Genomic DNA, 72,089 nt, shown 5'->3' on the forward strand with positions numbered 1-72,089 from the left:
TTAGGCCATCATCAAAAAATCTACAAACAATAAATGCTGGAGAGGGTGTGGAGAAAAGGGAACACTCTTGCACTGTTGGTGAGAATGTAAATTGATACAGCCACTATGGACAACAGTATGGAGGTTCCTTAAAAAACTACAAATAGAACTACCATATGACCCAGCAATCCCACTACTGGGCATATACCCTGAGAAAACCATAATTCAAAAAGAGACATGTACCATAATGTTCACTGAAGCTCTATTTACAATAGCCAAGACGTGGAAGCAACCTAAGTGTCCATCGACAGATGAATGGATAAAGAAGGTGTGGCACATATATACAATGGAATATTAGCCATAAAAAGAAACGAAATTGAGTTATTTGTAGAGAAGTGGATGGACCTAGAGTCTGTCCTACAGAGTGAAGTAAGTCAGAAAGAGAAAAACAAATACTGTATGCAAGGTTCTGAAGTACTTAGGGGCAGGACAGGAATAAAGACTCAGATGTAAAGAATGGACTTGAGGACACGCGGAGTGGGAAGGTTAAGCTGGGACGAAGCAAGACAGTGGCACGGACATATATGCACTACCAAATGTAAAATAGATAGCTAGTGGGAAGCAGCCACATAGCACATGGAGATCAGCTCGGTGCTTTGTGACCACCTAGAGGGGTGGGAAAAGGAGGGTGGGAGGGAGATGCAAGAGGGAGGAGATATGGGGATATATGTATATGTATAGCTGATTCACTTTGTTATAAAGCAGAAACTAACACACCATTGTAAGCAATTATACTCCAGTAAAGATGTTAAAAAATATATAGACAAAGATACGTTGAAAATAAATAGTTGTAAAATATATATACAAACAATAAAAATCAGAATACTGGAGTGGCTATAATGATAGCAGATAAAACTTCTTTCAAGATAAGAAAGGTTACAAGAAATAGAGGTATTTCATAATGATAAAAGGCTCAACTAATCAGGAAGAAAGTGCAATCATAAATATATATGTGCCTAACAATGGAATTTTAAAATATCTGAAGTAAAATTTGACAAAATCAAAGGGAGAAATGGACACTTTCACAGTCCTTGTTAGAGATTTTAACAGCCCTTTCTCAGGAATTTATAAAAACCACTGGACAAAAAAAAATTAGCAAAGAAAGAGAAGCTCTGTACAGTATACTATAAAGCACCTTAACCTAATTGATATTTATGGAAAGCTAATCCATATAAATGCATAATGCACATTCTTCTCACTGGAATTGGGCATATGCTGTGGTACAAAACAATAAAATTTAAAAGGCTGAAATGATATACTGTGTTCTCTGGCAACAACAGAATTAAACTATATGTCAGTAATGATAACATACCTAGGAAAGCCCCAAATATTTGAAAATTAAAGGACATAGTTCTAAATAAGCAATGGTTCATAGAAGAAAACACAAATGAAATAAGAATATATTTTAAATAGAATTGTGGGAGAGATTAAAGCAGTACTTAGAGATAAACTTGTAAACCAAAAGCTAATTTTAAAAAGTATCAACAAAATTGATAAATATCTATCTAGACTGACCAAGAAAAATGAAAGAATACAGAAATAACAGCCAAGAATAAGAGAAGAGACAGTATTGTGTTCCTAAATGATAAAAGAGAAAAAGCAAAATATTATGGACATTCACACAAATAAATTTGACAACTTAGATGAAACGTACATGTTTCTCAAAGGCACAAATTACCAAAATTAACCCAAGAAGAAGTTGATACCTGAATAACTTTATATCAATTAAAACAATTGAACTGGTAGTTTAAAACTTTCCAAAAAAGAAAACTCCTGAACCACAAAAATAATGTTAATTATGTGACCTGATGGAGATATTAGCTAATCCTATGGTGATAAACATATATGTGTATGAAATCAACACATGTACACCTTAACCTTAAACAATGCTAAATTTTAATTATATCTCAATAAAGCTGAAAAAAAGAAATTTCCAGGATCAGATTACTTTGCTGGTAAATTCAACCAAACTTTTAAGGGGGAAAAGCAATCAATGCAATACAAGCTCTCAGAAAATAAAGAGTACAAAATATTTCCAAAATATTTTTATGATTATTACACTGATAATAAAGTCAGACAATGACACTGCAAAGAAAAACAACAGACAAATCTTCCCCCAGGACACAGATGCAAAGATCCTCAAAACTATTTAGCAATTTGAATACAGTTTAATATATTAAGAGGGTACTACATAATGACTATGTATGTTTAGCACAGGGATGCAAGTTAGATTTAATATCCAAAAGAATAAATCATTAATCATTAGAGAAATGCAAATCAAAGCTATGATGCGATATCATCTCACACCAGTGAGAATGGCCATCATTAAAAAATCTACAAACAATAAATGCTGGAGAGGCTGTGGAGAAAAGGGAACTCTCATGCACTGTTGGTGGGAATGTACATTCATACAGCCACTATGAAGAATAGTATGGAGGTTCCTTAAAAAAGTAAAAATAGAACTGCCATATGACCCAGGAATCCCACTACTGGGCATATACCCTGAGAAAACCATAATTCAAAAAGAGTCATGTACCACAATGTTCATTGCTGCTCTATTTACAATAGCCAGGACATGGAAGCATCCTAAGCGTCCATCGACAGATGAATGGATAAAGAAGATGTGGCACATATATACAATGGAATATTACTCAGCCATAAAAAGAAACGAAACTGAGTTATTTGTAGTGAGGTGGATGGACTTAAGAGTGTCATACAGAGTGAAGTAAGTCAGAAAGAGAAAAACAAATACTGTATGCTAATATATATATGGAATCTAAAAAAAAAATGGTCAGAAGAACCTAGGGGCAAGACGGGAATAAAGATGCAGACCTACTAAAGAATGGACTTGAGGATACGGGGAGGGGGAAGGGTAAGCTGGGACAAAGTGAGAGAGTGGCATGGACATATATACACTACCAAACGTAAAATAGATAGCTAGTGGGAAGCAGCCACATAGCACAGGGAGATCAGCTCGGTGCTCTGTGACCACCTAGAGGGGTGGGATAGGGAGGGTGGGAGGGAGACGCAAGAGGGAAGGGATATGGGGACATATGTATATGTATAACTGATTCAGTTTGTTATAAAGCAGAAACTGACACACCAGTGTAAAGCAATTATACTCTAACAAAGATGTTACAAATAATAATAATAAAATAAAATAACACAATAAATAAATAAATAAACAACAACAGCAACAAAACCTTTACAGTTACCACCATCAGGTGAAATACTGAATTATTTCCAGCTGAGTTTAGGAAGCAGTTAAAGGTGTTAACTCTCACCACTTTATATTCAATATAGTACTAGAGGTTCTTGCTAGCAAAATATGGCAAGAAAATAAAATAAAGGCCATCGAACTGGAAAACTGTCCTTATTTGCAAATAGCAATTAATCAATTTCATTTCTATGAGATGTTAATTCTCCCCACACTCCTCTATAAGTTCCACACAATCTAGTCAAAATCCCAAAAGGAGTTTTTGTAGAAGTTAACAATTTTTTCTAATATATATATATCAAAAACGAAGAATCTAGAATAGCCAAACAATTTTGAAAAAGAAAACAAAGTTGGATGACTCACACTACCTGATTTTAGGACTTACTCTAGAGCTAAGTACTGCTTTAAGCATGAGCAAATAGAACAACAGATTAGAATACGGAGTACAGAACTGGAGCCTCACCTACAAGAGCTATTGAATTTTGACAAAGATTACAAGGTAATTTGGTGGTAAAAAGATAGTCTTTCCAAGAAATGGTGGAGGAACAATTGGAAATTGCAGTGGGTTGATTAGTATCTCTCCCCCACAAAAAAATTATCTTCACTCAGAACCTCAGAATGTGATGTTATTTGGAGAAAGTTTCTTTGCAGATGTAATTAGTTAAGGATCTCAGGATGATGATACTGGATTTAGAATGGGCCCTAAATCCAATGCCTGATGTTCTTACAAGAAGAGGAGAGAACAAGAGACATAGCGAAGAAGGCCATGTGAAGATGGAGGCAGAGTTTGCAGCTATGCTATCACAAGCCAAGGATGGCCTGGAGCCACCAAAAGCTGGAAGAGGTACGGAAGGACTCTTCCCTAGAGACCTGTTGACACCTTGATTCTGGATTTCTGGCTTCTGGAAATGTGAAACAACAAATTTTATTATTTTAAGCCACCCAGATAGTGGTAATTTGTTATGACAGTCCTAGAAAACTAATACAGATGCCATATGGGGAAAAAGTGAACCTCTACTCTTACCTCACACCATACTAAAAAATTAATTGAAGATAGATCATAGACCAAAGTAAATGTTAAAACTGTAAAGCTTCTAGAAGAAAATATAGAATATCTCTATGACATTGGCAGTGGTAAAGATTTCCTGGACAGATCACAAAAAGCACTAATCATTTATAAATGGATACATTGAACTTCATCAAAATTTAAAACTTCTTCAAAAATACCATTAAGGAAGGGAAAAGGCAAACCACTGACTGTGAGAAAATACTCACAATGTTCACATTTGACAAAATACTACATTTGAGATATATAAGAAACTCCTAAAAATCAATAACAAAAAGACAACTCAATAAAAATAAGCAAAGGACTTGAGCACATACTTCACAAAGAAAGATTCTAAATCACCAATAGTCATATGAAATGTACTCAGCATTATTTGTCATTAGTGAAGTGTAAATTGAAACCACAATAGGAGGGTGATGTTAGGGTGAAAAGTGTATGGGAACTCTCTTGTACTATCATTATAATTTTTCTAAATATAAAGTTATTTCAAAATAGTTTTTTTTAGAAACCCAATGAGATACTACCACATACCACCAGATGGTTAAAATTAACAATACCAACAACACCAATATTGGCAAGGATATGAAGCAACTGGAACTCATATATTGCTGGTGGCCATGTAAAATTTTATAAACAATTTCAAAAAACATCTGAAAACGTCTTTAAAATTAAACCTATATCTACTCTGACACAGCCATTAGACTCCTAGGTATTTACCCAGGAGAAGTGAAAACAAATGTCGACAAAATGACTTGTACATGAATGTTTATAGCAGCATTATTCAATATAGCTCCAAATCAGAAACAACTCAAATTCTATCAATAGGGGAATAGATAAAACAATTGTGATATATTCATACAATGGTCTATTCCTCAATAGTAAGAAATCAAAAAAAAAGAAATCATAAGCAATTAATACATGAAACAACATGGATAAATCTCAAAAACATTACATTAAGTAAAAGAAGCTACATACAAAAATGTGCATTCTATATGCTTCCATGCATATGACATTCAAGAACTGGCAAAACTAATCTGGGGGAATATAAAACAAAATAGTGGCTGCCAGTGGCAGTAGTGATTGACTGGAAGGGAACACGAAAGAATTTGGGGGGGGGGGTAGAAATATTCTATATCTTTACTGAGGTTGTGGTTACATAGGTATGTACATTTTTCATAATTCCTCAGTTTTACATTTAGTGTATCTCACTATATGTAAATCTCACTTCAATTTTAAAGGAAGAAAAAGAAAAAGTCTCAGAGAGGCTAATGGATGGCCTAAAGTTCTATTTCAAGTTTATGCAGGTGTCTTCAGACCTAGATCTCACTGTCTCAGCAAACACCTTTATAGTAGGCAACTGATACTCCAACAACAAAAATGAGCAATTCCATACTCTTAGCACTTCAAGTCCAGTCCCAGGTGTATGAGAAGCTAACCCACTGTCTTCCAGCCTCCCTTTTTCTCCCTTCAGGTGCAGGTCTCAGATGTGTCTCCAACTCCTAAAAGAATGGGAGTTCTTCATAGAATACTTCAACTTTGCTTTCCAACTTGTCCAAGCCATATCCCCCAAAGCAAGAATTATAAATGCATTTCAACCACCTCATCGGGTTTATTATGTTTTTTGGAAAAGCCAAATATGGAGCTGTCAACCTTTTGCTAGAGAAGTGAAACAGTAAGATAGGCACAAGATATTATACCCCACTGCTTATCCTGTCTTGTGGTACCATAACTAAAGGCTATTTTTCTACCTGTTTGCTTTAATGACCTAGGATTTTAGTTTCCCGATTGCTACTGTCTAAGCATACCCTGATATAGCTATAGTCCCAGAAGTTGAAGGGGTATTAAGGGACTACCGTTGCAGCCCTTCATAAATACGTCTAATCTTAGGATATGCCAACTCAACAGAATAATTGATAGTACACCCTCAGAATGACCTAATACTTCATAAAGTACTTGCATACACATTTACCACTTTAGCTACATCCTCTCATCTTGCGAACTTGATGAAGAGATCTGCTTCTCGATAATAGTAGCTACCATTTACTGAACACTTTAATCAGGCACTGCTGTGCATTGTTATATTTTATCCCCAAAACAACCCTATTAGATAAGTATTACTGTATTCAATTTATTTTTCAGATGAAGAAACTGAGATGCAGAGAAGTCACACAATTAGTAGGTGGCAGATCTGGAAATTCAACTCAGGTTTGCCTGACAACAGAGCTCTCACTCAAATACTATGCTATGCTGCTTTCTTGCTAAACATTTATCAGGCCCATAGCCTGGGTCTGCTCACAAAAGGAGTTTGAGACATGAAAGCAACATCTGATATTTTATAGTAAATCCACCCCTGTATGATGGAAGGAGAAAAGAGGGTATGTGATCACACTCAGAAAATTGTTTCAAGAAATGAAAAGGGGGAGGGATTACTAGGAGAATCAAGTTATCAAAATATTTTCCTGGATAGTCTCTGTAATCATTGCAGAGCAGGTAAGGGAAATAATAAGTCATTGCCCAGGGACCCTGCCCCTTGAGTATCCAAAAGAGAAAAGCTTCTTGGAAATTGAATTTATAGCCATTAAATGTTTTCATTGCAATGCAATGCTTTCTTATTCAAGACATTAATGGCAGTTGGAAATATCTGGGGACCTCAAGGTAAATTGTTCGGCCTTGATAGGAATCTGGCATGACTTGCAAAGTGTTACAGAAGGCAGGTCCAGAATATGAGACTTGATCTCTTCTTAGATACCACAATGGGGTGTCTCTGGGTCCAGTCCTTAAAAGCTTCTACCTCACACAGGCAGTGGAGCCATCATTTTTTCAGAATAAGAAAATAATTTCTTTCAGTTCATGCCACAAGTATGAAGAAGAGTTTTTCAAGTTTCCCTGAACAGTTTTCCATATTTCTTGCAACAATAGAAGACTATTCAAATTAACCTCATCCATTCAGGTATTTAACATCAATAATATTCACATTCAGAGATAAAAGGGGAGCTTTTATATCTCGAGAGCTTCTTATTAACTGTTCTTATCTGGTCAGATTTCACTAGGCAGACCACAGGAAGTTGTAGATCCTAGCGCTTCCCGGATATTGGACTTTCTCCTTCACCTCTGCCTGGGAACTGCCAGCTGAGTTATTGCTGTCGGAGAATTATGCAGTGTGTCTGGGCTTTGAGGTTATCTGATCAGCACAGGCAATGGTAAGTAAAGTTTATTTTCCCCTCGGCCAAAGAATTATAAACTCAGAGTCTCAGGCCTGGAATAACTTAAAAAAGCCATTTTGTCCAACTTCTAGTCAATGCCTACATCACCTGAGCATCATATTCAGGCCCCTGTAATATTAATAGAATAGAAATAAATTTATCAAGTACTTACTGTATACCAAGGATAATGTTTTATCAACCATCTCATTTAATATCCATAACATCACTCTAGAGTAGAAATTATTTTATAAATGACAAAACTAAAACTCAGAGAAGTTAGATGGTTTGGCCAAGGTCACATAAAGTAGCAAGGGCAAGATTCAAACCCATGTCTGTCTGCAGAGCCCACACCCTTAAACACCACATTGTCCCTCATAACTGAATTATCTAGGATAACTCCAACTTCTAGTACTCCATCATGATATTCCTGAAAGTTGCCTAGTAATTGTCAGAACATCCATATCAGTTTCAGATTCAGAAAATTCAGTTACCATTCCTCTATTGTCTCATTTTTCCTCTTCTCCCAACAAAAACAACTCTACTTTGATTTTTAATATTAGTCCCTTTTCATGGTGAGAAAAAAAATTGGCTAGCAGAAAAATGAAGCTGGTCATCAAATCATGAAATTCCAAGACAAAATAAAAGCCTCTATTGAACACAATACAGGAAATTTGGAACCAAACATAAATCTGTCAAGTGAACTCAAGATCCCCTGGTCAAAATACATCTCTCAGTTGTTCATTGGGTTCTATAATAGAGTGGCAAGACTTGTTTGTCTGACTTGTTTAAAGTTATTTGTATTCAGAGGTCCTCTCCTCTTCTACCTGCTAGGTGGTGACCACTTCCAGAGCAGGGACCATGTCTTACACTTATCTCTGTTTCTTTTAAAGAATCTACATATTTATCTTTCCAACATTTATTGAGCACCCTTTTTGTCCTTGACACTGTACTAAGCACTAGATACACTTTAAAAGACATACTCTCTCTCTCAGTCTCGTGAGGAAACCAAACTCTGAACAAACAGCTGCAGTTTAATACACAGAGTGCTCTAATAGAAGTATATGCAGAGTCCTACAAGAACACAACAGGTAGCACAGAATGTACATTACAGATGCTCAAAATTCATTTGTTAAATTTAAGTTACTTAAATAGAAGGAGAGTTTAGCTCAGTAGAGAGGAACCATGAGGTGGATCAATGCCAAAAAAAGTGTCTATAACCAATGGTTTCTCAGTGTACACTATTCCTTGCCTCCTTAAGCACACAGAGGCTAAGGATATTAAAATGTAAGAACAAATTCTCTATCCTTAGTGTTTTACCACCAATATTTCACTCTGCAAATGTAATCTTAAAGGAGAGTATCCTAGTATCACATGGCCCAGAAATAAGTTATGAGTGGGTTGGAACTGATGGTAGTGGCAGAAGTGATGTAACCCAAACTTTCTTGTGTTAGTACTGGTTAAAGCTTTAGGGTTAGAGATGGTGGGGTGAAGGATGCTTACCATGGGCGGATTAATAGTAACAAGCTAAAAGTGATATGGAGGTAAGAGCCTCTGGAAATTGGGAATAGACAGTTGTATAATGTTGGCTGGTAGAGAACAGTAAGTAATTGATGTTTCCAGAAGAGGTAAACAGTAAATAGGACTAGGTAATCTTACTGAAGTAATGAAAACCAATTACTAAACTAGATTATAGATTATTTGGGGATGGTTAGTAGGAAAAATGTTTGGGTGGCATACCAGTAAGAAAGGAACGGATCTGCTATCACCTCAGGAAAAAAGAGCTCGAAGTGTATGAGATTTTCCTATCTCCCCTTTCTTCCTCCCTCTTCCTCCCTCTGTACCCCCTCTGTGCTCACATTTCTTTCTTTCCTTGCTCTCATCTTTCTTTTTGCTCCCTAATTTCTGTCAAACAAGTATTTATTGACCCCTATTGTGGACAAAGCATTATACCAGGTAAGGAAATAAATGATACGTGGTTTCTGCCCTCAGAAAGCTTACAACATAGAGAGGGAGATAAACATGTACTATATATACTCAATTAGCTACAATTTATTGAAAAGAGTGATATGTACTATAACAGAGGAAGAAAAAACCAAAAATACTGTGAGAGAACACTAGAGGAAAATATTAATTCTGAATTGGGAGAAAGGATTCTTGGAAGAGATTGATCAATAAATGTCTAGAATTTTAATGGAGAGAATAGGATGGTTAGCCATTCTGGTCAGAGCTGTGTGACCAAAGTCATAGAAAGTGGCACGTCTGGGGAATGGTGAGTATGGAAAATCTATGGAGGCCAACTCATCCTAGTTTGCCTGGATTCCCCAGGTTTGGGCACTTGAAGTCCTCCATTCCAGGAACCCTCTTAGTCCTGGGCAGAGAGTTTTGGTGTAGGACATTGAGTACATACATCATAGGGAGCAAATAAACAAAGGGAAAACCAAGGATCAGTGAACATAACTGACAGAAAGTTAGGTTGAGGACAAATAATGAAGGATAATGAAAGGTACTGAATGTCAGACTAAGAAGTTATGACTTGATTGCATAGGCAGTGGAGAATGAAACAAGCGTTTTGGATAAGGGAGTGATATAATCAAAATATAAGATTACTCCGGCAAAAATGTCCAGGACAGATGAAAAGGATAAAAAACTATTTTGGAACCTATTGACAGAGTCCGTGCAAAAGGTACAGAAAAGACTTTGACAAGGGAATCTCTATCAGGGATGGAGCAGAAAAGCCACATTAAAGAGACAGTGCAGTTTGGTGATACGTTAGTGGCTGATATGGGAAACTTAAGGAAAGAGGGATGATGACTAAGTTTCTCAACCTGCTTTATTGGGAAAATTCAGATGCCATTAGTACAAGTAGGGAAGAAACAATGACAGTTTTAAATAGGATGGTGACAAGTACATTTTAATTTTTTTAATTTTACTTTCCAATAGTCTGGGGCTTCAGAAGCCAAATGGACATGTGACTCTTGGGCTAAAAACAAAGCTATCTGGCCTCTAGCTATAAGTTTTTGGAGTCATGAGTACCAAGAGTTAGATGAAGTCATAAAACTAGAATAAAGTTACAGAAATTAGGAAGGAATATATGGTAGTCATTAGAGTCTTTCAAAAGTAATCCAGTTCTTATTTCCTTCCAGATACATGACATCATTGCCATATGATTGTTTAGCCAACTAAACATGAGTAAAAGTGACTTCCAGGCAGAAGGTTAAAGAGGCAATGCACAATTCAATGTGCCTCTTTTTTCCTGCCTCAGCAATCATTAAAGCATACATAAAGAAGACTCCTCAGTAAGTCTGGGTCCCTGGGTGACTTCAATGAGCAGAGACCCACCACAGATGAAAAAGTAGCATGAGCAAGAAGTAAACTTTCATTGTTTCAAGCCACTCAAAATCTGAGGGTTGTTTGTTGCTATAGAGCAAGCTAGCTTATCTTGAATGCTACAGAAACTTTAGAAATACATACATTTAGAAGTTAGAAAGAAGATGCTAACATGGTAAAAGGATAATCAGAGAGGTGAGAGGTGAATTGAGAGAAATGGATCTTAGAAGACAAAGGAAGAAAAAATGTCAAGAGGTGGGAATGGTAAGAAGTGTTAGATGAAATTAAAGACAGAGAAATAACACTGGATTTGGTCCTTAGTAGTCCATTGGGTCACTTTCTAGTAGGTACAGTTGTGTGATGGAAATCGAAGCTCTGAGATGACTTACTAATCTTGTATAGCTGGAACTTCGTACCCTTTGATTAATACCTTCTCATTTCTCCTTCCCTGCCCCCATCCCTGGCAACCACCATTCTACTCTCTGCTTCAATGAGTTTGACTATTTTAGATTCCTCATATAAGCAGTATCACCTAGTATTCGTCTTCCTAGTCTGGCTTATTTCGCTTAGCATAATGCCCTCCAAGTTCATCCATGTTGTCGCAAGTGGCAGGATTTCCTTCTTTATCAAGGCTGAATAATATTCCATCATATGACATTTTCTTTATCCATTTATCCACCAGTGGACATTTAGGTTCCTTTCATGTTTTGACTATTGTGAATAATGATGCAATGAAAATGGGAGTGCAGCTATCTCTTCAAGATACCGATTTAAATTCCTTTGGATATATACCCAGAACTGAGATTGCTGGATCATCATTCCTAGAGATCTACTGTACAGCATAGAGCCTATAGTGTATTTTATACTTAAATCTTTACTGAGAGGGTAGAACTTGTGTTCTTATCACAAATACTAACTGATAATAATAATAATAAAGAGGGAAGGAAAAAACTCTTGGAGGTGATAGATATATTTATGGCTTAGATTGTGGTGATGGCTTCACAGGTATATACTTATTCCAAACTCATCAAGTTGTATATATTAAATATGTACAGTTTTTTGTATAGCGATTATACCTCAATAAAGTGTTTTAAAGATAAAAGCAGCATTAACAGGAAGGGTGGAAATGGAGCTAAGTAATAAAGATAACCCTAGTTAGAAGCTTGGTGAGGAGAGGAAGTTACTTAACCAGTGCCCTGCAGCCCTTTGAGGGCATGGTTCTTTCTCTCTCTTTCCATCTCTCTTTGCTTACTCTCTTCCTCCATATTCCCCTAGTTTAACTCCCTGGATCTGTCCCTCTCCTAGATCTGTCTCTTCTCTTTCCTGCCTTCTCTATGCCCTTGTTTCTTTCTTCCATTTCTTCTCTCTCATAATTATGGCATTATAGATTCTCACAGTTGTATAGACTTGGCCTAGTTCAGGCTATGGTCTAATATGGGAGATCCCCCTACTGTACTGATAACCAGGCTGAAATTGAGTGTTGCATCAGTGAGGGAGTAAGCTCACTAATTCATGAAACTGCTTATTCCATCATATTAGATAACTCTAGTTATCTAGACCAGGGGTCCCCAACCCCCAGGCCATGGACTTGTACTGGTCTGTGGCCTGTTATGAACCGGGCTGCACAGCAGGAGGTGAGCGGTGGGTGAGCAAGCGAGGCTTCATCTGTATTTACAGCCACTCCCCATCACTCTCATTAGCACCTGAACTCCCCCTCTTGTCAGATCAGCGGCGGCATTAGATTCTCATAGGAGCGCAAACCCTACTGTGAACTTCACATGCGAGAGATCTAGGTTGCACGCTCCTTATGAGAATCTAATGCCTGATGACCTGAGGTGGAGCTGAGGCAGTGATGCTAGCGCTGGGGAGCAGCTGCAAATACAGATTATCATTAGCAGAGAGGTTTGACTGCACAGAGAACATAATAAATCAATTGCTTGCAGACTCATATCAAAACCCTATCAGTGAGTGGCAAGTGACAATTAAGCTGCATCTGGTGGCAGGCTTTACAGTGGCAAGTGAGTTGATGTACTTCAATTGTACAGCTGCATCTGGTGGCAGGCTTTAAGTCAGAATCTGACACTTATTTCAGTCCACGTGGTGGCCCACCCATTATTTTATTTACCACTTCCGTCCTCACCTCTTTCCTACACTGTGCACTTGTCACAGTTTTGCTAAGCCCACAAGCTAACCCTAGCCAAAATGAATAAAAAACAAACGTCGCTGGAGAGCTTCTTTGAAAAGAGAATGATGAGACAATGATGAGACAGTGGAAGACTCTAAGACTGCCAACAAAAAGAAAGCTGCATTGAAAAGAAAATACCAAGAGTCCTATTTAAATTACGGGTTCGTTGCAACAGGTGATTCACATTCTCCAAGCCCACCTTGTATAATATGCAGTGACCGGCTATCCAACGAAGCCATGAAGCCTTCAAAACTGCTTCACCACATGGAGACCAAGCACCCTGCATTAAAAGACAAGCCTCTGGAGTTTTTCAAAAGAAAAAACATGAACACAAAGAACAGAAGAATTATTGAAGGCCACCACTTGATCAAATGTGTCTGCACTGAGAGCACCATTCTTAGTGGCTAACCGCATTGCTAAAGCTAAGAAGCCCTTTACTATTGGTGAAGAGTTGATCCTGCCTGCTGCTAAGGACATTTGTCGTGAACTTTTAGGAGAGGATGCAGTTCAAAAGGTGGCATGTGTTTCTTTTTGGCTAGCACTATAACTAGACAAATTGATGAAATAGCAGAGGATACTGAGGCACGCTTGTTAGAGAAGATTAATGAGTCACTGTGGTATGCAATCCAGGTTGACAAGTCTACTGATGTTGACAACAAGGCAACAATGCTTGTTTTTGTGTGATATATTTTTCAGGAGGATGTGCATGAGGATATGTTATATGCACTTTTGTTGCCAACCAACACCACAGCTACAGAACTATTCAAGTCTTTGAATGATTACATATCAAGAAAACTGAATTAGTCATTTCTGTCGGTATATGCATGGACAGAATGGCTGCCATGACTGGACAGCTTTCTGGTTTCACTACTCAGGTCAAAGAGGTCGCTTCTGAATGTGGGTCTATGCACTGTGTCATCCAGAGAAAAATGCTGGCTACCTGAAAAATGTCAACTGAACTTAACATTTTGCAGGATGTGATTAAAATTATCAGCCACATTAAAGTACATGCCCTTAACTCGCGTCTGTTTGTGCAGCTCTGTGAGGAGATGGACACAGAGCACACATGTCATCTCTTATTCGCAGAAGTGAGACGGCTTTCTAAAGGTAGATGACTGGCCAGAGTTTTTGAGTTACAAGAGCCACTGCACAGATTTCTTTTAGAAAAACAGTCACCACTGGCAGCACATTTCAGTGACAAAGAATGGGTCGCAAAACTTGCTTACTTGTGTGACATATTCAACCTGCTCAATGAACTCAATCTGTCACTTCAGGGAAGAACTACAACTGTGTTCAAGTCTGCAGATAAAGTGGCTGCATTCAAAGCCAAACTGTAATTATGGGGGCGATGAATATGAACATTGGGATTTTTGACATGTTTCAAACATTAGCAGAGATTTTGGAAGAGACTGTGCCAGGGCCTTCTTTCTCCCAGCTGGTGCACGACCACCTATCTCAGCTTTCAAGAGTTTGAGCATTACTTTACAACCACAAAAGACCCCCGAACTGGGAAGGAATGGATCCGTGACCCATTTGTGAATAAGCCAGGTGAATCGACTTTGTCCACACTAGAAGAGGATCAACTGCTTGAGATCACAAATGACTGTGACCTTAAAAGTATGTCTGAGACAACTTCAAATCTCCATACGTTCTGGATTAAAGTCAGGGCAGAATATCCTGAGATTGCCATGAAAGCACTGAAAAGCCTGCTTCCATTTCCAACATCCTATCTTTGTGAAGCAGGGTTTTCTGTAGTGACAGCAACCAAAACGAGATCACGGAGAAGACTGAACATAAGCAACACACTTCGGGTGTCACTGTCTCCCATCACCCCCCGATGGGACCATCTAGTTGCAGGAAAACAAGCTCAGGGCTTCCACTGATTCTGCATTATGGTGAGTTGTATAATTATTTCATTATATATTACAATATAGTAATAATAGAAATAAAGTGCACAATAAATGTAACGCACTTGAATCATCTCGAAACCATCCCCCACCCACCAGTCCGTGGAAAAATTGCCTTCCACGAAACTGGTCCCTGGTGCCAAAACGGTTGGGGATCGCTGATGTAGACAGAAAATCTGTCCTCCTACTCAGCTGAAATCTGCCTCTCTTTTAACTGTCTTCCAGTTCTAGTTCTACCCTCTTATACCACAACAAAATTATTCTCTTCTATACCTCATTCTTGATATTGATCTTCTCTCTTCTCTCTGCCTTCTTTTCTCCATTCCTTATTTTCATCTCTCACTTCCTATCTCTCAGTCTTTACCCTGAACTACAAACTTAACATTAGTTTTATGTTTAATATCCTTAGTTTCATCAAGTTATTAAATAAATTGGCCTTACTTTTAATAATATACATAAATGTAAATATAGATATCAGTATTTAGGAGAGTTAGAAAACCACATTTCTAGCTATGCAAACAACTTAGATTATTGTGTATTTTAAATTACGTTTTTTACTACAAATAGAACTACCATATGACCCAGCAATCCCACTACTGGGCATATACCCTGAGAAAACCATAATTCAAAAAGAGTCATGTACCAAAATGTTCATTGCAGCTCTATTTACAATAGCCAGGAGATGGAAACAACATAAGTGTCCATCATCGGATGAATGGATAAAGAAGATGTGGCACATATATACAATGGAATATTACTCAACCATAAAAAGAAACGAAATTGAGTTATTTGTAGTGAGGTGGATGGACCTAGAGTCTGTCATACAGAGTGAAGTGAGTCAGAAAGAGAAAGACAAATACCATATGCTAACACATATATATGGAATCTAAGGAAAAAAATGTCATGAAGAACTTAGGGGTAAGATGGGAATAAAGACACAGACCTACTAGAGAATGGACTTGAGGATATGGGGAGGGGGAAGGGTAAGCTGGGACAAAGTGAGAGAGTGGCATGGACATATATACACTACCAGACGTAAAATAGATAGCTAGTGGGAAGCAGCCGCATAGCACAGGGAGATCAACTCGGTGCTTTGTGACCACCTAGAGGGGTGGGATAGGGAGGGTGGGAGGGAGGGAGACGCAAGAGGGAAGAGATATGGGAACATATGTATATGTATAACTGATTCACTGTTATAAAGCAGAAACTAACACACCATTGTAAAGCAATTATACTCCAATAAAGATGTTAAAAAATAAATTACGTTTTTTGTGCATCAAGTGTTATATTAAGGAGGATTAAGCTTCCTCTTTTAAAAAAAATAGGTGTTTTTATGAAAACACTAATCTGAGAAGATACATGCACCCCAGTGTTCATACCAGCACTATTTACAGTACCCAAGACTGTAAATAATGGAAGCAACTTAAGTGTACATCAACAGATGAATAGATAAAGACGTGGTATATACACACAATGGAATATTAATCATCCAACAAAAAGAATGAAATTCTGCCATTTGCAACAACTTGGATGGACCTAGAGGATATTAGGCTTAGTGAAATAAGTCAGACAGAGAAAGACGAATACTCTATGTTATCACTGATATGTGGAATCTAAAAAATAAAATGAATGTATATAACAAAAGAGAAGCAGACTCACAGATATAGAGAACAAACTGGTGGTTACCAGTGGAGAGAGGGAAGGAGAGAGGAGCAAGATAATGGTACGGGATTAAGAGATACAAACTACTGTGTATAAAATAGATAAGCAAGAAGGATATGTTGTACAGCACAGGGAAATATAACCATTGTTTTCTAGTAACTTTAAATGGAGTATAAGCTATAAAAATATTGAATCACTATGTTGTACACCTGCAACTAATATAATACTGTAAATCAACTATATTTCAATAAATAAATAAATTTTAAAATAAGTGTATTTAAGTTCACAAAGAAAAAGTTAGATTGAATATTTTAAAATCATCTTCTTTTCTTCACAAACAAAACCATTAAAATTTTTGAAGTTACTTTTTACTTATGTATGGCCCCTGACTGATATGTGGGAGTTGAGTCAGTTATCCTCAGTAGGAAAAAGCTTCCTATACCTAAGGTGTTTATAAATGCAACTACTGAATTCCTAGGCTCCCTTACACCTTGAAAAGAGACAAGAAGGTTGGATAAGGGGATATCTTGGTTGTATTCCTTCTTCCAGAAACAATAATCACTTATGTTTTCATACATTTATAATTTTCACAGCATTCCCCAATCCATTATCTTGTTGGGACTTAATATTTCTGTGACATAGGAAAGGCATATATATTTCCTCATTCTATAGGTAATGAAACTGCAGCTCAGTTGGGTCACACAGCAAGTAAATAGTCAAATCAAAACTAAAATGCCCTTACTTCAGTATTCTTTCCTATGATTTACTCTGGTTCTTTCAGTTATAACTCAGCTACAGGAGAATACAATTATCCTGGGTAAGAGTTGCATGCAATTTCGCAAAAAGCAAAACCCAAAATTGGCACAGAGCTGCCCGTGGCACATTCTCGACTTCTCTTCATGATCAAGTCCTTTTTCAAGTTCCTTGAATTCTATTATCAGACCTTTAATTTCTACTGTATCTTTTACCCTCTTGTACCTAAGAAATTTTTCTCTAAAGACAAGAGATGCAGCCATAAAAAGAAACAAAACTGAGTTATTTGTAGTGAGGTGGATGGACCTAGAGTCTGTCATACAGAGTGAAGCAAGTCAGAAAGAAAAAGACAAACACCATATGCTAACACATATATATGGAATCTAAAAATTAAAAAATGGTTCTGAAGAACCTAGGGGCAGGACAGGAATAAAGACGCAGACGTAGAGAATGGACTTGAAGACTTGGGGAGGGGGAAGGGTGAGATGGGACGAAGTGAGAGAGTGGCATGGACATATATACACTACCAAATGTAAAATAGATAGCTAGTGGGAAGCAGCTGCATAGCACAGGGAGATCAGCTCAGTGCTGTGTGACCACCTAGAGGGGTGGGATAGGGAGGGTGGGAGGGAGGGAGACGCAAGAGAGAGGAGATATAGCGATATAGGTATACGTATAGCTGATTCACTTTGTTATACAGCAGAAACCAACACACCATTGTAAAGCAATTATACTCCAATAAAAATGTTAAAAAAAAGACAAGAGATGTTCAAGACCTGAAATCTGACTGTAAGCAAAATAATTTTGATTTTGTTACCTAGGCAAAGACAAGGGAAATGTTCTGTTTAGGGTTTGAGATGCCTGCCCTTGTGTCTGATGGCTTCTATCATCATTCTGGGCCAAGTAAACGCCTTAGTAAGTATGGAAGTTCCTTTGAAGAGCTGCACTTCACCATGAAAACACTCATTACAGACATGAAATCAAGGATAGCCACCCCAAACAAATCTCTATACAAAATACCCCCTTGTAATACAAATTATAAGGAGGGTGTGGTTCTGCGTCTTCAGGTTTGAATGCTGAGTGAGAGGATGAGGAGCTAAAAACAAGGCCTCATTGACCTAACCACAGCTATGAGAAGATCCAAAGGATTATAGAGTGGCATAAACTGTTTTTTTTTCTCCCTCTGGTGAAGTGAAGTTCTTCCTCATCATTCAGCCTTGCCCTTTTTCCAGTGCCTTCTTAGGATTACATCATGTTTGTCATACTTTCCTCCTTTTTCTCTTCATAGAAAGGATGATGATTTACCCAACTGAAGGAAATAATCCAAATGTGATGGAATTCATTCTGATGGGGCTCTCCAGACAGCCTGCATCTCAGCTCCTTCTTCTGGGCGATGTTGTTCATCTAATCTGTCACCTTGGTGGGTATATTCTCATCATTGTCATTATCCGGATTGATTCCCATCTTCACACCCCCCATGTACTTCTTTCTCAGCCAATTATCCTTCTTAGATATCTGCTAGTCTACAAGCTCCACACCCATGGTTCTGGTGAACTGCTGGAAGGACTTTCCCACTATATCCTATAGTGACTACTTTTTCCAAATGACGATCTCTCTTTACTTGGGAGTGATGGAGTGTTTCCTTCTTACTGTTATGGCCATGACAGGTTTATTGCCATCTCAGAATGCCTGCACAACAATGTTTGTATCTGGATGGTGGCAGGAGATTGGGCCAGTGCTTTCTTAATGGCTGTGATTCCTGTCCTAGTCACACCAATCCAATTTCGTGGCCACAATGTAGTTAACCGTTTTACATGTGAGCTCCAAGTAATCTTCAAACCCACTTGCTCTCATATACTAGTAACGGAGATCCTAATGTTTGCTAGTGGTGTAGTAGTACTGTTCCTGCCTTTTGGGCTCACTGTGCTCTCTTATTTCCGTATTGCTGTGGCTGTCCTGAAGATCCACTCTGTAGAGGCCAGACACAAGGCCTTTTCTACCTGTGGCTCCCACTTGACTGTGGTCATAATTTACTATGGGAGAGCAATCAGTGTATATGTGCCCACACTCTCAATCTTCCCAGGATGAGGATAATATTGTTACATTGTTGTACGGGGCAGTAAAACCCATGCAGAACCCACTCATTTACATTCTGAGGAACAAGGATGTGAAAGATGCCCTAATGAAGGTGGTCAAAGGAAGGATAATGGTCTGATGGCCTTAGATATCTTGTCCTGCATCTCTGTCAACGAGTCACCAGTCTTTTGCTCTTTCACAATTGTCCACAAAGAAGAATTGAATAAAAGATGAACCTATCTCAGACCCAATCAAATGGGAGTCAGTTGTTTTTAAAGGACTCTTTTCCATGACAGTTTCATCTTTAAGAAAATGGATCTTGATAGTTCTCCAGTTTATGAATTTATTTCTCACTGATTATAATCGTTAGAAAAAGCAGGTGCTAGATCTTGGGGTAGAGTGGACAGTCCAGTCTCTGTGGTACCACATATGGAAGAGAACTGGTCTCTTATATACAAACTACACAGTATACTCTTGCTTATAAACTGTCCCTTCCCAAAGAAGAGATTGCCACAAACAATTGTGTTGCTAACTCACTAGTAGCAACAAATTTCACACACTAGCTCTGAAGCAGCTAGGTAGCCACGGTGTTCACCTGATGGAATAAAAAGATGTGGCAGGAAGGCACGCTCTCCACATTCTCCCTGGTATGCCATTTATCTTGATATGTTTGCTACAACAAGTTTGTAATTTCCAGATGAGAATAACTTTTGGATCAGCCATTGCTTTGTTTTGCCTACCCTAGTACGTCCCTGCCTACATACAGAAATGAGAGTCCAGGAAGTAAAGGTAGAAATCTGTTTATCTTCCAGAAGCTTATACCACGAAAAGGACCAGATGACTACTGAAAAACTAAGACTAGAGGAATAAGAACTTTTAACAAGACTCAGATGTGCATACACTATCTAATCTAGGCAACTTCTATGGTACTGCTAAACTAACTTTCTCCAACTCCCTTCCTTCCTAAGGAGTTGGCCTGGCCTATTCAGTACTGGCTGAGTTGAATGGGTAAGGGTGTGGAATTAGGTTGTAAGGAAGTAGAGCTTCAATATATGTAGTATATATTTATATACTAAAAGCAACTGGGACAAGTTGGTGAGTCAAACCAATGTGCATAAGAAAAAGTGGAATTTCAGACACTTGAGAGAACACATATACTATAAAGAAAGGCAAGTCCATAGGGCTAGAGTCAGGGATTGATGTAAGGATCCCAAAGCAAAGCAGAGTGGGGCACAGGAACAGAGCCTAAAAAGTTAAGAAGATTGAAGTGAGTTGACTCAAAAGAACAGGTTAGTGTAGACCCCTGGTTTTCAAACTTTATGAATCACCTGGAGAATTTTGATGAAATGCAGATTCTGATTCAACAGGTCAGGGTTAGAATCTGAAATTCTGGATTTCTAGCAAGCTCCCAGGTGATTCTAACACTGCTAGTGTATAGACCACACATTTGAGTATCAAGAGTGCAGATAATTCCATCTAGAAAACACTGATATGGTAATGTGGATATCAAGTAACACTTGAATGGGGATAGTGGAGAGAAAATTTACATGCATAACGTCACACAGAAATCGTTAAACATTTAGACATTTTGTTTTATAATTCTTATGTTTTCCTATAACACTGAGAATAAAGAAAAAGTTTTTCACAGAGAACACATTTCTGCCTTAGATATCACTCAGAACTCTATAGCTTACATGACAATGACACAGTGATGCTTTTCTTAATCTTTAATGATGTTGTTTACAAAATGACATCTAAACTGAGACTTCCGCAGAGGATAATGAGACATTTGCTGCATAGACAGGGGTTTGTAAGCTATATTTTTGGCATTAGACTGGAAAGGACAGAGCAGTGGCCCAGGAACCTAACATCATAAATAAGAAATTCAACCACCCTGAAGCCAACGTTACTGCATTTGTATCATATGCAAAATTTAAGGCAAATCATATAAAGAGCTTTATTCTCCTAAGCACTAAAGATAATTTCTTATAATAATAACTAGCATTTGCATAACATTTACACATTGTTTTCACATATATTATCATATTTCATACTCATAGCAAATCTATGAGGTAGAGAAGGCAAAAATAGTAGGCTTTTATTCAGAATAGAAAAGAGAATCAGAGAAGTCAGATGACTCACTAAGGGCACAATTTACAGTCAGGTATCCTGACTAATAATCCAGGGTAGTTTCTATTGTACATTTAACAGTGCGTCTTAAAGTAAATTGTTGAAGGTGAACTCCTGATCGTCACTCATTTTGGTGGCACGTTCAAGCTTTCTCATCAAATAGGTGAAGAAATTAATGTGTCATAGAGTGAAATGCTAAACCAAGAAGCATGGGGTCTGTGTTAGGAGTATATTACTTGTTTCACTCCACCTACCAGGGTCATCAAGTGTAGAAATGTTGACTTTCCTGTCAATTTCTGTGTCATTCCCAGTCTTTGAAACACTTCTTTCCACATAGCGAGTTTTACTTTGCCCTCCTGCCTACATACAAAGTCCCACTCCAATTTCAAGCTTGAACTTAGGCAAGGGTTATGCAGGAAACTCTAAATACTTTTGTGATTCAATATCAGGACATACAGCTTCTATTCCATACCTGACCCAGTGCACCAGTTGACCTCCATTACCTTTTTTCCAATTAAATCTTTGGGTCATGGTCAAATATCTAGCACTCTCGGTCCTCTAGGACTCATGAGTAGTCTTACTCTTGCAAGTAGTGTTCCCTCCATCCTTCCAGAAACTAGAATCCTACCTGACCTGGAGTACAACTTTATGATATCAAAATTCCTGAGTGATGATTACATGCATAGTCTACTGAATACAGTACCCAGTACCCATACACAATGAATTTCTGATCACCAGGTCCCATATACATGTCTGGATAAGATTTCATTACCACTAAATCCCTGATTCTGACTGCTGATCTGTATCCTCTATTGTTTGTTTTGGCCATGCTTGCCTAAATCATATCTTATATACAAGGTCTTATCTCATACCACTACCCTGATTTGAGGCACAGTATTTATGTGCAGTTGTTGTATTGGGAGTACAATTCCAGAGAACAAGAATGAGGGAATGGATAATGAATCAAAGAAACAGGGAAAGCCAATTCAAGGATGTGTTACTGAGCTGACCTCAGCTAAGTGAGACTGTTTGCTTAATCTCATTGGATTTTTCAAGAAGTTGTATAAACTCAATCCTATTCATGGGTGAAAACAAGATGGATGAATTTAGCCACCATCTCCTATCTCCCAATGGACAAAAGGTTCATTCATCAGTCATTCATGCTTTCAGATTGTAGATATATAGGCATCAGTGACGGTCTTATAGTAGTGTTCACTGGTAAATCCCAGCCCAGGAGTTGAGAGGCGTACAAAGAGGGTATGAGGTATTGTCAGGTTGCACCTGCATGAAGTATGTTGGAATCCACACAGCTGATTGTCATAATGACAGGTAAAATAATATACAGGTGAAGCCAAGATGTACAAAAGAGATGCTAATATATCCCAACACCTGAGGATGTTCTTGTCTCCCTGTGCCAGATCCACCCAAATGCCTGAGTAGTATTCAAATTCTTGTCCTTTTGTTGATACATCTAGCATCCTTAATTAGCCCATGTCTAGCCATATCAAATTTCTATGTTTGGTTACAAATAACAATAGGCAAAACCAAATGGGAAGAACATTTCACCATGGGGAAAACAGTATGAAAAAATCAGCTGGAAACATAAACTCAGTACCCGCTTAGTGAGATAGACCAAGTTTTTGGATGGATTCTACTTTATAAAGGAGGTACCTGACAGCCAGAAGCAAACGGCCCATTTCACAAGCCTGAATGACTTCAAGGATGTAGTGGAAAAGTGTTTGTCAAAGACCAGTACATAAAATGGTGCTGGTAGTGGTAAAATTTTTACCAGTCTATGTTGAAATGAAAAGAAATGAAAGCAAAGTAATGAGCTGTTCATAACTAGATTCATTTCAAAGAGTGTTCTAAGCCAGTTTACTGAAGCACTGCTCATAATAGCAAAAGGTTAAAAATAATCAAATGTCCATTAATAAAAGGCTATTAAGCAAATTTGGTAAACCTATACAACGGACTACTATGCAGACATGAAAAGAATTAGGAATCTCTTTATGTATTGACATGGAATGCTTTTAAAGATATCATTTTTAAGGCTTCCCTGGTGGCGCAGTGGTTGAGAGTCCACCTGCCGATGCAGGGGACACGGGTTCGTGCCCCGGTCCAGGAGGGTCCCGCATGCCGCATGGTACTTTCTTTTAGGTCTTCTTTATACCAAACGGGTCCAAATTGAGATTATGTCCTACGGCAGGGATTGCTAGTTATCTACCCCATTATCCATTCTCCCAATCTTCTTTGGTAATAGATCACCAAATTTTATTTAGGTAGCAACATATTTAGCTAAAAAACAAACAAACAAACAAAAAACTACAACTCCCAACTTCCCCTGAATCTAGGTGACAAAATTCTTATCAATGAAATATAAGTAAAAATGTTGTGGTATATTTTTAGAAAGCCCTAAAAAGGAGAAAATGAGTCCTCCTTATTTTCCTCTTCCTCTATCCTGATGTTTAGAATGTAAATGTGATATCTAGAGTTCTACCAAGCTTCTTGCTCTATGAGAATGAGGGAAGAATGTTTAGCTGGAAGGAATGCAAGTCCATAAATATTGTAGAACTACCAGAGCTTTTCTGGACTTCTCATCTTCAGTTATCTATTATGTGAGGTACAAAAAATCATCCATCTTTTTTAACCACTATATATTAAGTTTTCTGTCTCTTGAAGCTGAAACTGATTCTGACTGATACATGGTCCCTTCCAATTTGTCATGTCCATTTGAAAATAACTAAGCCTTACCCCACAATGTTTCAATACTCAACATGCCTAACTAATTATACCTCTCCATATATGTATGGTACATGGATATTTACAACATTTCAATCCTAACTGTACTGTTCATTCCTTTACTGCCTACATACCAATTTCTTATTATTCATCGTATACTTGGAGATTATTGCTTTATATTGATTTCATTCTCTACCCCAAACCATAAAGGGAGAGGATATACCATGGCATGGGTGAAACATGACTTCTACTAGACAACTAGAGCAGAAGATATTAGTAAGAGCAAGTTCAAACTCATGAACACTGTCACAAATCATTATCTAGAGTAATAACTGCCAAAGCTCTATCTATAGCTCAGACATCTCTTCTGAGCTCCAGTTACATGTGTTCTCGAAAAATGGACATGTATCTACCTCAAAGCTCCACAGACAACCCACATGGAACCATTCCAAATCAGAAAGCTTCATATTTCCCCTAAAATCTCCCCTTCCTCTTGTTTTCTGGATGTCATTTAATGGTGCCACCATCCATCTGAGAGACATCCTATAATCTTCCTCCTCCCTCACTACATAATCCAATCATCTTTGAAGCTTTGCCTATTCTACTTCTGTGATAAATCTCAAGTTCATCCCTAGTCTTTCATCCACTGTCTCTCTCTTAATTCCAGCACTCATCATTTCTTGCTTTGACTATTGCAATGACTTCAGACATGGTCTCCTCAACAATCCACTGCAACTAGGCTCCACACTATAGTGTCACCCATCTTTCCAAGACATGTCAGAGCATGTCACTCTCTTGTTTAAAAATCCTCAATGATATTTAGTCACATGGAGGCAAAAAGCTAGATTCATCAGTGTGACATTTAAGACTTTCTGAGATCTGGACCCAGCTCACATGGGTGTCCTGACTTGCTAATCCAACCACACAAACTGATTACCATTCCCATAAACACTTTATTCTTCTACAGTTCTGTGCATAGGATTGATGTGGTCTCTGTAAAATGTTTGTATACTGAACTAGTAAGCTATCCAACCCTGAAAGCCCAACAAAACTGTATCCTTTAATATGAGCCTTCTTCATTTAACTTTTATCTCTAGGCCTGGAAAGTGAATCCCTTCTTTATCAGTGCCCCCACACACAAATCTATATTTGCCTATTTTGTACATGTCTTATACTTTGTACATGACTACAATGTAGCACTCTTTCCATGTGGTTGCAGGTCTTAGAAAGCAAGAGACAATGACATCCATATGAGCCAGCACCAGGACATATCCTTTGCTGTATGAACTTCTGCAGAGGCTCACATGAATGTGGGGCCTCCAGAGATCCACAGAACAGCTTGCAACAATAAGAAGTCTACCTCTACGCTTGTATCCTTCTCACTCTACTAATTCAAGGGACTCTCTCTTATTCAGAAGCATCAACAGCCCATTTACCTCCTCCTCAGGCCTTGCATCACCCAAGCTTTTGTTGGGTGGGACTGAGGCCCTTCTTCCAGGTGTCCCTCAGTGGCAACTTGGCCTCCTAAGAGATGAGATGAGTCTGACCAGCCAGGATTGCAATATAGCTGACCCTTCCCAACCACTAAGGACACTCTGTTCACAGCTTCTTGGCCTGAAAAGTCTCAAGTGGCTGGAACCTACTCATTGTCACTAAATTCAAGCTTTCAGAAGAAATATTGGCTGGAACTTTGTGTCTTCATCTTTTTTTTCTCTTTTTAGAAATATAACATCTCTGTCTAATAGCACTCTTTCATCCCTAAGCCTAGAGTCAAGTGGAACAAACGCAGAGAAGTTGTCCTATTTTCTGCGCAGTTAAGAAATGGGGAATTCAGTATGTGTTTACAATGATAGCAACATTAAAATAGCTCATGCTACATTGCCAAGTGAAGGGTAACAGACATAAACACTGTCTTTTAAAAGATTATTTTAGAAGAAAAAGTATGAATCGAATCATTTAGTGAAGTACTGTTTGAACAGATGGTGTGATTAACAGCTAACATGTAAGCCATCTTGGGAGCTTATGGAAAAGTAAACAAATGGAGCTAAAAAGAAATCACTTCATCCCCCAAAAGCGTCTTTCATTCATTTTACTGGGAAAATTGGAAAGTCTGTGTTTTGAAGGCTGTGTTTCTTTGGGGGATGTAGGAGTGAGCAGGGAGGGTCTCTTTAGAGCAAGACCACATCCATGCCAGGTTCAGTTCTGAATTTGCTTCCTGAGGGATGAGATGGGTCAGAGCAGTCAAACCCCCAGCAAAGCTGACCCTTGGAACCACTAAGGACACTCTTCACCTTTGCCTGTCTTGGAAGACCTCGTGTGCAAGGGGTGAAGAGAAGGGAATTAAGAGTTGAGAACCAACTACGTAAGAGGCACTCTGCCAGGACCATCACACACATTCTTTCCTCTAAGGCCAGCTCACAATGGCCCTAGGAGTCACATGTTATAAGGCCAATTTCCCAATCGGGAAATTGACATCGGAAAAGGGGGAAACCATCTCCTAAGACCACGTAGCTACTTCCTTTGTGGAGCTGCCATTGAAACTGTTGAGTTTCAGAGCTCTTAGGAGAGGCAGCTGATTACAGAGAGAAGAGCACTGACCAGGACATCTGGAGATACAGGTATGAAAGTCTCCTCTGCTAGCTAGTGCCTTAGGGGCAGACTCTATTCCTTTCTGGGCTGCAATTTCTCCATCTTTAAAATGTGGGCAGGGACTTCCCTGGTGGTTCAGTGGTTAAGAATCCACCTGCTGATGCAGGGGACGCAGGGTCAATCCCTGGTCCTGGAAGATCCCACATGCTGCGGAGCAGCTAAGCCCGTGCACCACAACAACTGAGCCTGCACTCTAGAGCCCACGAGCCACAACTACTGGCCCCGTGTACCACAACTACTGAAGCCTGCGCGCCTAGAGCGCGTGCTCCACAACAAGAGAAGCCACCGCAATGAGAAGCCCGTGCACCACAACAAAGAGTAACCCCTGCTCCCCACAGCTAGAGAAAGCCTACGCGCAGCAACGAAGACACAACACAGTCAAAAAAACTTTTTTTAATAATAAAATAAAATGTGGGCACTGTATCAGATGGGCTCCAAAGTCCTCATTTGGATACGAAAATCATATCAGAATATCACACCGGCTTCCCAGCCCCATTCCTGACCTTCATCAACTGACATGAGGAAGAAACCTTGCACATTGGTACAGCTCTAGCCTTTGTGCCACCGCCCACTTAGACAAATCTCCAGGTATTGGCCGACCCTTGACAGAGCCCTTTCCCTACTGCCTTCACCACAGAACATTCCACTAGTGACGGCCCACTACAGGTTGCCCAAGTGTTCTTTCATTTATCTAATATCTGTGGGTGTGTAGTAACATTCCACACCCTGTGCTACATATGGTGGAAAGGAAACAACGGTGGGCAGGAAGGACACAGTGTCTCTCCTCCCAAAATTAGACCCAGAGTTGGAGACACACGAGTGCACAGATAATAAAAATATAGAGGCGTGAGTGTGAACATAAGAAAAGGAACCAGATTTCTTCCTGAGGAGTCAAGGTAGGCTGCCCCAAGGTAGTGATGTTGGCACCAAATTAATACGTGCTTTATCATCCATCCAGATATTTAGAATCATCCAGGTGACTACCACAGATTTGCTGGCCTTTCATCCTGGCATTCGGTACCACTTAGACCCACATGTTGGATTCCCAGGCCATTTAGAACCAAAAGTTGCCAAGAGGCAATGAAATCTTTTATGTTTCCAAAGATAGAGAATTAATTAAGGAGGAAAGCAACTTTAGCGTTAATAATCTAGAAATAAGCTCTTTCTCTTGGGCCTGTTCTTGTAAATACTCCTGAACTCTTTCATGTGAACGGCCTTCTAATTGCATCTCTGGGACCTAATCCTGGAGGGTTTGAACTGATTTCCCTTTGCAACTTTAAAACCTTTGATACTGTGTCCCCTGGCAGGTGCGATTCCACTCCTTCCCTGGCCGTTTTAATAAATGGACTTTGGAGAGTTCCTCTCCCCATTTACTAAAGGTGCTGCTGCCTTTGAGTTACATTTGGAATTCACTTCAGGTCTCTACGAAATGGAAAGGAAAAACCTATTGCTACTGCATGTTCTGTGTTCATACATGACACTGCTCAGCCCAAGGATTCTTTCCTCGTGTGGAATGATCCACTGGGACACTGCTCCAGGTCAACAGAAGAAAGAAATTCCTATAACACCTCAGATGCCTCTCTGCAAGGATACCTACCACTTTGCCCCTCACCTTATAGTTACTTGTGTCCAAGGGTCACCCCTCCCCTGCGCAAGTCAGCTGTGAGTCCCTGCAGGCAACAACAATGTTTTGGGTTTCCTGGGGTGCTATGTGCCAAGGGCCAATACCTTGCATGAGGAGGTGCTCATCCAATATTTGGCCAACATCCAAATTTCCAATGTTGCTTTATTGGTCTCTAGATACTGGTTTTTTATCCATGTCTGCAAAACCTAGTATAATTTTTTTACATCTTTATTGGAGTATTATTTCTTTACAATGGCCTGCCATAATTCATTCTCAAAGTCAGCCATCTTCATTCTTTTCAATCAATATTGCTTCATTTTTTTACAGGGTGCTAAAAGTTATACTCTAAACTCCTTAATCCAGAGGAGTTTTCTGTTTTTTTAAAAAACATTGTATCTGTTCATCTCCAGTAATTTTCATAAAATCTGACTTCTGGGCTTAGGGACCATATGCTTCTCCTGGAGGAGAAAGGAATGGTATAATTGGTTCTTTAATTTACCACACTGGACCGTTCTTTAGGGTACAATCCAATCAAGGGCCAACAAGGGTAAATGAAGGATTGTAATAATTCTTTCTAAGTTTATAAAGAATTTATTTTTACAATTCTTCCACTTATTTTCCATGAAAAACTTTATATTGACTTCTTTATTGGTTAAAAAATCAAATATTATTCACCATGATTTTCGATGGTCTATTTCACATGGACCATAAGAAACCAAACATACCTGAAATCAAAGAGCAAGAAGAGTCCTGAACAATTGTCTACTGCCATGGGAAAATGCTTGAGTGGGAAACAGGTCCCAGCATTTTCTACAGTTTGACATAATGACTGTGAAAATAGGCGTAGGAGTAGGGAAAGAGCCCAAATGCTGTTAATGACCATGACTGAACAGTACAATTCTCTGTGGTTTTAGTTCAATTACCTACAGTTTTCTGTGGCTTTCATGTTTTCTCTTTTGATTGGAAAAAAATGTTGATTAAAAAGAGTAATTGTCCAGTGAGAGTCACTTTCTTTACACAGGAGAAATGAAAGTCCCGGGTGTTCCGGCACAACCAGGACAAGAAATCTGGCCACAGGACATCTAGAGTAAGCTGTTCCTTGACTTGAGATTTGGCAGACATAGAATTCCATTTTTCAATTACTCTAGAATTTCAGTAAAATAAGAATTCTATGCATTTGAAAACCTGGCACTCATTCTAGAGTCAAGTAGGAAACGTGGTTTTACATAAGCAATGGATATGCTTACTAGACTTCCACTCTCTTTTAGATGGAACAGTCATTTGGACTCGTCGTCTTACAGGGACCCCCTTGCCCTGCTCTAGTTTCTCTTCTCAGTCATTTGCTCTACCCAACGGCCCGTTGCCAACAGTGGCTTCAGTCATCCAAGGATGCTCATAACCTCTGGTGCAAAAGGAGATTAGACTGTTTTGGTAAAGGGCTGCCAATGCTCTGGATATGAATTAGTTTCAGTGAAAGGAATCTGAACTTTTACATGAGGGGTGCTAATTCCTGCTAATTGCTATCACCTCATAATTAGATCGGCAGACATTTCACTCCAGGGACAGGGGATATGAAAACTGGTAGGTTTAAAAGCAGCCTTCTCAGAGGATTCTGAGACTGGGGACTGTGAGATCAACAGCATGTTTCCAGGCCTTAGTTCTATGAGGGATTCAGAGGGCACAGACGACCACAAATTAGTGCTGTTAGCCACAGGACACAAGACCTCCAGATGCCTGAGGGACTACTATTTGCAGTGACCTGTAGGGCACAGGTAATCTCCAATTAGTATAATGCAAAAAGCAAATGCAAGGTAGTAGCTAGGCTATCGGATAGGATTTCAAGAATAATCACCATCCCTTCTAGACCAGCAGTTGGCAAAACTGCAGCATGAGAGCCCAAACCGGCCCACTGCCTGTTTTTGTAGGTAAAGTTTTATTACAGTACAACCATGCCCATTCTTTTTCATAATCCCTGTAGCTACTTTTGTGCTACAGTGATAGAGGTGAGCAGTTGCAACAGAGACCTATGGCCTCCAAAATCTAAAATATTCCTGATGACAGAAAAACTTAGCCAACCCCTGTTCTAGATCATAAAAGAAAAAAGTTGGAAGAAATAATCCTGAAAGGAAGCCAAGATAAAAGGGAGTTAAAGAAATCCCAACCTACAGTGTTGAAGCTTAGTAATAAAAGAGATAAACATAGAGAAGGAAGGTCGGGGAAAACTGTATATTCCTGGACTGTGTATGAGGATATTTCTATAAGGGTGATTCTGGATCATCTAAGCTGATGTTGGCAAACTACACCCTGCCAGTCAAACCTGGCTCACCATGTGTTTTTGTAATTGAAGTTTCATTGGAACACAATCACACCCAGTCATTTATATATTTTCTATGACTGTAGCATCATTACAAAAAAAGAATTCAGTAACTGTCTAAGACATTTAACTCTTCATTTATACTCAAGCCCCCTCCTCTTCTGGTCTTTCCCAAATTGTAAGACCTCTGAATCAGCTTTAAGGGCTCTTTTTCTCCATGCTAGATTTGCCTACTGTTCTCCAGCTGTTCCAGCCTCATTTCCAATCTTATCATCCATTATTCCCAGTAATCTGCAAGGACGAATAAAAGGGGCTTTATCTTCAGGCAATATTTTGGCTTCATGATTACATGCCATATCCCAAATCATGAGCAACAGAGTATACCTGAGGTTTTAAAATTTAGTATCTGCTTAAACAAAATTTTCCTAACGTATTGATTAATGAATTAATGCTATGTTGGAAGGTCTCCAGTGACATGCCCAGGGCCATGTTTTGTCCAACATTTTAATCAAATGATCTCGATAAAAACCCAGAAGGCACACTTGTCAAATTTTTGATGACACAAAGAAAGTAAGAAGCGCTTAGGTAAAGTTTCAGATACCAGAATTAGCATTCAAAAAGACCTCAAAAGGAAGGGAATTCTGAGCTAAACTGAACAAGAATGAGCATTGCTTAGCAAATGGTAAAGTTGAGCCTTGAGGTTGAAAGAAAATCAGCTTTACAGTTACAGGAAGTGGACTAACTGGTTTGAGAGTAGTTTGTGTGGAAAAATCAGGGCTAGTGGACTTACTTCCTTGCTAAGCATAATACTACTAAAAATCGCTGGCTATCCTAGGATGACTTATTAGAAGAATGCTGCCACAATCTGTAGTTTCTCCATAATGGACATTGGTCATCCCATGTTTTCAGAAGGGTGTCTGGTTCAAAGGGCCACTCTTCAAGAGTACACGGGGGGAAAAATCAAGTATATTCTCAGGAGTAGTACTGGGTTTGTGACTGAGAGGTCTTAGAACTAACTATATCATCTAAGTTGAGATGGAAGGACTACAGAATGCTTAACTTGGAAAAAAGTACTCCGTGAGGTTAGTGTCATTAGTGAGTTTCTACGGTAATACTAAGTCCCACACAGGGTTTGAAGGGTTTCCTAGGACGTGAGACTTTCAAGTGGTAAAACCAAGAAAGTTTGGGACAAGCCAGGATGATTGGTTACCCTACACTATGCTTCAGCCACACTTATCTGCTATCTATTCAGCAAACAGTTAAACCTGTTCTTGCCCTAGAGTCTTAGCACTTGCTGTTCCCTCTCCCTGGAACTCTCTTCACCTAAATTTTCACATAGTTCCTTTGTGTTCGTTTATTTTATTTTTTTATTTTTGCTGTGCTGGGTCTTCGTTTCTGTGCGAGGGCTTTCTCTAGTTGCGGCGAGCGGGGGCCACTCCTCATCGCGGTGCGCGGGCCTCTCACTGTCGTGGCCTCTCCCGTTGCGGAGCACAGGCTCCGGACGCGCAGGCTCAGCGGCCATGGCTCACGGGCCCAGCCGCTCCGCGGCATGTGGGATCTTCCCGGACCGGGGCACGAACCCGCGTCCCCTGCATCGGCAGGCGGACTCTCAACCACTGCGCCACCAGAGAAGCCCCCGGCAGGAGTTCTTTAGACCCAACCAAGTTGTCAATTACTTGCCGCGCAGTCTTAATTTGGATGTTTGGTGGTCGTCTGGGTGGATGTTTTCAAGCCCAAAGAGATAGAGCAGTAGGAGAATGAGAAAGACTGAGAGGAAAAAGCCTTGGCCTCAGTGCGCTTCTTCGCGGCCAGAGAACTGGTCTCTGCCAGATCCTGCAGGCGACGTCAGCTGCCACTTAACGGGCTACTTGAATCTCCATGGCTCAGGATGAGGCCCAGCCACCCTTCAGAGGGGAGCCATAGCCCAATAGGCGGATCGAGATTATGGCCTTGGAGGCCCCGCATTGGGTGCCAGAAAAGATGTTGCAGGAAAGAGAGTGGGGTGCCAGAGGACGGTCACATCCCAAGTCATGTCTGAGTCCCTGGGATGGCCGCCCAGTGTGGGTTCTTGGCTTTGTGCAGGCAAGGATTCAAGAGCAAGACGTAGTAAAGTGAAAGAAGGTTTATTCAGGGAGATACACGCTCCATAGACAGAGTGTGGGCCATCTTGGAAGGCAAGAGCCTTTGTGTCCTTTTGATCTCAACTCAAACATTACCTTCCTTGAAAGCTAACATTTATCGTATAATAACAATCTTGTTCCAGCACTCTCTTTCATATCACTCTGTTTCTTTCATTACCGTTATTACTATATCAATTGCTTTATTTGCTACTTCTTGTTCTCACTATCATCCCAATAGAGTATAAGTCAAATAAGAAGGTAAGCCTTGTCTCTTTTTGTTCATTGTTGTATCCTCAGCAACTTTAACAGAACTGGACACATGGTATGAACTCAATAAATATTTGTTGAATGGACAAATGAATGATTCTGCCTGACTATAAAGCCTATATTGAATTCTCTCATAGACACACCAAAAAGCTCTGAGAAAAATATCCACAAGATAAATAAAATCCAGGTACTTAGTAAACTTTCAGATTAGGCCACACAGATCAGGACGCTATAGGGATGGGTCTAGTAGAATCTGACTACAAGGCAAGAAAGCTGCTGTCAATTAGGCCTTATGAGATTGCTACGTAAGTACTGTCTACACCCAGGAGATCTGAGTCTGGGCTGTTTGCATGTTGTGTGCTGTGCTCTTGAAGTGGAAAAGGTCTATTTTCACCTTAAATCTCATGATTCTCTGCCTCTGGTCAAACTATCATCAGAGCCTTTAAGAAATTTGAAATTAAAAGATTGAGAGAAAAGATATCTATGGTCTCATAGCCAACTTCCCTTTTGGAAATATTGGCTATAGACTTTCTTTCTATTATGAACTCCCAGATGATATGGTTATTTTCTCCCAAGATTCTGGTCCATTCCATCATAATTAAGTCCACAGCATCATTTCCCCTCAATGCTTCTTTAACCTTCTGAGAAATGAAATTGTCAGCAAGGCAAATACCAAATTTGTAAGATGCCTTGCTTTTACCAGACTGAGACTTCCATCAAATGCCTGGACAGCTGAAGCTTTCCATTCCTACTGTAGCTTGCCTCTATGCCAGTTCTGTAATCTTCATTAGGGAAGCATCAACCATGTCCTCCATGAAATATTTCCCTGATGGCACTGCAATTTCTTTCAATTTGTACGCTACTACAAATGTTCATCATCTTATTCTCCTTCACATTTTGTGAATTTCCACATAGGTTTAATATATTTTTTTATATATGGGTGTGAGAAGGTCCCTAGGATAGAATCACACAGAAAATTCTTGAGGAATGGGTATCTCACATAAGCAGAACCTTACCATCAACCCTCTGTGGAAGGAGTGACCCACAAAAGCCTGATATGAAGTGACTATCTGGGTGAAAGTTCTCCTTTTCTGTTGTCTTTCTACAGAGCACTGCTCTATCAATCAATACATTTTTTTGCACCAAGAAATTGACAAGTAAAAACTTCAGGAAAAAAATTGTTCAGGGTCAGATAGCCAAAAACAGATAGTATGATTAAATGCAATATAAAAATACCTGAATGGAAAAATCCACTTAGTGAAAGTGACATCAAGAGCTTTTATTTCAGCAAAATCTTTCAAGAGTTTCCTCTGTGCAAGGTAGAGTTCCAAAGAAAACGGAGATGACTCAGATATGGTCGCTAAATCAAGGAGCTCACAGCTTCCAAAATGTACACTCAGACTTACTTCCATTATACAGGGTCAAAAGTCCCTCAAGTTAAAAACAAAACTAAATAAAAATTGAACTCACAGTCATACTTGGGAGAGAATTGGATTGACAAACATAGCATATCTTTGGAAGACCCAGTAAACACAAAATTAAGTTATACAATCATACTATGATGTACATTTTAATCCCCAAATTTCCTCAATATAAATTCTTAATAGCACTACCTGAACATTTAACTTGCTATCAGAAGAGAAAGTAAATGAAGAACTGCCCAAACAGAAGAAAGCTTCTCCTTGAGGAAAACCAGCCCTGGTTCCCGACCACCACCATATTTACTGACCAGAATCATTGCTATAGGGAACAGTCACTGAAATGCTCATTAACCAAGTTAGGAGGAAAGTGAACATTATTTTAATGAGCTAAATATAGCAGATGTCTCCTCCTCCTTATTCGTTTTCTCTCTCCCTATTTGCATTAGGCAACTTAATTACAAAGCAGGGATATCTCCTAAATCCCCCAAGTGGAAACTGTTCTTCAAGTCTGAGGTTATAAGTTCTTAAACCCACCACAAGATTATCCAAATTTCCAAAGTTCCTTCTTGCATTTGAAGTGTGGCTTCTTTTAATACTACCTAAATATTTTTGGTCTGTAAGTAGACTATACACTTTTGGCAAACACCAATACTTTAAAAATATCTCAATGTATTCAGAAAGGACATCTCCTCAATTTATTTTTCTGTGGCTGGGAACAAAGTAACAGAATTTTGGACACCTCTAGAAGAAATATCATTCTAATATTTGCACAGGCAAAGAAAAACTGCATGTCGTGAACTGGCAACTATATTATTATTATAAGGCTAGAAAATGAATTTTTTTATTGTTTTTTAGACACCAACCTTTCATGGTAGCCTTATTACAAGCCAACTCTGTGTAAATAAAAGAAAAAGATATTTAACAAGTAGAAATAAATGTGCATGATTCACCAGCACAGTTAACTCAAGATTTTCCAACCTTATAACCACAACCGATAGGAAGATTTATCACCACAGCTGCCTGTGTTAAACCTCTTTTCCTTGCAGTTGAAGGAATCAAATTTCTTCTTGGAGATTAGTCATTTGTGGGGGTGTCGCCAACTGCAAAATGCTTCTGTTATGAATGAGGTGCACTTCTCTGTTACTGTCCTCCAGCCCTAAGTCAGTGAATAATTTTCATCTCTTTATATGTCTTTTCCCACCTACCATCAGGAACAAATTTTAATGACTTACACAGTCAACCTTTCTTTAGTTGTTACTCAAACTGAAAACTTCAGATGGTATTGTTTCTGGTAACATGATAACCTTACAAGGAAAGGTAGGATGAAATAACATTTCGGCACATGTTTACAAGGATGAAATCTAAGCTGAAGGAAAGGTCTATGTGGGGTGTGAAAGTGGGAAGGGAGCTAAAGTTTCTTGGGTGGTATAATTGTGCCAGGCACTGTGTTAGGTTCTTTATAGAAATAATCTTATCTAATTCTTGGAACAGTCCTGCCAGAGGCTAGGTGACATTCCCATTTCATGTATGAGAAAACTGAATTTCTCAAGATTATGCAGCTTGTTAGAGGCTGAACCAGAATTTAGACTTTGATCCAGCTGACTCCCTTGCTTTTGATCTGTATTTCAACATTCTGCCTATTAAGCATGAAGAATTACCTAATTATATGCAGCACTAATATAACTATACAATAAGGAGAGATTTGATTCTGTGTCTAAATAAGAAATCTTTTTTTTAACATCTTTATTGGAGAATAATTGCTTTACAATGTGTTAGTTTCTGCTTTATAACAAAGTGAATCAGCTATACATATACATATATCCCCATATTTCTTCCCTCTTGCGTCTCCCTCCCTCCCACCCTCCCTATCCCACCCCTCTAGGTGGTCACAAAGCACCGAGCTGATCTCCCTGTGCTATGCGGCTGCTTCCCACTAGCTATTTTATATTTGGTAGTGTATATATGTCCATGCCACTTAAAGCCAAAGGAGTCTTCAATGGGTCATCTGTTTTACTCCCTACTGAAAGCATATAAAACTGACAGGGCTCTGTCTTTTCCTTTCTTTTATTTTTAAACACTTCTGGAAACATGCATTCCAAAATTTGCCTTGTCCCTCTTCACAATTTCTGGTAACTGTTGTCTTCATGAAATCCTTTTATCTAATAAGGTTTTCCCATCACCCTTTAAGCTCTTGTTTGGAACTATATGGAGATGGGAGGATCTGCACATAGTAAGTTTCTGTCATTTGAAAACGGATGTCAGAACAATTAAACAGAGTGAGATTTCAATAAATCCACCAGTTGCTTGGTTTATTTCATGTCATTTTGGCTAGTGATGTTTTTCCATTGAATTGACTGATAGCTTTAGCTACATATACACTGTCTAATTTAACATGCATAGGTGGTTTTAATATGACATATAAGAACAACAACCAAAAAAAAAAAAAGGTTGAAAAGCAAAGAAGTATTTGAAGTATTTCAAGCATTCACAACTGGATCATTGAGCTTAAACTTAAAACTTATTACTTGCTGAGTAATATTCCAAGTAATAATTTTCAAGTTTAAGCTCAATGATCCAGTTGTAAAAAAAATTATTACTTGCTAATTAATGAACCAGCTTAAATAAATTCGACTATAAACGAGCATTTTAGGTGGGGAGATGTAGCATATTTGCCTCTTTTTTTTTGGTCAAGAATAAAGTCAATCATCTAGCTACGCCCCTTTATGAGAGTAATAATTCTGTTTAACCCACTGTTAATGATTGTCTTACTTAATCAAATATAAGTATCTAACAGTCCAAACAACTTAATAAGCCTTTCCTGATATACGGTTCTACAAGACAGGAAAGCAAAGAGAAAACCTACATTTCCACCATTGGATACTTGAACAGCTGAGTCTAACCCAGTAAAACAAATGACACACAATAATCAGAGCTGCAGAACAGGAATTCTTAACAGGCTATTGAGATGCTACTCTTCTTATTTTCCTCATGTGGGTGACATTATGTTTTGTCTTCTTTCCTAGTACTTGAGACAATTAAATGGGCAGTCTAAAGAGAGGCAATGCCTCTGAGGGGACTGAATTCATCCTTGTTGGATTTTCCCAACAGCCTCAAATCCAGGCTGCCTTCTTCTTAGGACTGCTGTTTTTCCAGCTGGTCACAATGTTTGGGAACAACCTATTGTTGTTGTAGTGAGATGGGATTCTCGACTTCATACCCCTACGTATTTTCTTCTCAGTAATTTATCCTTCCTTGATATCTGTTACTCCACTAGCTCGGAGCCATATATGTTGGCCCAATGCTTCAGGGACTTCTGCATCATTTCCTATACCAGCTGTTATGCCCAGATGACCACATCCCTCTTTCTGGGGATGACAGTGTCTCCTTGCTATCATGGCTTATGGTAGGTTTGTTGCAATCTCCAATCCCCTGCGTTACACCATCATTATGAACAACCGGGTTTGCATACAGTTGGCCTTGGAAACCTGGGCCAGTGCCTTCTTAGTAGCAGTCACACCAATCATTGCAATCCCTGCTCGTTATTTTGGGCATAATATCATCAACCATTTTACCTGTGAGATTCAGGCCCTGCTGAAGCTTGTCTGCTCAGACACCCCTGTCAGTCTAATTCTGGGTCTGGTTATCAGTGTGTTCACACTGCCTCTGCCATTCACCTTCATCCTCATTTCCTACTTTTGCACTGTTGTTGCCATGCTGAAGATCCGTTCTGCGGAGGCCAGACTTAACACCTTCTCCACTTGTGGATCCCATGTAACTGTGGTCACTGTATTTTATGGGACAGTCATCTAAATGTACCTGAAACCTCAGTCAAAGGAATATCAGGAAGAAGACAAAGTCATCTCAATATTTTATGAAGCAGTTACCCCCATGTTAAATGCCCTCATTTATACTCTGAGAAATAAGGATGTAAACGGTGCACTTAGGAAGTTAGCCAAAGGAAATGAAAAATCCTAATGGCTCTCCTTATAAGCCTCTCCAATGTGCAAGAATAAAAATGGAAACTCAGCCCATAAAATTTCAATTTATGTTTTTAAAAACAAACAACAACAACGAAAATCTTAGCGAGCATTCTTTCCGTGGTCATCACTAGGCACTCATCAAGTCTACCGTGAATGTTAACATTTTGTCAAGCCATATTAAGAGCTAAAGCCATGAATGTGTGCAAAATAGTTCACAAAGAGAATAATAGTAGTAGGTAGGCAAAGGTGACTGCTACAGCCATAGTAGCCCATCAGGAAGAAGTTTCTCTTCTGGGATATAAACCGCAAGATTTTTGCAACCAAACATCTTTGTATTTGCCACACAAGATAGATAGAATTCATATATAGGACAGTGGTTATGCAACCATAATATAGCATTTGCTCCTCACATCACATTTTATAGATGTCTGACCCAATTTTGAACCTAACAGACAAATGACCTCTCACTTCCCACATTTAGGTGATAATATCTCATGCCAAGAAATATCTTTTGTTTGTAAAACACTTTATCATTTAAAAAGTGTTTTTATATAAATTATTCTAGTTTATACTTATAATTTCTTATTTTAAAATAGTTTGCATATTATACATATTAATAAATATTTTCTCAACCAACATTTGTTTCTGAAAACATTAAATTTCCATCATATCAATTTCTTTTTTTTTTTTTTTTTTTGCAGTACGCGGGCCTCTCACTGTTGCGGCCTCTCGCATTGCAGAGCACAGGCTCCGGACGCGCAGGCTCAGCGGCCATGGCTCACGGGGCCAGCCGCTCCGCGGCATGTGGGATCTTCCCGGACCGGGGCACAAACCCATGTCCCCTGCATCGGCAGGCGGACTCTCAACCACTGCGCCACCAGGGAAGCCCCAATTTCTTATAAAAATGTCTAAACTGAAATTGTTATTCTTTTGCCTTCTTCTATTTCTCTGCCTTCTTTTCCATGGTGTGCTTTAGTGACCCTCTGGCCATTTCTACTCCCACTTCTCATACACATTCACGAGCTTCAGCATTTCTGCTCTACTCAAAAGTGTTCATGGCCAAGATTGTGATTATTTTTCTCCTTTTTCCCAATTTAATAAGATGCCATATGCAGTTTCTATCGTTGTCAAGCAACATTTATTTTACACTTTGTATTATGGTAACTTGTTGATTCTTTTTCTCATCTTAAGTTGGTTGACTCCAGAAACCTTCTGCCATAGCACATTCAGAAGGTAGTTATGTCTTGCTTCTAAAATTTCCTTTATTCCCAGAGCCTTCTCTTGGGTAGATGACTATCTGGTCACCATATTTTCTATCCTTAGCCTTTTTCTTCACTTTCTAAAGGTTGATTATTCTGAAGGTATATTATCTGACAAATTATATATATACATGTATACATATATTTAGATATATTATGTGTAATATATATAAATATATATTATTTATATAAATTAATTAATAGTAAATTAAATTAAATATTTAATAAAAATTAAATAAAATAAATTTAAAGTAAATATATAAATTATATAAAATATATTATAAAGGTATAATATAATGTAATTATATTCCACACTGCACTTTGTTGGTGGTTCCATGTATATAATTGAAGCTATTTGGATTGTGGGCAATGGATTCAGAAAGCTTTGGTTCAAATTTAAGCTCCACTATTTATTAGCTATGGCATCTTTGGCAAATAACTGCTCTGTGTTCCCCACCCATAAAATAAAGATAAAATAAAGTTCCCCACCCATAAAATAAAGATAATAATAGTACCCTTCTTATTGTGCCATTGGAAAATGAAATTGATAGTCTATTTAAAGTTCTTAGAGCAGTTCCTAGCACATAGTAAGCGTTCAATAAATGTAGATATTATTGCTATTTTCTAAAAGCTTCCAAATACTCCTAGTCTTTGTTTCCTAAAATCAATTTCATTTATGCATCATTTTCTCCAGGGTGTGCAATGAGGAGCCTCACCAGACCATTCTCTAATTTTAGAAACACAGTAATATCATTTTTCCCTTTGGCTCTCACTTTTATGGCTTTACTCTTAATCTGGTTGACTCCTATTCCAGTTCCTCTGACCTATGCTTGATATATTTTAAGTAGAGACAGCCTCAAACTTAGGAATGAGTTGTGTCCAAAAGTTAACTCATAAGTCATCAGCTTGGAACTCTGAGCACGTTTTCCCCACTGAGACAGGATAGCAACATTCCAAGGGCAGTTCACCAACACCTATTTAGGTCATCATTCTATCACTAATAATACTAAAGGCCTTAGGAGAATTTTTTAAAGTATGTTTATTGGAAGATAGGTTTTGAGTCCCCATTTGGATTCTAAAAGCACAGGCACTGTAAGATGGCATTAATGATCAAAAAAAAAGTCTGCCATGAGGATCTGTGTAACCACTCTCATGACCTGCTGGGTGTATGAGGAAATCTCCACAAGATGTAAGAGTGAGACTCAGGGAGCTTTTCTACAGACTAAAAATGTAGTAACTTGCTTCTATGTATGGGTCATGCACAATTCAGAGGACTGCTTTTTATGTTAGTGCTGGTGTTGAATGACTTGCTAACAGAAGGCCTGGGGTCATTCATTCCATAAAGATTTAAAAAGTGGCTACCGTAAGTTAGGAATACAATCCAGGTAAGTCATTTTCTTGCCTTTGAGAGGCTCACATTTGAGTTGGGGAGTAAATAAGCATAGTGAAGTGCTACAGATACTGCAATCCGTATTTGTACAAGTTACAGAGACCAGTTCTAACTTGGCAGTCAGGAAATATTTAATAGAAGAGATGACACTTCTAGTAGAGTCTTGAGAGAGGAATAGTTTGCCAGTTGGATAAAGAAGGACCATTTTAGTGGATGCAATGTGAACAGGTACAGAGGTATAAAACCCAGTTTGCTGTACTTCCAGGTACTGCCAATTCAATTCCCACAGCAGAGGGTGTGGGAAGTGTTTTAGCAAAATATAAAACTTGAAAAGAAAGCAGAAGGCCAAATTATGGGAAGATTGCTATGCTATATTAAGGAGCTTGCACTTTATTTATTCTATAGGTTAACAAACTACAGCCTAAAAGGCCAAAAACAGCTGTTGGCTTGTATAGCCCATGAGCTAAGAATGGTTTTCAAATTTTTAATGGATGTAAAAAAACAACAACAACAACAACTAAGAAGACTATTGACAAAGACTGTGCGTGGCCTGTGAGGCCTAAAACATTTACTGTCTGACCTTTTACAGAAAAAATTTTTCTAAGCCCTGCTATAAGTGGTGGGTAACTACTGAAAATTTTGGGCAGATCAGTAGCATGTTCAGAATTGTGGGTTTTTTGTTTGTTTGTTTTGCGGTACGCAGGCCTCTCACTGCTGTGACCTCTCCCATTGCGGAGCACAGGCTCCGGACGTGCAGGCTCAGCAGCTCACGGGCCCAGCCGCTCCGCGGCATGTGGGATCTTCCTGGACCAGGGCACGAACCCGTGTCCCCTGCTCCGGCAGGCGGGCTCTCAACCACTGCGCCACCAGGGAAGCCCCAGAATTGTTTTTAAAAGCTCAATTTTACAGCAAATGTGTAAAATTGATTGAAGAGATAGCAGATTGGACATAGGGCCAATTAGGAGGCTGTTAACAATAATCTGAGACCTCATGCAGACCCAAACTAAGGCTGTAGCAATACGGATTTGGAAGAAACTTGGGTCATTAGAGTAAACCTTCCTTTTTCGTTTTTACATGCAATTTCATTCACATTCAACATTCATTTTCTCAGAAGCAAGATCTTTAGCACAAATATAATAAGGGGCCTTGGGGTTGGGTGATCTCATCCACAACATCATTCATTTCTTTCCTAACATTCCGTGAGCACAGAGAAATATGAAGAGAGCAGGGTTCAAAGTCACTTAGTTGTGTGTTTTACTCATATATTACAGCCCTTTCTCTGACCCAGAATAGCTTTGTAAGGCATATAAAATTGCATTTTGTTCAAACAAAATGTGTTTATTTAAAGATAATAAATATCCTCTGGCTTCTCATATGATCTCTGAAGTTCACTGATCACCTGCCACTCGTTTAGACGTAGTGTTGCATCTCATGCATTATGAACAGTGCCACCATGAGCCTTAATAAAAAGATTTCTAAAAATAGTGTTTAGTAATGTCAGTGACTCCCAGTTTCTTTTTCTTTGCTCAAATGCCATTAACCCGCCTTGTTTTATCATATTGGTTGTTTCTTTCTTATCCCATATACCACAGAAACCACAGATATAATCATTTTGTAATATATACATATATAAAATCACTATGCTGTACACCTTAAACTTACACAAGGTTACATGTCAGTTGTATCTCAATAAAGATGGGGGAGGAAAGAAAGAAACCCACAAATAAATACTTGCTCAGCCCATGCAAATAAAAGTCCTAGAATAATAATATCTAAATTTTGTTCAAGATATGTTCACAAATATTGTTTCATTTGAGCTTCACAACAGTGTGAAGTCACTTTACAGATGAGAAATTCAAGGATCTGGAAGCTGGAAAGATTTGCCTAAGGTAAAGTAGGACTAAAACCCATCTCTAACCCCAAAGCTTGTAGATTTTCCATTGTGCTGCATCCATAAGGCAGCAGATTCATGTTTTCTCATCAACAACTTGTTCATGATGCTCCTCACACTTGAGCTGTGAAGTCTGTTGCTGAGTCACTCTTTCGTTTGTTGCTTGTTTTTTCACACCCCCATATTAGGCTATATCCTTTCCTGCATTATAAATCCATAAAGGACTCTCATAACTGACTTAAAGTCACCTTAACCTACCTGTCTATAACCTCTCAAGCACGTGGCAACCTTCTTCTCTTCATGCACATGAGAAAATGCCAGTAGACTTGCTTGCCTTTGCTTCTTCCTTGTATTACCCAGTCTTTCTGTCTATTGCAGACATTTATCACTTGCTCTTTGATTTTCCCTATTTCTGTTCTAATTTCTTTATTTTTTTTTCTGTGCTTTACATTAATTTGTTCTAAAATTCAAAATACCTATTTTTCTCTTCAAAGCATTTGGCTTCATTTCTTTCCTTGAGAGCTTTCTCCAAATTATTTTTTCATCTGTATCAATCCTTTCTGACAGCTTGAAATGAAAGCTGGGCTTCTCTCCCCTTGACCATTCCTCATCGTTTTCAATGCCTTCTCTTACTTATATGAATTTGCTCATCCTCCATTTACCTCTGCCAAATTTCCAAGCTTTTAAGAAATTAATTTAGGCTATTACCTTTGCACGATCAGAAAAAGTGCTATCTTTCATTTTATATGTCGGACCTCTACTGTCTCTTGCATGTAAATCCGGTCAACCCTACTGGATCACTTCCCTTTTATGTAAGCATATTGCAAAGTGTTAGCATACGCTTCCAAATAATCTCTCAAGTTACATTTTTGCACACAATTTTCTAAGTATTCAGCTTCACTGGTCAATTTCCAATTATCTCTGGCCCTTTTCCCTTTTCTGAGATGTAATTGAAATGTCCCTCCACTCCAAAACAACTCTACTTTATGAAGAATGAAGAAAGGGCACCACATCCTTAATTTACAAATCCAAGCTCTTCTACTCCTTAATTGACATCCTTGATCATGCCCTCCAATTCAGATCTCCTATCTTTCAAACATTTGCATGGTGATATTTTACCAAAAATCTTCCTCTCTGTTGTAGTCTCTTTCTCCTTTTCAATAACAAGAACATCAAACAAAGCCATGTCATGTGAATAATGGATGTGTACTATAAGCAAACAACAGTATGCTATGGATATAAAGTAAATAGATAAATTATCTATGGGTAAGAAGAAATGTAGTATATTTCTTTAACATTGAAGAATTTGAGCTGGGTTTAGAAGCATGGATAGCATTTAATGGTATGGGATATGATCATATTCCAAACGGCAGGGAAAAAATGCACACAAGTGTAAATAGGGCGTATCATGTCATAGGGTGTATTTTCAGAATGGCTAGTTCCTGTTGGCCGAAGGATGGGCTGCAAGAGTCATAAATCAGGAAAGGTAAGGTGGGCATATGCTGTAGAGCATATTGTTGACCTACGAAGTTTATCTTTTATTCTATAGGAAAGAGTAAGCCATTGGAAGTTTAAAAAGGAGTAACAAAGTAGACTCTCAAATCTTTACCAAAAGAGTGAATGAGTGAATCAAAGATAAATCCAAAATGTTTTATTTGGATGAGTAGGAAGAGAGCAACGCTGTTAACAAAGGAAAGAAGGAAGGGGAGCTGCTGGCTTTGGTCAAAGGGAAATGGGCTCAGCTTTGGATATAAGTGAACATAAGGTGCTTGAAAGCCATCCAAATCAAGTTATTCATCAAAAACATGGATATGAAGGTTTGTTGAACATAAAGATTGAAATTCTACCACATAGAAAGAATAGTTAAAATTATAGGGGTGAGTGAAATCACCATGCCTAAAGTCAGAGAAAAGGTCAGAAGGAGTTTCCATGGAGAATACCCACAGGGGTAGGAAGAGAAAGATGGGAGGTTAAGGAGAAAAAGCATTGTATGGGAGTTAGAAGAAGAATCCAGAGACTGAAATATTACTGAAGTCAAAGGAATATAGAATTTAAAGGAAGGGGTTGATTAACAATGCTGAATGTTTCAGAGATACAGATGAAAATGTGTTCTAAGAAGCATTAGATTTGGCAATTAGGAAGTGATCGGAAACCTTCAAATAGGTATTTCAGTAGACAGGATGGTGCAGAAGCTAGACGGTGGGGGGGAAGTGAGAAAGTAGAGGCAGCAATTGTAGACTACTCTTTAGTGAAGTTTGGTGATAAAGGGAAGGGAAGAAATGAGATAGCTCATGAATTTAGCAGGATTAGGGATGAGTGATCTTAAAATTGGAGAATCCTCTGTATGACTGTAAGCATAAGGAATGGAGTTTGGTACAAATTGGGAGCTATATATATATTTATTTATTTATTTATTTATATTTATATAGTAAAATTGGTAGCATGGAACATGAGGATAGCTACTAAAGCAAGATCCTGAAAAATCAAGAGGAAGTGAAATCAGTTAACCATGTATATGTTAGCTCTGACAAGAAGGCAGATGGGAGCTTCTTTCTTAGAGGCAGAAAAAAGTATAGTTTCGGATATAGGAAAGAGTTAAAATTGAAAGGAGAGAAAGGAGCAAACAGATATTATTCCTCTTTGATCAATCTAAATTTCTATTGCCCATTTCTTTATTCCTTGTACTTCTGTGTCTTGAAGTCCATCTTCAGGAAATCTGTGGTATTTATTTTCTTGTGTATGTCTCTATGGTCCTTCTTTCCCCACTCTGTAGATGTTTTATGTAGCAACTCCACATTGTCTTTTTCCTTCAGTTTACCCCAGCTTTTTTTGCTGCACTTTCATTTTACTGTTTTCCTTTACTCCTTTCTCTACCCCTCCCAACATCCATTTTTATTCCTCCCTTCAACATAAACCTATCATCCACACATATTAGTCCCTGAATCTCTCTTTTTCATACAGACCTTTCCTGACGTGTGAAGACTATAGCTAGTGATTACTACATATTTCAAGAGGTTGAACTGTGATAAAAAGTGATAGCCAGAGAAGGGATAGCATAGTGGGGAAAAAAAAAACTTGAACATGCTTACAGGATAAGGGAAAAGAGTCAGTAGAAAAGGGAAGTGAGGTGTTAATACAAAACAAAGTAAATTATTTTATTCTACAGCAAATAAAAGGAAATGGAATCCAGAGCACAGGTAGAAGAATTTTTCTTAGGCATAATGAGGATTCTTTTCCACCAAGGCAGGAGGGAAGGAGTCAGTGATGAATCAAACATATACCTGTTTGTAGGAGGAGGGGACAGGAAGTATAAGAATTCTAACCTGATGACTTCTATTTTTTGGAGTATTAGAGAAGTCAGGTACTGAGAGTGAAGATAGAAATGATGAAAGAGAAGATAAGGAGAGGCTCATGGAGGTTCCAGTAAGCTACCGTGAGAAATGGAGAAGAGAGCAGTCTAGGAAAACATCACATTATCATGACATGGAGGGTCAATGAGAGCTTAAAAGCCATAAATATGTAGAAGCATAAATTCACAAAGGTGTGAGATCTTGTCTTGGCAATATTTAGCAGTCTACATGTAGTAAAAGATGGCCTGAATAAGGCCTATGTGTAGGAAAAGAGTTTAATTAATTCACGTGAAATTGAGATAGGGATGAATTCCAATGTCCCAAGAGAGTATGCTGTGCTTGAAAAACTATAGGAGTTTGTTATGGCTGAAAGCATAGTAACTGAGGCTGAAAAAGTTAATCAGGGACCTAAGAGTTGATGTTCTCACATTCCTTTGGCAATGGAGATCCATTGAAGAGTTTTGAGCATGAGAATGATTCGATCACATTTGTGCTTTGAAAACCTCTCTAGGGAATATCTGCGGAGGATGGATTGGGAAGAGATATTGGAGGCAAAGGCGCCATTTAAGGAGTTTTTTCAATAATATAGATGAGAGGACCTACCCAAAGTGGGCACAGAGTGGAGGAAATGGATTAGAGAGAACTACAGAGACATTTGGTTGAGGATAGATTTGAGAAAACTTGGTGACTAAATGGGATTTTAGTTTATTTGAATCGTATTTCTTCCTAAAGATCCTTCATTACTCCACTCTGTAGCTGATAGCTATAAGCGATCCTTCCTCTGACTGAAGCCAAGAGAAAAAAAAAAGCTTAGGACTAAATGCATCTGAAGCTTATAGTGTATTCTTGAAACTTGAGCAGTCTAATGAAAAAAGCATGGACTTTGGAGTCAGACAGTCCTGGGCTCTAAACCTAGCTCTGCCACTTAATATCTGCATGATTTTGCACAGTTAGCTTCACTGAGCCTTAGTTTCTTACTGTATAAAATGAGGATCATACCTATTTTCCAAAGTTGTAATATTTAAAATGAAATACTGAAAAAATGTATAGAAGGTAGGTGGTTTGAATACTTCCTGGTACATAGTAAGTGTTCAATAAATGGTGGCTAGTTCTGTTTTCATTGTTTCTGATATTATTAGTATCTTTGTTATTGCTTCAATATTCATGTAGTCCTTTTGCCAGGTTCTGCTGTCCCCTCCAGGGCTAGTTTCATATGTCACAAGCTACTCCTGCCTTCTTTACACTGAAGTCATACATACATTATACATACATACATTCATACATTATAGATAGGTGACTCCTCAAATATATCTAAATAAGCCATTGTGCTTTAAGTACCCTACGTGCTTCAGGTCACATGGTTTGGAGGACCCTCCCCTCTTCTTGTCCACCAATGAGTCAGCTGGTACCTGGTTCACACCAATAGCAGAGGCTGTCCCTGAAATCAGATTGTATTTGGCTGGCAGATAAAACCGTACCATATAACGATGGCTTCTCAAATCATGTGTTTAATTGTTGCTGCCATATTGTATATACAAATAAATATCATATCATTCTATATGTCATATGTGAATATGTTATATTCATATTGTCCCAGTCATGCCTCACATCAGCTACCTGAAAAAGTATGAATTGGAAGAAGCCCCTCGAGTCTCATTACTTAAGGAGCTCCTCCAAAAGCAAAATCATAGCAGCCAAGACCCCTCTAATTGCATCATGGGCAGCTGTCCCTGAAATGATATCTGCCAAACTGGATGGCTGTCCACAGAGACTGCCCTACAAATAACCTTTGGTATGGGGTTGTGCCTCTAGTTACATCCTGTGAATGACAGAAATCCTGCCACATAGTAGCTTTCCTTGGGTTATAGGTGTATAGACAGAATCAAAATAGCTTACTGTTTTATTCTAAATAAATCCAATATGGTTCCTTTAACAAAGTAACACATTTAGGGTTCTTTCCTCAGAAATCTACTAGGTTGTTGCTCCAAGGGATCACTTTTCCAGAACTAGGGTTCAACTTTAAGTGATAACCTGAGTTAGGCGTACAAAATAGCTTGTGCATGCAAAGAGATCCAAACTATCAGGGATTTTCCAAAATTTCCCTTCAGCATCAGCCCTAAGGCCCTAAATTATTAAGACCTCTGATAAGACCTTATTAGGTGCTTTTGACAGTGTTTTCAATCAAGTATTCTAGAATATTCTGCTGCCGAAGCTAGAAGTAGGCTCAATGGCATTCTCCATGTTTATGTTTTCCTGATTGTAGTGTGGAACCACTTTACCCAGAATGTAGCAAAATGGGGTTGTGAGAGGAAGAGAGAAAAGTGGTCTATCAAATACTGGTCCTAACTTCATCTCACCCTCAAATATTCACAAGGCTGCTCTCCACATGGTGGAGACCTTTAACAAGTGTGAAGAGTCTGCTTGGCTATGATAGAAGGAGCAAGGAGTTTGTAGCGACAAATTAGGAATATATTTCAGGTAAAAGCAGGTAGACCTTCTGTTAGCCTACGGATTTCAAGGACATTTAGGACAAGAGCACCCAGTCACCTCATTATTTGAAGAGCAGCTGACTGAATGTTTATGGAGTTTAAGATTAATGTAAACTGTATTTAAATAATTAATTAATTAAATAATTTTAACACATTTTTGTAAACAACAGCTCAAAAAACAATCCACGGGCTTCCCTGGTGGCGCAGTCGTTGAGAGTCCACCTGCTGATGCAGGGGACACGGGTTCGTGCCCCGGTCCAGGAAGATCCCACATGCTGCGGAGCGGCTGGGCCCGTAAGCCATGGCCACTGAGCCTGCACATCCGGAGCCTGTGCTCCACAACGGGAGAGGCCACAACAATGACAGGCCCGCGTACCGAAAAAAAAAAAAAAAAAAAACAATCCACAAGGCTAATTTCAGGGGCAGGGACAGGTAAGCTACAGCAAGGAATATCTCCACTCTAGTCCTACAAAGGTTTATGCCACTTGCCCCCGGCTCCCAGTGTTTCATTGCCCTTGAGGCACATCTGGCCCAGACTATCACTGCCTAACACTTTTCCAGTAGAGTTATTTAACTTCATCTCCTGCTAGTGTACAGTGCAAAGCACCTGTGCATGATAATGAATTTTAAGCATGTATGCACAGTAGTAAACACAACCTCGTGGTTGTGTTTCACTGTAAAATGGGCCCTTCTAGCTTTTCTGGTATCCACATGTGTGTTTGTGTGTGTGCATGTTTACATGCATGTATGTAAACAGTAAGTAACAAGCAAAAAAGCAAAAACACAGCAGTGTGCTATAGGAACTAGAGCAATGAGTGCTGAGTGTGACTCTCTATCCTCATTCCAAGCTGAATCATGTGCCCCTCCTGTGTACTGAGGTTAAATAACCACTAATATCTATGATATTACATAGCACTTCCACTCTAGAATTGTCAAAAATTTACCAGCATTTTCTGAATGCATTGGCTTGAGTAGCTGGACCCCAGAAATACAACTATCTAAACACCAATTTACTTCTAATGGCAGACATAAAATTGGTTGCTCTCATGGTGAACTAGATGGAATCAACTGAAACAGAAGGTGGTATGAGGGTATCCACAGGAGTTTGTGTATATAATTCAAACATAACTTTTGTCCCAATTCTAGGAGGTCATGTAGACCATCGTTCAAGAAATATTAAAACATAACTGGAACCCTACATAAACCAAAGGGTGTGACACTGTAATTGAAACGGTGAAGTCTGCTTTCATCTTTAGTCTTTTCAGTACAGTAAGTCACTGTATGTCTACCTGAAAATCCAGATTGGAGAATAACTGGGTGCCCCAGGGCTTGTCTAGAAAGTCAGATGAGGGAGTGCCATTTTCAGTCCTGCATCATCATTGTTCAATTTCTAGTGTATGGGTAAAGTATCCCCAGCATGGAATGTTGAAAGGCAGGCAGATGAACCTCTTCCCCAGCTTTTTATTGGTCTATCCCTGGCACTTCTAAAGAAGAGTGCTGGAAGAAATAGCTGAAATGAAAGACACTGAACAAAGAGCCACAGGTTACAGTTGGGCTAAAGCCCTTGAGTCAGCACTAGCCGGCAACAGAGAAATTGAGAGATGGCAAACATAAGCAACTTAATGTGGCCCTCTACTTTACTCCGGGGTAAGGTTTCTGTGAAATGGATTCTCACCAAAAAGGGAGAGACAAAGAAGCAAACAATTATAATACAGTATGTAAAATGCTGTAAAGGAGATAACCACAAGATTCTATGGGATTATAGTGACACCTAACACAGGCTTAGAGGATAAAGGTACCAGGGAGGGCTGCCTGTAAGATATGACATCTGAAATGAGCTTTGAGGGATGAACAGGATTTTATTGGATGAAGAAGTTGTGGCACGTATTCCACATAGAACGAAAACAGCCTGTTCAGAGGAGTGAAAGCATTAAACAGAAGCATGGGCAAGCCGGAAGTAGCCCTGCCTGGCTGCACTATAGGGTTTGAAGGGGTAGGGAAGAGATGGCAAGATAGGGCAGAGGATGGAATGGCAAGATGAGAGGCTGGAGCAGGAACCAGATCATGCATGGCCTTCTGTGGCACTATACTGTAAGCTCCAAATACGTTATGACTTTAATAATTAAGCTTCATGAAAGAAGAGACCGTATACATTTCATTTATGAATTCATCCCCAATGTCTCCAACATAGTACATAGTACATAGCACAGAACAGATTGTCCAAAAGAAACATGAAGGAGTCCTATGCTAAAGCATTTACACATCATCCTGAAGGCTAAGAACAGCCATTAAATGTTTTCAAGCAGAGAAGTAACATGGTTAGATTTAGATTTTAGATAGAGTCTGGTTGCTGGGTGGAGAATAAATGGGAGGAATCAACACAGGATGCGGGCAGAGTGTCTATAAGGTCGCTGCAGTAATCCAAGTGAGAGGAGATGGTAGCCCGGAATGAGGAATGTGGAAAATTGTGTAAGTTCAAGAGATATTTAGGAAATAGAATGAACAGGAAGAGGTAACTGAATGAAAAAGAAGATAGAAGGAAGAATGTGTCAGAGATGATACCACCAGTTTGATGACTTGAACAAGGTGGTGCTGTTTAATGAGATGGGGAATACTGGGAAATGATTAAGTCTGGGAGGCAAAGAAGGGGTTTTGACGTGGGATGAAAATGTGAGGAGAGTCGATGGCAAGGAGAGTAAGGAAAATATTAGTTCCCTTTTGGAAACTTTGAGTTTAAGGTGTCTGATGGATATTCAATTGGCTATATATCAAGTAGCCAGTTGTGTGTATGTATGTTGTGTGTGTATGTATGTGTGTGTGTGTGTGTGTGTGTGTATGTGTATATATATATATATATATATGTATATATATATATATATATATATATGAAGCGTAGAAGAAAAATCTGGAAATATACATTTGCGAATCTGCATGCAGATGATAGTTGAAAGTATATATTCCTTTTGATTGACTTCTTTAATGTCTCCTCTCATGCCCGTGGCTCAGTGAGGTCTGCCTAAAAAGTTAAGCCACCACTGCCTGAATTCCTAATCAGTATTTAATCTTTTTCCTTATGTCCCCAAACCCAGTCCAGGCCCTGGTGGCACCCTCTGATAAATCCTTCAGGAGGCTGAGCAAAATTCTCTGCATCCCACACGGTTATTGCGGCATCTAATGATTCCCACAGCTTAATAGCACAAGAGTGCCCTCCAGTGTTCCACACGGTGCATTCAGGGGCAAAGAGAAGAGAGCTGGGAACCTTTGCTTTCAACCAGCATCATTGCCCTGTTGCTCTTGATTCAGGGGAAATTTCACCAGCAACGTGCAACCCCAGGTTAGGAAGGACTCTAGAGACCCGATTCTGACAGAACATGAAAAGAGTCTGGCAAGCTCGATTCTCTTAGGCAATAATTTTTTTTCAGTAGCCCCACCAGTTAGGAGACAGCTTATAGTGCCACTGGTTGACTAAAAAGAATAGGCCCTTTATTCTGAGTTCTCAGAGAGTCTCAGGGGAAACTACTAGATGGATCAGTCAGAATAGTATTATTTTTTCAGAAATAATAAGCCTCAGGATGGGAGGGGAGGGGCAAGATAGGGATAGGGGATTAAGAGGTACAAACTACTATGTATAAAATAAATAAACTACAAGGATATACTGTACAACACAGGGAATATAGCAATATTTTAAAATAACTTTAAATGGAGTACAATTTATAAAAATTCTGAATCACTATATAAGGTATACAATATAATATAGTATTGTAAATCAACTGTACCTCAATTAAAATTAAAAAAATAATAAGCCCCAGGGCATGAATACAAATGTGTCCACAAAACTAGAGAAATAGAGGAACCCATGCCAGAGGACTCCTGGACACACTAATCTCTGAATATGTACCAAAGTAGAGCTAACCACTTTGCCCATATGTACCATCTCCACCATTGGAAACTCCTACTAACCAGGGTCCCAGGGTAAGAGCAGAAGGTTCACCGTTTACTCTTACCTGCCAAGGGCAGTGGGAAGGGCATTTCATAACATAGAACTCTGGGTGGTATGCTCTGGCCTTTACACTGGTGACAAGATCCAAGGTTATCCTAGTTTAAATGGAAACTCTTTTAAATATCCCATGTTGGGAGGGATAGAGATAATTGAATTAACATGCTCATAAGATAACATGCAAAAAAACCCAGTATTGTCAGCGTGTTATTGCTCATAAACCATTCCCTGGTCTATTGCCTTTACAGATAGAGATCCAAGTGCCTCGGACCTTAAGAAAACCTTTGTTTTTCATCTTACTTTGCACTTCTGCGTAAGTTCTCTAGCTCTGCCCACTATGGCCCTACACCATCTGTCACTTCCTTGCCTGAGATTCCAGACAAGTCTGCCACTTACCAGAAGGCACTTTCAGAATTGAAGGCAAAACTACATGTGAATATGATTAATCTGGGACCTGGGGCCCACTATTATGTCAAGCACTTGAATAGTTTCTCTAAGCCCAAGGCCAAGTCCTTCCAATAATATACAGATAACTTATAGGAGAAGTACGTCAGACCCCTGTACTAGTCTTATACAAAATGGAGAGTTCTGCCTCTTCCAGGCATTACCTCAGCCTCATGGCAATAAGCTCCTGACCACACCTATTGATTCAGGACCTGTCAGATCATCTTGGCAAAGCATAGCTTCTTTTAAAAATCATTTTTTTGAGACATAGTTTACATACAATAAAATTCACCCATTTGAGTATACTTTATAAAGAGTTCTGACAAGTTTATATACCCCCTGGAAGTAACAACTACCATAGCCAAAATATAAAAGATTTTCATTACCCCCAGAAGTTCCCTTGTGCTGATCTCAGTCAACTAGCACCCCAATCCAAGCCGCAGGCAACCATGAATATGCTTTCATCATCTAGAATAGAGTTATCATTTCTGGAGTTTCATATAACAGAAGTATATACTATGTACTCTTTTGTGTCTATCTTCTTTCACATAATATTTTTGAGATTCATCCACGTTATTGCCTACAGAAGCAGCTTATTACTTTGAATTGCTAAGTAGGATTCCATTATATAGATATATCACAATTTTTTCAGTTCAGCTGTTGATGGAAATTTGGGTTGTTTCCAGTTTTGACCATTTTCAACAAAGCTGTTATGAACATTCACATACAATTCATTGTGAAGACATATGTTTTATTTTCTCTTGGGTAAATACCTAAGAATTGAATTGCTGGGTCAAAGAGTAAATGTATATTATTTTATCAGAATTTGGCAAGCTCTTTTCCAAAGTGGTTTTACAATCCCACCACAATGCAGGAGAGTTCCAGTTGCTCCACATTCCTGTCAATACCTGGAGTTTTCAGGCTTTTTAAATTTTACTCATTTTAGTCATACAGAGTGAAGTAAGTCAGAACGAGAAAAACAAATATTGTATATTAACGCATATATGTGGAATCTAGAAAAATGGTATAGGTGATCTTATTTGCTAAGCAGAAATAGAGACACAGACGTAGAGAACAAATGTATGGATACCAAGGGGAAAGGGGTGGGGAGGGAGGAATTGGGAGATTGGGATTGACACACATATATGCTATTGATACTATGTACAAAATAGATAACAAATGAGAACATACTGTATAGCACAGGGAACTCTACTTAATGCACTGCGGTGTCCTCAATGGGAGGGTAATCCAAAAAGGAGGGGATATATGTATATGTGTGGCTGATTCATTTTGCTGTGCAGTAGAAGCTAACACAACATTGTAAACCAACTATACTCCAATTAAAAAAAAAGACCAAAAAAATTTTACTCATTTTAAAGGGTTTATATTTGTATACCATGGTGGCTTTAACTTACATTTCCCTAGTGACTAAAGACGTTGAGTATCTTTTCATATGCTTTTTGGCCATTGCTATATATTCTTTTGCAAAAATTGATAAACCATTAGCCAGACTAATCCAGAAAAATAGGGAGAAGACTAAATCAATAGAATTAGAAATGAAAAAGGAGAAGTAACAACTGACACTGCAGAAATACAAAGGATCATGAGAGACTACCACAAGCAACTCTATGCCAATAAAATGGACAACCTGGAAGAAATGGACAAATTCTTAGAAATGCATAACCTTCCGAGCCTGAACCAGGGAGAAACAGAAAATATGAACAGACCAATCACAAGCACTGAAATTGAAACTGATTCAAAATCTTCCAACAAACAAAAGCCCAGGACCAGATGGCTTCACAGGCGAATTCTATCAAACATTTAGAGAAGAGCTAACACCTATCCTTCTCAAACACCTCCAATATACAGCAGAGGGAGGAACACTCCCAAACTCATTCTACAATCCCACCGTCCTCCTGATACCAAAACCAGACAATGATGTCACAAAGAAAGAAAACTACAGGCCAATATCACTGATGAACATAGATGCAAAAATCCTCAACAAAATACTAGCAAACAGAATCCAACAGCACATTAAAAGAATCATACACCATGATCGATTGGGGTTTATCCCAGGAATGCAAGGATTCTTCAATATACGCAAATCAATCAATGTGATACATCATATTAACAAACTGAAGGACAAAAACCACACGATCATCTAAATAGATGCAGAGAAAGCTTTAGACAAAATTCAACACCCATTTATGATGAAAACCCTACAGAGAGTAGGCATAGAGGGAACTTTTCTCAACATAATAAAGGCCATATATGACAAACCCACAGCCAACATCGTCCTCAATGGTGAAAAACGGAAAACATTTCCACTAAGATCAGGAACAAGACAAAGATGTGCACTCTCGCTACTATTATTCAACATAATTTTGGAAGTCCTAGCCATGGCAGTCATAGAAGAAAAAGAAATAAAAGGAATACAAATTGGAAAAGAAGTAAAACTGTCACTGTTTGCAGCTGACATGATACTATACAAAGAAAATCCTAAAGATGCCACCAGAAAACTACGAGAGCTAATCAATGAAGTTAGTAAAGTTGCAGGATACAAACTTAATGCACAGAAATCTCTGGCATTCCTATACATTAATGATGAAAAATCTGAAAGTGAAATTAACAAAACACTCCCATTTACCATTGCAACAAAAAGAATAAAATATCTAGGAATAAACCTATCTAAGGAGACAAAAGACGTGTATGCAGAAAATTATAAGACACTGATGCAAGAAATTAAAGATGATACAAATAGATGGAGAGATATACCATGTTCTTGGATTGGAAGAATCAACATTGTGAAAATGACTATACTCTCCAAAGCAATCTACAGATTCAATGCAATCCCTATCAAACTACCACTGGCATTTTTCACAAAACTAGAACAAAAAATTTCACAAGTTGTATGGAAACACAAAAGATCCCGAATAGCCAAAGCAATCTTGAGAACGAAAAACGGAGCTGGAGGATTCAGGCTCCCTGACTTCAGACTATACTACAAAGCTACAGTAATCAAGACAGTATGGTACTGGCACAAAAACAGAAATATAGGTCAATGGAACAGGATAGAAAGCCCAGAGATAAACCCACGCACATATGGTCACCTTATCTTGGATAAAGGAGGAAAGAATATACAGTGGAGAAAAGACAGCCTCTTCAATAAGCGGTGCTGGGAAAACTGGATAGGTACATGTAAAAGCATGAAATTAGAACACTCCCTAACACCATACACAAAAATAAACTCAAAATGGATTAAAGACCTAAATGTAAGGCCAGACACTATCAAACTCTTAGAGGAAAACATAGGCAGAACACTCTATGACATAAATCACAGCAAGATCCTTTTTGACCCACCTCCTAGAGAAATGGAAATAAAAACAAAAATAAACAAATGGGACCTAATGAAAATTAAAAGCTTTTCCACAGCAAAGGAATTCGTAAACAAGACCAAAAGACAACCCTCAGAATGGGAGAAGATATTTGCAAATGAAGCAACTGACAAAGGATTAATCTCCAAAATTTACAAGCAGCTCATGCAGCTGAATATCAAAAAAACAAACAACCCAATCCAAAAATTGGCAAAAGACCTAAATAGACATTTCTCCAAAGAGCATATACAGATTGCCAACAGACACATGAAAGAATGCTCAACATCATTAAACATTAGAGAAATGCAAATCAAAACTACAATGAGATATCATCTCACACTGGTCAGAATGGCCATCATCAAAAGATCTACAAACAATAAATGCTGGCGAGAGTGTGGAGAAAAGGGAACCCTCTTGCACTGTTGGTGGGAATGTAGGCTGATACAGCCACTATGGAGAACACTATGGAGGTTCCTTAAAAAACTAAAAGTAGAACTACCATACAACCCAGCAATCCCACTGCTGGGCATATGCCCTGAGAAAACCATAATTCAAAAAGAATCATGTACCAAAATGTTCATTGCAGTCTATTTACAATAGCCAGGGAATGGAAGCAACCTAAGTGTCCATCAACAGATGAATGGATAAAGAAGATGTGGCACATATATACAATGGAATATTACTCAGCCATAAAAAGGAACGAAATTGAGTTATTTGTAGTGAGGTGGATGGACCAAAGTCTGTCATACAGAGCGTAGTAAGTCAGAAAGAGAAAACAAATACCGTATGCTAACACATATATATGGAATCTAAGAAAAAGAAAAGGTCCTTTGTGACCACCTAGAGGGGTGGGATAGGGAGGGTGGGAGGGAGGGAGATGCAAGAGGGAAGAGATGTGGGAACATATGTATATGTATAACTGATTCAGTTTTTTTTAAAGCAGAAACTAACAAACCATTGTAAAGCAATTATACTCCAATAAAGATGTAAATAAATAAATAAGGTCATGAAGAACCTGGGGTTAAGATGGGAACAAAGACACAGATCTACTAGAGAATGGACTTGAGGATATGGGGAGGGGGAAGGGTAAGCTGTGACAAAGTGAGAGAGTGGCATGGACATATCTACATTACCAAATGTAAAATAGATAGCTAGTGGGAAGCAGCCGCATAGCACAGGGAGATCAGCTCGGTACTTTGTGACCACCTAGAGGGATGGGATAGGGAGGGTGGGAGGGAGGGAGACGCAAGAGGAAAGAGATATGGGAACATATGTATATGTATAACTGATTCACTTTGTTATAAAGCACAAACTAACACACCATTGTAAAGCAATTATACTCCAATAAAGATGTTAAAAAAAAAAGAAGACATACAGATAGCCAAAAAGCACATGAAAAGATGCTCAACATCACTAATTATCAGAGAAATGCAAATCAAAACTACAATGAGGTATCATCTCACACCAGTCAGAATGGCCATCATCAAAAAGTGTACAAACAATAAATTCTGGAGAGGGTGCTGGCAAAAGAGAACCCTCCTACACTGTTGGTGGGAATGTAAATTGATACAGCCACTATGGAGAATAGTATGGAGGTTCCTTAAAAAACTGAAAGTAGAACTACCATACGACCCAGCAATCCCACTACTGGGCATATACCCTGAGAAAACCATAATTCAAAAAGAGTCATGTACCAGAATGTTCATTGCAGCACTATTTACAATAGCCAGGACTTGGAAGCAACCTAAGTGTCCATCAACAGATGAATGGATAAAGAAGATGTGGCACATATATACAATGGAATATTACTCAGCCATAAAAAGAAATGAAATTGAGTTATTTGTACTGAGGTGGATGGACGTAGAGTCTGTCCTACAGAGTGAAGTAAGTCAGAAAGAGAAAAACAAATACTGTGTGCTAAATCTAAAAAAAAAAATGTGGTCATCAAGAACCTAGGGGCGAAACAGGAATAAAGACACAGACCTACTAGAGAATGGACTTGAGGATATGGGGAGGGGGAAGGGTAAGCTGGGACAAAGTGAGAGAGTGGCATGGACATATATACACTACCAAATGTAAAATAGATAGCTAGTGGGAAGCAGCCGCATAGCACAGGGAGATCAGCTCGGTGCTTTCTGACCATCTAGAGGTTGGGATAGGGAGGGTGGGAGGGAGATGCAAGAGGGAGGGAATATGGGGATATATGTATATGTATAGCTGATTCACTTTGTTTTAAATCAGAAACTAACACACCATTGTAAAGCAATTATACTCCAATAAAGATGTTAAAAAAAAACAATATATTAAAAATTGTATGTGGTTAAAGCAGTGTTTGGAGGGAAAGTTATATGTCTAAATGATTTTTTCTACCTTTATTTAGGTATGATTGACAAATTAAAAATTGTATATATCTAAGGTATACAACATGGTGTTTTGATATAAGTATACCTTGCGTAATATTTACCAAAATCAAGCTAATTAACATATCCATTGCCTGACATAGTTATCATCGTGTGTGAGATGAAAACACTTAAAATCTACTCTCTTTGCAAATTACAAGTATACAAAACATTATTATTATTATTAACTGTAGATACCATACTGTACATTGCACCTCTAGAACTTATTCATCTTATAATTGAAAGTTTATACCCTTTGACCAACATCTCCCCATTTCCCCCATCCCACAGGCCCTGGCAACCAATGTTCTATTGTTTCTCTAGGTTCCACTTTTTTTTTTAGATTCCACATATAAGTGAGAGATCATGCAATATTTGCCTTTCTATGTTGGGCTTATTTCCCTAAGCATAATGTCCTCCAAGTTTTTCCACATTGTCACAGAAGGTAGGATTTCCTTCTTTTTATGGCTGAATATTTCATTTTATATATATATATCTATATATGTATGTGTGTATATATATATATATATCACAATTCCTTTATCCATCCATTTGGGATTTTTTTAAATTTTAATTTAATTTTATTTTTTGGTCACGCCGTGTGGCGTGTGGGATCTTAGTTCCCCGACCAGGGATCAAACCTGCTCCCCCTTCACTGGAATCGCAGAGTCTTACCCCCTGGACAGCCAGGAAAGTGCCCTGTCCATCCATTTGTTGAGGAACACTTAGGTCTTTTCTATATCTTGGCTATTGTAAACAATGCTGCGAAGAATTTGGGAGTGCAAATATGTCTTTGAGATACTGTATTTATTTCCTTTGAATATATACCCAAAAGTGGGATTGCTGGATCATATGGTAGATCTATTTTTAATTTTCTGAGGAATCTCCACTCTGTTTTTCATAATGACTGTACCAATTTACACCTCCAACAACAGTGTACAGGTTTTCTTTTTCTCCACATCCTGGCCAACCTTGTCGTTTCTTGTCTTTTTTATATTAGCCATCCTAACAGGAGTGAGATGATATCTCATTGTGGTTTTGATTTGCATTTCCTTGTTGATAGTGATGTTGAGCATCCTTTCACGTACCTGTTGGCTTTGTATGTTTTCTCTGGAGAAATGTCTATTTAGGTCAGTTGCCTTTTTTCTTTCTTTCTTTTTTTTTTTTGCAGTTGAGTTGAGTTCCTTATATATTTTGGATATTAATCCTTTATCAGATATATGGTTTGCAAATATTTTCTCCCAACACATAGGTTGCCTTTTCATTTGCTGATTGTTTCCTTTGCTGAGCAGAAGTTTTTTAGTTTGATGTAGTCCCACTAGTTTCATTTTGCTTTTGTTGCCTGTGATTTTGGTGTCATATACCAAAAAATCATTGCCAATACCAATGGCAAGGAGCTTATCCTCTATATTTTCTTCTAGGAGTTTTATGGTTTCAGGTCTTACATTTAAGTCTTTAATCCATATTGAGTTGAATTTTTATGTGGAGTAAGATAAGGGTCCAATTTCATTATTTTGCATGTGGATATCTAGTTTTCCAATACCATTTATTAAAGAGACTATCTTATCCCCATTGTGTATTCTTGGCACCTTTGTCAAATATTAGTTGACCATATATGTACAGGTTTATTTCTGAGCTCTCTACTGCTTACATTAGAAAAGAAGAAAGGAGCATGAAAATAAATTTCAATAAATGATTATGTAGAATCAAGATGTTCATCACTTCATTGATACATCCAAATGCCATTTCCCTTGTCCCTGATTAATCTTGTGCCTCTGGAGTTCATGAGTCTTATGCAAGGTCTCTAACATACTAGTCACTTCTTGCTCATCAGCTCATCTCAACATGACTTCATAGATATACAATACCAATGTAATGTTTTGTGAAATGGCTAGATGCTCTAGCCCTGGTGCAGGATTATAAATGTATATTGTTGTCTGCCCCAAGTGAATGCAAACTGCTTCTGATCCTCTCTTCTGATATGGACAGAAAAGAATATGTTAGCCAGATAATTGGAGATTTATCATGTGCCCAAAATAGTGTTGATCTGCTGTAGTGAAGATACCATATCTGCCACAGCAGCTGCAAATGGAGCTACTATTTGGTTGAGTTTGTAGTAGTCCAAACATATTCATCCTCCATGTGTTTTTGTAGAAGCCAAACTGGTAAATGAAATGGACTTCATTTGATACTTAGTCCCCATATGCTCCCACACTTAAAAGTCGTGCATGAAGATGCTTCAATTCTCTGGGTATTAATCTCCACTCAGACCTTGTACCTAACAGTCCTTGAAATATCTAGGTGTCCCTCTTTTCCCAGTGTACAGATACCTGAGCAAATGGCCATAGGTCTCTTTGGAGAAGAATTGGGTAAATCATTATGACACACTTTCTGTAATGTTTCAGAGCCCTTTCTCCTGGAAACTAATCTTCTCTCTCCATCAATGGGTTCTGGGTCTATAAACTGGCTCAGATCCAGAAACTGGACAAAAGATAGTGACTTTTGTTGAGGTGGCTTCCTGCAGCCTCCTGATCATCTATCCTTGGTTTCTTCTAATTGTATAGATTTAGCAGTGCGCTTGATGGCTGCCCATCTTTCCTGCACCCTAGGAATACTGTGTTATATTAACCATATCCATAGATTTCAAGAGGTCAGACTTCTACTCTGACCTTGTTGCTCATTGTGATAATTTCATCTACCTTGCTTCTGACAGTTAAATGTCACCACTTGGCCTCTATTATTTAACGATCCTAACACCCCAGAGCCTAGTTCTGTAGAAGCATAATCTATTGTGTCTCTGAACTATTCAAGAAGGCCACAACTAAGTTTCCCATTGGTGCTGGTGACCCTCTGTCATCAGTGCAAATCTTTGTTTTGACCTGTGGAGTGTTCTCAAGGCTCTTTTAAGGAACATATTATGTGATAAATTTTTCAGCCTTCATAGCATGTATACTCTATAGTATACATAGAGTATACTTTAGCATGGTTATTTCTCTGAGCCTTTTGATTCCTTTTATCACCATGTTCCACAGCAGTTCAGATCTTTTTACTTCACCTTGCTTTATTCAAGCTACTAAGAGCTAGCCCAGTAGCATTTTAGCATTGTTCTTTGGGGTCTCTGCTAAGGTATTAAATCCTATATAATAGGAGTATTCCCATATTTTAAAATCTCCCTTATAGAATTTTATGTTCCATCCTATACCTTATCCATTACCCTCAGAATACAGACAGATACATACCTTCCTAGCTCCTATCGATACATGCTGGCTAGGTACTATAACTGCTTTGTGGTATAATTCCTTCAGTATCCTAGAAGGCCTTATAATTCCCTGGTTGGGTTGTGTTGTGACCTAATGCTAATTGTTGATCTGGTGGTAAGGAGAGGAAGTGAGGGTAGATTCTAGGGGGTGGGAGGAGTGGGCACAGTTTGCCTTTCTGTGCTTATCCGCAAGCAACAATCCTTAACACAGGGGGATTGGGTCACTTCTGTAGACTCAGAATATTCAGGGGAATCTTTAAATTCAACATTTTTTCTTTGCATATCGACCCTGATAGCTCCCTCCCATTTCTCAGGGTTTCAGTCCTGAATCAGGGCTCAAACCTTGGCACAGCAGACTTGCCAGGGCTGAGAATTCAACATTCTCTGCTCTGCTACTTTTATAATTAAGTACTGGACCTGATCTTCAGTTTTTGTCAGGCTGAATGAGATGAGAGTCTCTTTATATGCTCCTAAGGAAGATCTCTGGTTTGCACATTTAGCCTTTAATTAGTGCTTAGTCACTTTCAGCTTTTTAATATCTTTCTCTAAAATATCAAATATTCCCAATAATAGCAATCCAATTTCTAAGTCTTCATATTTACTATTCCCCCCATATCTCTCAAACACTGGAGACAATGTACCTACTACTATGTGCCTTGCATTGACATCCCATCCCAGCTCACCACAACTAAAAGTTTTAACAAATATGTGATGGGCTATCAGTGCTCCACCTACCATCAATAATGGGTTTTTCTTTGTCAGATGGTCAGCAAGTGTCCAGCTGAAAACCCCATTTTAGTGCTGCTTCCCAGGACCATACCTGGAACTAACTCCCACAAGATGGGTTTCCCAGAGTATAGGTTCTGAAAAGGTGACCTGTTTGTAGGACGTTTACTGGGGAATACTTCTAGCAACACTTGTGTGGGAACGAGGGAAACAGGATCGAGGAGAGAGAAAAGCTGAATGGTGATGCAGTCACAATGAAGGACCCAGCCAATCCTGCAGGGAGCTCTAGAGCTACAGTGGACATGGAAAGCTGACACACACTTAGGCCAGGGGGCTGGACCCATATACTCTTACTCCAACCAGTTAGTGGATACAGTCTGCCCCCAGAGAGGAAGTCATAATATTAGAACAGGTAGCTCCATTTGTCTGAAGGCAATTTTTGAGGAAGAATTCAGCTATGAACTATCAACATGCAAGACTACTGGCAGCTGGAGTAATTATTGCCTGGATCCTGAGAGGGGAAATGGGGTATATGGCAGCACACTAGAGTATACATGTATTAATAGAACCACCTGCTGTGCTCCTCCTTAAACACCCTTTCCCCCAACCTTCACTCATGTCCATGCCTCTAGCATCATATCCTGTTCTAATTCCTTGTTTATGAGGTAGTTCTGACTGCTTGCACATCAGATCTCAGATATTCCTGATTAATTAAGAACTATGGAGAGGATGTCTACCTCATTATTCTCAGAAAACTTGGTAGTGTAGACAGAAATAACTCGAGTTTACCTAAGTTACCCAAGATGGGTGTCTACCAAGGTGCTACTCCCAGAAGTGCTCCATATGGGTTTGGAGTGAATCTAGTAGTTCATGTCCAAAGGAGCAGGTATGTTTAGGTGGTAGAGTTCTGAAACTTGTCTGGATCCAGTAAGGTGCTTACCCACAGCAGCCTAAAGTAGAACAGTGAAGAAGAGTTTAAACTATGGCCAATGAGGGAAGCTGGAGATCAGAGCCAAAGAGCAGCCATCCTTGAGTCTGAGGGGTAAGGCAAGATCTTAAACATAAAAAAACAAGGAAATTTTTTTCTCTTGGTAACATGCCTAGGTGGCCAGCCTGCCCACCGTCTTCATTAGATTTGTCTTTCTTATTTGGAATTTCTACAGAGAACAGCATGAGGAAGCTGTGGGCAAAAGGATGGAGCACTTAACCAGGAATCCAGAGAAAAATGTCCAGAGAAGCTCAACTCTGTCACTTACTCATTACATCCCATATGGCAAATCACTTAACCTACCTGAGACTCATGTTTTTCTCATATCTAAGAGGAAATATGAATACAGTACCCATTTCCCGGAATTGTTGCTGGGATTCAATGAATTAGCAAATATAAAACTGTTTGGCTTCACATTAGTGTCTGCTTTCACACAGATCTATAAGAAGATACTCCTCAGCACATCACAGCACCATAGGCCATCCATAAAAGGGACAACGTTTCAGTTTGTGTTCATAAAAATTAGTTCCTGATTGACTCGTATCTTTTGTAGTAGCTCACTCTCTTGGTTCTCCTATTAACCAACTGTCGAGGTGGTCTCATGAGGTCTCTTCACTGATCAATAGCCTCTGGCTGCATTTCCTGCTTTGGCTACTGAACCTAGGGTTATTACTCTGCGCTCTCTCTCTCTCTCTCTCTCCCTCCTTCCCCCCCTCTCTCTCTCTCACTCTTCTCTCACTTACATGCTTAGAGCTTACCTGCCCTCCCTCCCAGCACAGCCAGAGATACTGCAGTTTCCTTCTTCCTCAAAAACAAGATCTTCCCTCTTTAAGGGTTCTACTGAAGTTCACACTGGAAAAGAGGAGACATCAAATATAATAGACTTCAAGGAGTATCAGTGGATTACAGAACACAGAGTTTTCACCATCTCCATTATCTATGATTCCAAACTCCCTTCTGAGGTGGGTCTTTGCCCCCAGTAGGTGGGGCCTCCCCTTTCCTCCTACCATCCATTTCTTGATTGCCACCTGAGGGTATATCCTACATCCCTTGAAAGCTCCTCTTCTCTTTTGAACACATGCAATGCCCTAAATATCCCTTTGTCTAGTGGCCAGTGGGCATCTCTGAGGCAATCCAGACAGCGTGACCCCTTGCTCACTAAACCTCTGGGTATTTCATTGCTCACACTGCTCCTCACAGTCTGTGGCTCCTCTCCTGCTTAGTTTTTCCAGTTTACAGCAAAATTTACCCTGTTTTCCAACTCTCAATCTTCCTGCTTTATGTCTGTATTCTGACTAGTGTTCTTCGATTCAGAGGGCGCTTGGCCATATGTATACATATAGCAGATTCACATTGTTATACAGCAGAAACTAACACAATGTTGTAAAGCAATTATACTCCAATAAAGATGTTAAATAAAAAAAAAAAAACCAAGGCACAATCTTTGACCTTTTCCATACCCGCAACTATTCTAGCACCAAAGAATAGTAATGCATGCTCTCTCCTGCAAGAGGAGTGGAATTGGTCACAGACACAGTTCTAATACACTCCCTAGACACAGCCATGTACAGGACCCGAGCTGGCCTCACTGCAACCATCTCCATGGAAACTAGAAAAAGTATGCATCTTGAACAGCCTGAGGTCAGGTCCCTGTGGCACATATATTTTCCACACTGAATGATGCAGGTGAAAATGACTCAAGTAACAGTGACACAGGCTAAGTCCTAGATGGACCTGCTTCTCCCCAGCCAACCATCAAAGGTCACACTGAGTTTTCTCAATTTGCCATACTACTACCAAATGACTGAATGTTATCATAGACTTTCTTAGCCTCACTATCCAACTAGCTAAATTCTGAAAGAGGAAACAGTTTTGAGAATTAATGGCCTTTTTTCTCCATCACCCAAGCATGAAACACCCTGACCCATGGGGCCATCCATCCATTCAGAAATGAAACAATTTTGTGTGAAAAGAATCTGCAGAATACTGTACTGCTATGTTGTTCTTGCCTCACTCCTATGTAAACAGCCTTGTGACTGAGCTACCCAGTGCTGTAGAAAGAGCCACTGTCAAAGTGACATCAGTAAGATGATGACATAGGTTGTTCATGATTTTGGTCCCCCTTACAAGAAGACCAACTAGCCGCTATCCATAGAAGACTCCATTGTGAAAATCCCAGAACCCAGGGATGAGGCTGAAGCACCTCCTTGGACCACAGAGACTGAGACAGACCACACTGGAAGGATAGGAGGAGCAGTTTCACTTTGACCACATCACCCTTCCCCCAGGCCAGCAAGAGTGCTACACTGAGAGGGCCCCCTGGGCCTATGGTTCCTCCAGTGGGAAAAGAGAGCCCAAAGTATTACAAAACACTTCCAGGAAGGCCCACTCGAGTGTCGCCTCATGGGGATCACTGGGTGAATCTGTGGGGTTCAACCGCCAGGGATCAGATAGGGACTGAGAAAGGGGACAGGGCTTAACAGCAACCAGCACTCAGCTCATACAACTCAATAGCAGAAAAACAAATACTTCAATTTTAAAATGGGCAAAGGACCTGAATCTATGTCTTTCCAAAGAAGACATGCAAATGGCCAACAGGTACATGAAAATGTGTTCAACAGCACTATCATTAGGGTAATGCAAATCAAATCCATAATGAGGTATCACTTCACACCCGTTAGGATGGCTATTATCAAAAAGACAAGAGATGTGTGCTGGTGAAGATATGGAGAGAAGGAAACCTTCGTACACTCTGGATGGGAATGAAATTGGTATAGTCACTATGGAAAACAGTATGGCAGTTCCTCAAGAAATAAAAAAACAGAGCTACCATATGATCCAGCAATCCCATTTCTGGGTATTTCTCCAAAGGAAATGAAATCACTATCTTAAAGAGATATCTGTACTCCCATGTTCATTGAAGCATTACTTACAATAGCCAAGGCATGGAAACATCCTTAGGTGTTCAATGACAGATGAATGGATAAAGACAATGTTACATATACATACAATGAAATAGTCAGCCATAATAAAGAAATTTTTGCAATTTGCTACAACATGGATGAAACTTGAGGGGATTAAGGTAAGTGGCCTAAGTCAGACAGAGAAAGACAAATACTGTATGATCTCACTTATATGTGGAATCTTAAAAAACTGAACTTATAGAAACAAAGAGTAGATTGCTGGTTGCCAGAGGCAGCGGTAGGGGCTGAGGGAAATGGGTGAAGATGGTCAAAGGTTATAAACTTCCAGTTATAAAAATAAATAAGTTTGAGGGAAGTAATGTACAGCATGGTGACTATAGTTAACAGTACTATATTGTGTACTTGAAAGTTGTTAAGAGAGTAGATCTTAAAAGTTCTCACCACAAAAACAAGTAACCGTGTGAGGTGATGGAGGTGCTAAGTAATCTTTAATGTGGTCATCATTTTGCAATATATACATAGATCAAATCACATTGTACACTTTAAACTTACACAGTGTCATATGTCACTTATATCTCAATAAAGGTTTCTCAAGAAAGAGCCACTGTCTGTAGGAACTAAATTTCAAAATATTCAAAGGGACTCTGGGTGACCTGCATGTAGTACACAATATGTTCAAGTTATGGAAATGCGTGATCCACAAACCTAAAGGGCAGAGAAAGCCCGGGAGAACCTGAAGATCTAGTTTGTCTAATTATGACCCCAAAGGGCCAATAGGTGATGGTTTCCCTGAACTCTATTTTCATTCAATCTAGGACTATGTTCCACTTTGTCATGGCGGATACACTACTCAGGACTCTTGACCTTGGAGGCCATATTGTATCAACCAGAATCCTTGAGGGAAACAGGTATCACACTCACACTGGGTAAGTTGAGAAGAGTTTAATAAAGTGACCATTAATAAAAGTGTTGGCAAGATTTAGAGAAACTTACCAGGTTTAGTGCAATATTGCTTTACTGACAAGAGGGAAGAGACATTACCATGCCTAGACCTAAAGGTATAAGGGGGTGGTATCTAGAACCCAGAGAAGGTAACTCTGTATTCAGGTAACTTGAGAGGAGCTGTGGCCTTCAGTAGGCAAACTGAAGTCAACAATGGCGACTCATCAGGGAAGAAGCCAGGAGAATAAATACTCAGTCTTCAATTTCTCCCCACATGCCAATATCCTCCCTATGTCTCCCATTCGCCAAATCCAAGCAGGAACCAAAAGGTAAGGAAGTCCTTTGTTGCAGACAACAGAGGTCATCCTCCCTGGGTCTAGAGCAGGGTGGAAAATGAATTGGAAAGAAAAATGAAAATATGCACCATGTACACACTCCTTAGATATGGATTAAGTCTCTGGCCTTCCCTGTCTCTCTGATGCTATCGTTTCACAGGCAGCTGTTGAAAGCTTGTTTTTCACATTGTTTCTGCCTACACTGTGTATGGTGAATTCCTCTTCCTGCAGTTCCACCAGAGATGAGAACAGCAATGAGTCTTCCTTCTGTAAAGGGCTCTTCACTTTCTGGAGTTTAGGTCATTGGATTATCTTGTCTTCAGCTCACTAATGTGCCTTTTTTAAACTATGATTGCATACATTATTTAGTTTATTTTGGTTCGATAATAAGAGTGAGTTTCATGAGACTTTCTATATCTGAACTGGTAGCAAAAATTGGATTCGGGATGTATTTTGAAGATAGAGCTAACAGAGTTTGCTGAAAGACTGAATGTGTAGTATGAAAAAAGAGAAGACTATTTCTGGTTTGTAAATAAGTTCATTTGTACCATTTTTTTAGCTTCTACATATAAGCGATATCATATGATATTTGTCTTTTCTCTGTCTGACTTACTTCACTCAGTATGACAATCTCTAGGTCCATCCAGGTTGCTGCAAATGGCATTATTTCCTTCATTTTTATGGCTGAGTAATATTCCATTGTATATATGTACCACATCTTCTTTATAGCACAGGGAACTCTACTCAGTACTCTGTAATGACCTACATGGGAAAAGAATCTAAAAAATAGTGGGTATATGTATATGTATAACTGATTCACTTTGCTGTACACCTGAAACTAACACAATATTGTAAATCAACTATACTCCAATAAAAAATTTTTTTAAAAAGGAAGAAACAAACAACAAAAAAGAGAAGAGTCAAAAATGGTTATTTTGGGCTTGAGCAATTAGAAGAATGAAGTTGCTATGTAACTTCAATGCGGCAGACTGTGGGAGCATTAGGTTGGAGACAGGGGTGGGGGAGAAGAGCGTGAGGTAGAGAACAGAAATACAACTGCTCATCTTCAGAAATTTTACATTTATTTGTGTTTAGATAATATTATCTTATATTGATTAAGTACTTACTGTGCACCAGACACTAGGTTAGGTGCTATACCTGGATTGATTTCTTTAATCCTCACAAAAATTCTATGAGGTAAATGCTATAATCATTATCAATTTTGCAAATTAAAAGATAGAATATTGGAGAGCTGATGTGACAGGCATGAATAGTAGCAGCTGAGTGAGGCTTTGAACCAAGACTTTCTGTCTCCAGAACTCATGTTTATGTAGAAAGGTTTACTCTTCTCTACCATATATGACACAGGAGTCTATAAGTGAGACTGACCTTCTTCTAATTCACCAAGGCTGCTTCGTAACTACTATTCCTTTACTATTGTGTAAAACTTTCCTGCCTAGGAGAGTTGTAACAACACATTGTCCCTTCTCACCTTTCACAGTTCTGTTCAATGTCATTTACCAACCACATTAATCAATGGCCTTGGCATCTGGGCTTCTCTCTGTTCTAAGTTCTGCTACTGTCCAATCTGTCATTCTAAGCTCTCCATCCCATGATATCAACTGTAGGACTTATCTGCATTTGAATACCACTTCAGTCACCCCTATTCATGGTCATGTCTTGGACCTTGTCACCACCCATTAATGTCCTAGCACACTGCTCTTCCACCACCTTAGACCTCTGTAGTCCCCTAACCACCTTCCATTTTCCCCTGTTTGCAAACCCCTCCCTCCTTCCTCATCCTGAAGCCTGCAGTCGTTCACCTGCACTGTACTCACAAATCCCTACAACTGTGTTTTCTGTTCCTCCAGCTTAAGTACATCTCCCTTTCAAAATCAAACCCCAGTATCAGTCTCATATCCATAGTTCTCTTCTCCTGTGTCTGAATTTCTGGAAACTGCTGGAGAAGAAGTCTGCAGGTATCATTCAAATTCAGAGTATCCAAACTCAGCTGAGCTTCGATGATCCTCCTTTTGGCTTGTTTCAGGTCAGTGCCCAGTTCCATCCTAACATTCTTGCAACTAATATTCCAAATATGTGTGACTCCCTTCAAGCCTTCCAACCCAATTTCTACCCCCTATATTCTCAACCGGTAACTTTGAATATTATATCATTGATACAATTAAAGTGACTAGGTATAAACTCCAACTTCCCTCCACGTGTCACCTATTTAACTATAAACCAGGAACCTGCAACACCAGGTTCTACGTGGTTGTATTTTCTTTCCCACTAATATATCTACTTGTCTTCTTGGTCACACCACCTCCCTTCTCTTCCAGGATTTCTATTCATTAATTACTCATTTTAATTTCCTGTAATTTCAACCTCTCACTCTCTACTGGCTTCTTAAATAAGATGTCTTCACTTGCTCAAATTACTCAACTGCCATTTACTCCAAATCTATGACTTCAACACTCATGCTTCCATGAGTGAGCACACCTCAAACGAACCTTATTTGACCTTTCACAACCTTAGATGGTTGTTGAATATGACTTTCTGGACGCTTTCTCTTCCCTGGGCTCCGTGGCACCACTATCTCAGGGTTTTACTCTTATGTCCTTATCTGCTGTTTTTCCTTCCCTTTTACTGGAGTCTCTTTCTAACCCCATTACTTAAATGTTGTTATTTTTCAGAGGCCTGCCCTTTCCAGGACTTATTATCTTCTCAGACTATACCAGTTTTTTTCAACTGACTATGTTCCAAAATCACCTGTGTAACCTTTTTTAAAAAGTTTAACCAGACTCCATACCTAGAAATTGGGACCAATAGACTTATTTTCCATCTTTCCTTACTTTCCTTTTCTCCTTCCTTCCTTCTTCCCTCCCTCCCTCCCTCCCTCACTTCCTTCCTTCCTTCCTTTTTCCTTATTTTATTCCTTCCACCATTCCTCCCTACCTCTTTCTCATTCTCTGTAACTCTCTCTCCTGTCATCTCTCCCTACCTCTCTTCCACCTAACTGATAACTAAACTTTCATTGAATACTATATATTTTAGATATTGCATTCTGCACAGTGGGAATGCAGCAAAGATTGTAAACCCATGTACACTGCTTTAGAGGACATTGTAAAAAGAATCTAAAACTGAATATGAAATCTCCTTTTTGTACCCCAGTCAAATCTTGTCCACCCTAATCATGAGCATAAATTTGAACCCACGTTAAGATGGTGAATCTAATGCCTAGGTTGCTATCCCCCTGGTGCATTTTTGAGATTGGGGAAATGCTGAGGCATGTGAATCACATGGTCAATTCTGCATAGTCTATTAGGAAGCAGATAATGTGCATATGTAGCCAAAGGCTTTACCACAACTCTGATTTTCCCATAACAAACTTTGCAATGGAACTAAGAAGACGTGTTCTCATATACTGGAGAGGAGAAACAAGAGTAGCATGAACACCTCACACCTCATAGGATAACTACGATTAAATATATATATACACATATATATATATAAAGTAATAAATGCTGGTGAGAATGTGGAGAAACTGGAACACTTGTTCACTGTTGGTGGGAATGTAAGTGGTAAAGTCGCTATGGAAAACAGTATGGTGGTTGTTTTGAAAAATTAAAAACAGAACTACCAT

At 39.0% G+C, this 72,089-nt stretch overlaps 1 long non-coding RNA gene and 1 pseudogene across 1 annotated transcript; both read left to right on the forward strand.

Moving 5' to 3' along the window:
• The first annotated feature begins 2,613 nt into the window (after positions 1–2,613).
• LOC125963116 (uncharacterized) lies at positions 2,614–16,188 on the forward strand. The gene is made up of 2 exons (XR_007474892.1): positions 2,614–2,731; positions 15,744–16,188. It is a non-coding gene; the product is annotated as an uncharacterized LOC125963116 (long non-coding RNA).
• A 7,510-nt stretch (positions 16,189–23,698) lies between these two features.
• LOC101283891 (olfactory receptor 13H1-like) lies at positions 23,699–39,939 on the forward strand (annotated as a pseudogene).
• The last annotated feature ends 32,150 nt before the right edge of the window (positions 39,940–72,089 follow it).

Source organism: Orcinus orca, chromosome X, assembly GCF_937001465.1.
Source record: "Orcinus orca chromosome X, mOrcOrc1.1, whole genome shotgun sequence".
In the NCBI taxonomy this organism is placed as follows: domain Eukaryota; kingdom Metazoa; phylum Chordata; class Mammalia; order Artiodactyla; family Delphinidae; genus Orcinus; species Orcinus orca.